Source organism: Engraulis encrasicolus, chromosome 2 (assembly GCF_034702125.1).
Source record: "Engraulis encrasicolus isolate BLACKSEA-1 chromosome 2, IST_EnEncr_1.0, whole genome shotgun sequence".
Lineage (NCBI taxonomy): Eukaryota > Metazoa > Chordata > Actinopteri > Clupeiformes > Engraulidae > Engraulis > Engraulis encrasicolus.
The window spans coordinates 14,301,851-14,362,798 of record NC_085858.1 but is presented as its reverse complement, the minus strand read 5'-3'; the positions used below and the strand labels follow the sequence as shown (position 1 = coordinate 14,362,798).

At 42.3% G+C, this 60,948-nt stretch overlaps 2 pseudogenes and 11 gene segments (V, D, J or C); all 13 read left to right on the top strand.

Annotated features, from left to right (window-relative positions):
* Positions 1–6,277: 6,277 nt before the first annotated feature.
* On the top strand, positions 6,278–6,942 carry LOC134459588 (Ig heavy chain V region 914-like). The segment is given in 2 exon segments: positions 6,278–6,320; positions 6,614–6,942. Coding segments are annotated over 2 exon segments (372 nt in total).
* A 981-nt stretch (positions 6,943–7,923) lies between these two features.
* Positions 7,924–11,190, top strand: LOC134459576 (immunoglobulin heavy variable 3-53-like). The segment is given in 3 exon segments: positions 7,924–7,966; positions 8,074–8,396; positions 11,179–11,190. Coding segments are annotated over 3 exon segments (378 nt in total).
* Positions 11,191–19,963: 8,773 nt separating this feature from the next.
* LOC134459565 (Ig heavy chain V region PJ14-like) lies at positions 19,964–20,490 on the top strand (annotated as a pseudogene).
* A 1,031-nt stretch (positions 20,491–21,521) lies between these two features.
* LOC134459558 (Ig heavy chain V region 5A-like) lies at positions 21,522–22,041 on the top strand. The segment is given in 2 exon segments: positions 21,522–21,589; positions 21,722–22,041. Coding segments are annotated over 2 exon segments (366 nt in total).
* A 3,599-nt stretch (positions 22,042–25,640) lies between these two features.
* Positions 25,641–25,997, top strand: LOC134459547 (Ig heavy chain V region 5A-like). The segment is given in 1 exon segment: positions 25,641–25,997. A coding segment is annotated over 1 exon segment (357 nt).
* A 1,349-nt stretch (positions 25,998–27,346) lies between these two features.
* LOC134459537 (immunoglobulin heavy variable 3-21-like) lies at positions 27,347–27,818 on the top strand. The segment is given in 2 exon segments: positions 27,347–27,401; positions 27,502–27,818. Coding segments are annotated over 2 exon segments (372 nt in total).
* Positions 27,819–29,578: 1,760 nt separating this feature from the next.
* On the top strand, positions 29,579–30,069 carry LOC134468863 (Ig heavy chain V region 5A-like). The segment is given in 2 exon segments: positions 29,579–29,654; positions 29,762–30,069. Coding segments are annotated over 2 exon segments (351 nt in total).
* Positions 30,070–45,298: 15,229 nt separating this feature from the next.
* On the top strand, positions 45,299–45,818 carry LOC134459528 (immunoglobulin heavy variable 4-30-4-like). The segment is given in 2 exon segments: positions 45,299–45,355; positions 45,460–45,818. Coding segments are annotated over 2 exon segments (384 nt in total).
* Positions 45,819–46,757: 939 nt separating this feature from the next.
* Positions 46,758–47,398, top strand: LOC134459520 (Ig heavy chain V region 914-like). The segment is given in 2 exon segments: positions 46,758–46,790; positions 46,900–47,398. Coding segments are annotated over 2 exon segments (423 nt in total).
* Positions 47,399–48,218: 820 nt separating this feature from the next.
* LOC134468822 (Ig heavy chain V region 5A-like) lies at positions 48,219–48,721 on the top strand. The segment is given in 2 exon segments: positions 48,219–48,306; positions 48,414–48,721. Coding segments are annotated over 2 exon segments (351 nt in total).
* Positions 48,722–54,215: 5,494 nt separating this feature from the next.
* Positions 54,216–54,746, top strand: LOC134468815 (Ig heavy chain V region MOPC 141-like; annotated as a pseudogene).
* Positions 54,747–56,644: 1,898 nt separating this feature from the next.
* On the top strand, positions 56,645–57,136 carry LOC134459510 (immunoglobulin heavy variable 2-26-like). The segment is given in 2 exon segments: positions 56,645–56,712; positions 56,817–57,136. Coding segments are annotated over 2 exon segments (366 nt in total).
* Positions 57,137–58,428: 1,292 nt separating this feature from the next.
* LOC134459499 (Ig heavy chain V region 5A-like) lies at positions 58,429–58,955 on the top strand. The segment is given in 2 exon segments: positions 58,429–58,477; positions 58,645–58,955. Coding segments are annotated over 2 exon segments (360 nt in total).
* Positions 58,956–60,948: the final 1,993 nt, after the last annotated feature.

Sequence of the window (60,948 nt, the reverse complement as noted above, 5' to 3'; positions counted from 1 at the left end):
CAGGGTAGTGTGAGCATTACATGCATGTTGAAATTGGCTGGCGTTATCCTTTAAACCAGTAATTTCTCACAAATTCCACCTCAACTGTATGATTTATGTTGTCCCTATACCATGGGAAAACATAAGGGTCACAAAACAGAATGAGTTTAAAAATCTAGGCATGCTGTTGATTCAGAAAATGTATAATGTACCCATACAATATTTGCAGGAGCCTTTAAAAGGCTGTAATGATCCTCAAGGCCCTAATGACCTATTTTCTGACCAATTCTGTACTATCTCCTTACAGACATGCATACAAATGTTGGATAAAAAGAAAAATGAATGAGTATGTATAGTGTATATACATACAGTATGAATGTATGTGCATAAGAATGTATAAATCCGCTTTGAAATGGTACTGTTGTCAGTAAATGATCAAATTGCACATACAGCACTGCTTAATAATAGACCTATTGTCCTGCCAGACATTTCACAGATTTCTGACCAAAAGCTTATTGAAAGAAATTGAAAAATATTGCCCAAAATTCAATATGGTAGCCCTTCCCCAAATGATAATTTCAAAGGCTACATTTTTGCCATACAGAAAAGGTGTGTGTGTGTGTGTGTGTGTGTGTGTGTGTGTGTGTGTGTGTGTGTGTGTGTGTGTGTGTGTGTGTGTGTGTGTGTGTGTGTGTGTGTGTGTGTGCGTGCGTGTGTGCGTGCGTGCGTGTGTGTGTGTGCGTGCGTGTGTGCGTGCGCGCGCACAGAAGAAATTCAAACTTGATGCCATCTGAAATTTGTGTCAAAATTCAATATGGCTGCTATTTCCCAAAATGGATGACTTTCATGCATTTTTCTCAATACTGTGGGGCCATAATATAGGCCTACTACATAGTAGATTACTTTTTTCAGCACTTTTCTGTTATATTCTCTAACAGATATTTTACCAAAGGTTGACTAAACAAACAAAAAATAAGTTTTGCTTTAAAATTTTGCTTCCTTGAAGCAGAGAATGGTCCTCAGAGAATGGTCAAATGGCACATAGACAGTCAACTGCTGAAATAACTAGGCCTATGGTCCTTGCAATGACGTAAGCCTATAATATTCATTGATGAGTACGGTTCCTTTTTTTTAGCACAATTATTTCCTATTGCCTAATGGACAAATGTATTCATTCATTCATTCATTCTTTCTTTCTTTCATTTGATTAGGACAATACACACTAATCAATACATCAGTTAAAAAAAACATCAATATAAATATGTTGGTATTTGCATAGTTGCCAAATGTCATCCGTAGTCCTAAGGCAGGTACCCATAATAAAAAAAACAATACTGCATTACAGAAGACATGACATTTTACCACAAACACCAAATATATACAGAGTAAAACAATGTTCATACTATTAATTAATAGGAGCAGGTCTGGTTTGTTTTCAGCCACTGTTTACGGGTCATTTTGAAGATGCTGATGTTGTCACATAGCCTGGCCGCGCCAAACCCCTAGGGGCGTCTAGATTTCTAGGCTAGTTGTCACACAGTCCGATATGAGCATGGCTGAACAATAGAAGGTGAATTTCGATTTTGCCACCTTGACATATCCTAAAGAAAGTGGTCAAAAATTGCTCAATTAAACATATACACAACACTGCTGAAACTAGGGCATCTCAAATTCCCTCCAACATTCAATATGGTAGACGTTTCTGAAACTATTCCAAATATTTTCAAACATTTATCCACCCTTACCCCCACCTGCTCTACAGTATCTCACCCCCACTCCCCTCCCCACACTACAGTGTCTTATCTCCCCAACCCCCCTCACTTTCCTTTAAGCCCCCCCGCACTCATCTACCCCCACTAGCCCCTTGCCCTCCCCCACTCCGCAGTGCCCCCCCCTCACCTACCCCCACTACCCCCTTCCCTCCCCCACTCCACAGTGCCCCCCCAATCACCTCCCTCCACTCAACAGTGCCCTCCACTCACCTCCACTACCCTGGCCTTGCCCCCCAACCAACAGTGACCCCCCTCAAGTGCCCCCACTCACCTCACCCCTACTTCTCCCCCTTGCCCCCCCCCCCCAACTCTACATCTACATACAGTCCCTCCCCATGCTCCGCTCATCTCTTTTATCTCCTTACGTCTTATGTCTCCTTACATTTCCTTACGTCTATAAAGAGATAGGACAGAATTGGACTTAAAATATGTCATATTAATGATCATTATGGCCTTTTTTAAGGCTCTCACAATACATTGTATGGGCATATCATACATTGTCTGAATTAGCAGAGTGCCTTGAGTATTGAAATGGTTGGGGTTTGTGTCCTTGATGTTTTCCCATGGTTTACAGTACGTAGGGACTAAAGAAAGCCTACAGTTTAGGCGACATTTGTTATTATTATTTCTGGTTTAATGAAGTGCTGTGACCTCTGAGTATGTCAGACAGATTTAGTAATGATCTTAAATGAAGGCCTAATGCCAAGCAGTGATGCCAAGCAGAAACTTTGGAAGGAAAAAGGCCCAATATTTCCAACAGATGACCTGCATGTATTGGCTATTATTTTGAAGACTTTTGCTGGTTGCACAAGTCAAATTTAACGCTCTCACAAGCGCATACAAAATAATTGTACTGTATGTATGGGCATATTATACATTTTCTGAATCAGCAGACTCCAAAGAGTATTGAGGTTGTCCAATTTTGTGTCCTTGGTGTTCTTTCAGGCCACATAAATAATGCTGAAATGACAGCAGACAGTTTAGCCAAGAGTTGTTAGAAAATATGAGCTGTCTGGTTTAAGGAAGTGCTGTGACCTCTGTGTGTGTCAGAAAGATTCACCAATGAAATGAAAGACTGAAAGGCCCCCTTTCCAGTAATACCAGGCACCATGGTATAGAATATTGGCAATACCCCACAAAATGAGCCTGAACTAGACATGCATCCGAATTCAAAAATGGAATTTAATAGAGGGGGGTAGTCACTTCAAGAGCCGAAAAAAGGGGTTTCGCTACCACCCTGTGACTGCTATCAGGCTTTTTCTAGTAGTGGGGGGATATACCTTACAAAAAAAATGTTAGCATTCCTCCCCCCAGATGGCACCGATTGCCTAAATTTTGGGCCGTGGCTCAAGGCCTATTACATGTTATTGTAAATAAAGCCTGGGATATCCTTCAACTTGATTTGTTCAGAATATCCCTGAAGCACAAAGATACCTAGGATACCTATACGCAAATATGGCTGCATAAAGCCTGTGATATTTAGGACCCAACTTGCAACTTTGAGTTTATGAATTTAGGATCAAGCGTAACTTTTTTCAATCAAGCCATATTCTATTCTCACATAAAAAAAAAAAAAAAATTAAAACCCTGTTATATCTGGAAGAAAATAAATCAATAATAATAATAATAATAATAAGAAGAAGAAGAAGAAGAAGAAGAAGAAGAAGAAGAAGAAGAAGAAGAAGAAGAAGAAGAAGAAGAAGAAGAAGAAGAAGACTGCATTTCTGGAGAGACAATGCTATTAGTATGCTTGCGGCTTATGCACACGCGCACACACACAGAGCTGTTGTATACAGTACACACAGAGAAACACGAGGGAAAGAGATAGAGGTCTGAGTGTGTGTGTGTGTGTGTGTGTCTGTGTGTGTGTCTGTCTGAGAGAGAGAGAGAGGTGTGTGTGTGTGTGTGCGTGTGCGTGTGTGTGCACGTGTGTGTGTGTGTGCGTGTGCATGTATGGAGATGCTTCAGGTGCCTTTCAGCAATGGGTGGGTAGGGAGAGGTAAGGGTGGGATTCAAACCTGCAACCCTCTGACAGACCAACACCCTACCCAGTAGGCCACTGCCACTTACTGTATAGAGTGGCCACAGCAGCATATTAGGCCACGGTTGCCCAGGTGACAGCAGAGGTCTAAAGTTCTACAAGGCTGCATGTGTGTGTGTGTATGAGTGAAGATTCTAAAGGTGACAGTTTGGCAGTCAATAGCTGAGTAATATGTGCAGCCTTATTTTTACGCTGTCATATCTCCAAAAGTTTTGCAAGTTGTCAGATGATATTGACACACAAATGGCACAACCCTGCTCTTCATGTCAAAGCTGACATCACTTTTCTGGGCCAAATGGTTCAGTCAAAAAAATGGACATATTCAGGCCTATGCGTTGAGCTGTTCAAACATTTTTTTCCCAAGTGAATGGGGTCACATCATAGGGATTTTGAAACTGCTCTCTCTGAAAAACTGAGTTGGCTTATGATCTTCACACAGTTTGTATTCAGAGCCAAGACCTCTCTGACAATGCCTTTACCTAGTTGATACCTAGTTAAAAACCCCAGGACAGGTCACCTCTCACTCTAACTGCCACAGTTTGTGACATCATCATCTTGACCATTCTACCATTCATTTCAATGAGGGGGAACACAGAGAGTAAAATTGGGGAAAACATGTCTGGTGAACGAATGAAAGGGGGTAGGCCAGCGAAAAATACACCACCCTGAGCCCTTTTCGAGCCGTTCGTTTTGGCACTCGAACCGTGTCTCTATCTCGAACGCTGCAACGATTCAAAGCCGCCATACTAATGAATGGCGATTCCCATAGGCCGAGGTGAATGGAAAAATGTAGAATAATAATAAACTGTTGATGAACAATTAGTATGCTTTCCCGCAAGCATACTAAATAAACTGTTGGAGAACAATTAGTATGCTTGCTGGGGGCAAGCAGAGGCCTTTGGCAAGCATACTAAATAATACTATAGGACTATTTCATACATGGTAGACACAATCATCTGCTGTTATGAAGACATCTCTGTCATCTGGGAACTGTCCATTTGTTACCAGCGCAGTTGACAGGAATGAAAACCGTTCTTATTATCTGCATTTGCCAGAAATGCCTGCCATGGTAACAAATGAACAGTTCCCATATTTGGACTACACAACCAAAGATGCAGTTGCCAAAGATGTATTTCAACTAGAGGTGAAGTGCAGCTGTACTAGTAGGCCTACTTGTACAAATAGACCTGCCAGATCTCGGTGCAGGCAGAGTTAAAGTGCACACCTCTGTGCAAGTGCACATGCAATTTCTAAGACCACTGACTGTTTTTGTATCTGTTCTCTGTCATAGTTATTGTAGAGTGGAGTATTGGAATAAATGTTAGCCCTATGGTCTTCTGTTTGTTTTTTGAATGCAGGAAAAAATGATGTTCCCCATAGTATTTATCATTATTATTATTATTATTATTATTATTATTATTATTATTATTATTATTATTATTATTATTGATTTACTTTCTTCCAGATATAAAGTTTTTAAGTTGTGAATAAAATGATGGCTTGATTGAAAAAAAGCTGGTACTCATGATCCTAAATTCATAAACTCAAAGTTGCAAGTTGGGTGCTAAATATCACATAGGCTTTATGCAGCCATATTTGTGTATAGGTATCAAGTCAAGTTAAGTGATAACCCAGACTTTATTTACAATAACTTGTAACAATAAATTATGTTTCATTGCAACGTTGAGGGCATTTCCACCCTTTATCTTAAAACCTTGATTTAGCTGTCCATTGGCTAAAAGTGTGTTTATTACATAGTGTGTCTTTAATCTGGCAACCAAATACTTAGCTCACCGGTTTCTCCTCTTCATGCTGAATCCATACATACCTCATATGTTAAATTTGGTTTAACTAATCAAAAGTTATAGCAGTTTATATATTTTAGAGCGCCCCCCGCAGGCCATTTTGTCATCTGTGTGTTTGACACTCGAACTCAAATTGTTCTATAGACCCTAAACTTCAACTTGGAAGTGAAAACCAAACTTTAACATCAATTTGAAATGACTGAGCCTAATACGACCCCACTACTAGAAATGTTGATTCAAAATTTATCAATGGTGAATATGATCAATATTATTTTCTTCTAGTTTTAAAAATGTTAATATTTTTTATACCTACTACAAGTCATGGTCATTGTAAAAAACAAACCAGAAAATGAATAAATAAATTAAGATCTTGGATTACACACTTGGCCTGATAAAATAAAGTTCCATCCATGCATTCTAATCTTTCAAACATGTTTACACATTTGTGGTGCCGTCCTAATGCATTGTTTTTATTTTAAAATAAATGTATCTATCTATCATTGCTCATTGTGTAGTCCCCACTCCCAGAAGGACTGTTAATACGTCCGCATGCAAATTAAATGCCCTGGTATGTCCTCCTGTAGCATAAATGTTGAACAATCCCACCCAGAGACAGACAGGAGTCAGACTGCAGCTGTGTGTGTATCTCTGAGAGGACACTAGACCTACAGTATACGACCATGAGCTCCCCTCTGACCATCCTGCTTCTGCTCTGTGTGCCTTGTAAGTGTGGCCATGCCACTGGAGCCCTGCAGCAGCACTGCACCAGCATCTCATCCTGTGTACTGATCCTGCCTTGACACTGTGTGCTTTACATGTTAGCAATTGGTTTGTTCTTGTAAATCACATTAAACTGCATCTTGCACATTGAACTATCTGTCTGAATACAAATTTTGCCTTAAGCCACATCTTGCATATCTGTGCTTGTATTTGAATGCCTCTGCCTTGCCAGTGCTTTAGTCTTGGCTGAGGTCCATTGTAGTCCCAGTGATACTGATGTGTCATCTCTTCCCCAGGTGTCCATGGCATCAGTCTGGCCTCGTCTCCAGACCAGCTCAGGTCTCCTGGTGCCTCGGTGAAGATCTCCTGCCAGGTGTCTGGTTATGCCCTCACTGACTACGGCACGGGCTGGATCCAACAGCCTCCAGGCAAAGCCATGCAGTGGATTGGGATCATGTGGGGTGGAGGCTCCTTTGACTACGCCGACTCCTTCAAGAGGCGCTTTAGCATCAGCAGAGACAGCAGCAATGTGCTCTACTTGGACATCAGCAGCCTGCAGCCTGAGGACTCAGCAGTGTACTATTGTGCCAAGACACACAGTGCAGCAGCTCAGTGGAGGAGCTGAAAAAAATCCCCAGAAGGAGACACTCACACTCACACTGCACCCGAGACCACAGTCATGGACACAGTTGACCACATGGGGGCAGTGCAGGTACATGATTTAACTGACCCTAATGTATTAATACACCAAATACAATACAATCCAGTGCGTTATCAAAGCGTTAAATTTACTTTTACATCAGTTTTTATTTGTAAACTTCTTCAGAAACGACATTTCACTCACATACTGCATCACATTCACTAAAAATCATTCTCTAAAACATCACTGTGTGTGTCTGGCTGTGAAGGTACGCTGCATGATATGAAAATACCCTGTAAGCAAATCGTTTTAATCAACTGCTGTATTGGAAATAAGTCAAGGAATTCAGAAGCAAGGAATATATGCACTAAAGGACATATTCATTTGTGTTCATACAATTCCCAACACATTTTTGCCTAACAGAGAGAATGCAGTGGCTGGAGTCATCAAAGTAAAGGGCCCGGGGTCCTTGCTGTCAGCCTATACACAGCAACTTTTGTGGGACTTTAATCTAGTCAGTATCCTGATTGAAAATGAGGAAATGACCTTGGAATTACGCTTTTGTAAGATATTGAATTAAACCTCTCGTCATCATCAACGACATCATCACAAGGCCACAAGCACAAGGGAGGACAGGAGTTCGGAGAATGGAAAGACCCCGTTGTTTTTGTTCTATTGCCATGCTATTGAAATAATAACATGCAGTTAGTGGGTTGGGGCCATGGTTGGGGGAGGGGCGTTGGCCAGAACAGCAGTCATTGTAGGATCGCCACTCTAAAGGGCCGTTGGGATTGTATTGACAGGAAGGTCCACTTCTAATTCTAACCACAATCCCATGTACATGTAAATTCAGCCAGTTTCACTTCCTGTTTGAAGAATGTTGTGGAGAGTATAACTTCTGTGTGTAGAGATTGAGAGATAGAGCAGTTGATGCCAGATCCTCATCTTCCACACTAACTAACCATCATGTCCCTGTCAGCTCTGCTGCTGTTGCTGGCTGCTACTTCCAGTAAGTGTCTCTGTTGGAGTGGATTTGCACTCAATACTCCAGACTGTGTGTCTGCACTGGCTCATGTGTTAGAGCTGCCATGACGGTAACACGTGTGTTTCCCACAGGTGTCCATTCAGAGACGCTCACTCAGCCAGCTTCAGTGACTCTCCTGCCAGGACAAACACTGATCATCAACTGTAAAGTCTCCTATTCAGTTACTAGCTGGTACACAGCATGGATTCGACAGGCATCAGGGAAAGGTCTGGAGTGGATCAATTTTTTTGGGTATGATGGTAACACAGCACACAAAGAGTCACTGAAGAGCAAGTTCAGTGTCTCCAGAGACACCTCCAGTAACACCATCACCCTGCAAGGACAAAACATGCAGCCTGAAGACACAGCTGTCTATTACTGTGCTCGCTACTCACAGCAGAGACGTGCGGTCAGGGTAGGCAGGGTAGGCAGTGCCTACCCTGGGATAAATGTCTTAAAAATAAAAACTAACACGTGTTTAAAAAAATATTCTTCAGAGTTCACATAGGCCTACACAACAATAACATTGATTCAGCATAAATTATGAGCTGTTTAAAGTACAGTATACACAGGACAACGATCAAAAACCTAAGTAATCGCACGAAGCAAAGCACTCAGGCTTGGGCAGGTTGCCGTGGCAACGCGCAGTCCCGGCTGGTAGCAGAGACAGGCTGAAAGCAGAGCTTTCGAATGCCAGCCAGGCAGCCCGGTAAGGCTCGCTTTTCCTCTGCCTACCCTGCCTTCAATGCTGTCAATGTAAAAGTTTGCGCATGCGTATTAAGTTGTCACATAGCTTGTCAATGGGACTAAAAGCAGAGCCTTTACTCTGTGGCGGGAGTATGTGAGCCAATCACAGCGCCCAAAATGAAAAATTGTTACAATTCAGGTAGTAGCCAATTTCTGCCCTACAGGCAGCTATGATAGCAACAACTAGCAAGGCAAGGCTTGTTCAAATCTCTAGCCGTATCGGAAAGAAAACATGGCAGTCTTTGGCTTTTTGTCTTTATTATTTTAAAAAATGCCGAGAAGTAGCAAGAAAGACGGTTCAAGTGACAGACAGCTGAGCCGTTTGCAATCGCTGCATTGTGGAAATATTCAACATCAGATGGGTAGCAGCTTCAAGTAGTTTGCACTGGGACAAAATGTCTTCATCATGTCAACCACCCCGGGCTTTTAATGGAACTAGCTTGCATGGAAAACACAGCCTAGGCCTACTTGTGATTCTGCTTTAAGGTAAGATTCATCTAATTATTATGCTGCGGGTAGCCTTTTAACATGAACATGCTCAAGTTTTTTCGTGGTGCCTTTTGTTGTCACCGTTTGTCAGGGTGTTGACATTGAAGATTGGTTGTGCGGTGGTGGACATGAATAGACCGTGTGTGTGTTATTATGGACGCGAGATTGTTTTTTGAGCGTACGACATGACTCCATTTCCCTAATTTATTATGATGATGACTACGCAATGCGTGAGTTGTGTGGAGCCTGTTAGCAAGTGCAGCTGCGTTCTTTTGAAGTGCGCGGTGTGCGAGTCGAGATCAACGTGGAACAGGACGATTGACTGGGGATGGTTTCTCGGAGTGCTTCCGCACTCACAAATTGACTTTATTTGAAACACCTTGCACAACCGTAGCTGAAGTGTTTGATAATACTATCACGCACAAGAATGAGTCTCAGAAGTGGTTTCGTTGGTTTACTCGATACTGTCTGAATGCACGGGTCATGTTTGCAAGCAACCCGCCCCCTTGCCTACTTTCCTTCTTGTCTGTGAGTGTTTGATTATCAGCACAAAACGCGGCAGTGAGGCAGGAGCTGTTACCTAGGTTGGTTTATTGCTAAATGTAAATCGTTTCCCCCTCACATGCTATGGTGTGATTCACAGTTGGTGAACTAGACATTTTATCTTCAAAAGTAGGCTACACTGTGCCACCCTCCATCCATGTGAAACGCCCTGGCATTTGCAACAGAATAAACAGAAGAGCAACAAAATCAACTGCTAAAGCCAAAACTTAAAGCTTTCCCCCCAAAATGTTGTAGCTTTCTAAATTATTATTGTAAAATGTAGGCCTACAGGTCCTTAAAGGTGTACAAAGTATGGGTCCTGGAGCTAATTTGGCAATTTGGCAAAACAAATAAGTGTAGCTGGCCTTTTCAAGAAATTGAAATTATGTTTTCACTTATTGTTTCAGATTTAGGTCTACTGACAATGTCCAAATGTCTAAATAGTGTAGCCTATTTACTTATTTAGTTATTAGAGCTGTGGTGGTTAAGCACTGATGGCATCTTATAGCCTACTTTATATTTACAGTATTTAGAGAAACATAGGCCTACTAATTTGTTGCACATTAAAGACCATATCAGCATGTTTATGTGAATAGGCCTATTTGCCTATTCAAACCATACCTTGTGGCATAAGGCCCCCCTCTCTCTCTCACACACACACACACACACACACACACACACACACACACACACACACACACACACACACACACACACACACACACACACACACCACACACACACACACACACACACCACACACACACACACACACACACACACACACACGTTACATTTCAGATCTGCATGAAAGGGGACTATTTGTTCAAAGTTTTTAGTCTTTTGTAAAAGTTTTTAGCTGATAGTTACTCTCCAGATTTGGTTAAAATGCAGGAAATTGCATCTAAGAAATACATTTTTTTCTGGGGGAGGACCGAACCCACCGTTAATATATATATATATATAAATAGATATATATTCTATATTTACTGCCTACCCTACCATACCCTTCACTGCACGTCACTGACGCACAGTGATACAAAACAGCTTCAGACCAGTACAAAAACATACCACACACATTATGTACTGTACAATAACAGACAATATAGCCTACATCTTTAATGATGCAAAATTATATTTTCCACATGTTTTTTTTTACTAAACCATTTACTACACTATGTTTTAAATGCAACAGAAATTCAAAAATGAGTTGTATTGCATTATGTGAATATATGCATATGTAACAGTGGCACGTTTACAGTTAATTAAATTCAACTCAGCTCTTGCACGACTACGCCACCTAGGGTGGGGGAAGACAACCTAGGAGTGAAATTACCCCCCAAATTAGTAAACCAGGACACAGGTTCGGAGCACTCTTAGGCAAGGGTCAAGTTCGTGTTTTATTTCTCTTTTCACAGATAGAATGGTAATACAAATCAATAAAATATACATGTAGGTCATTGCAGTCAGGTAGTTCAAGTGTACAACGTATAGTGGTGATGCATAGGGGACAACTGGTAATACATTACGGAAGACCACCTGGATGAATGGTATAACACAATATTGCACAAATTCCCTATTATCTCACTGGCGAGCAGTAATGTGGAACAAAACCGCCAGTGGCCACATACACACACTACACATACACACGCACGGCACCTGTGCGAGAGAGGAGGGAGGCTACACTCAATCATACGAAACGCCCCAGTATGGGGGGAGACGGGGCAATGGTGTCACTCTTAAAGGGGGGCTAGGCTTAGGCTAACCACTAGCAGCACGGTTGAAAAGGGATAGTTAAAGACTAGGGAAAAGGCCACACAAAATAAACACACACACAATAAAGTACTCACACAAAATAAAAAGAAAACACACATCTACTACTGCTACTAGGCACAGCAAAATAGTAATAGTCACCCAAGTGCACACAGCAATGGAAAAGTGAGGGAATCCACCACCCGAAGACCGGTGCGCTATGGCAACTCCATACCTATCCAGGGAGGAGAGAAGAGAGAGACACTTAATGGCGAGAATGACACGTGCTAATGTATTACACAATCTGCATACACAGTGATGACTAGATGCAACTTAACTTTCGTGTAGCAAGAGAGAGGGGAGAACTACACCGCCGTAGGTTGACGGGAGGGGGGTGTACACTTGTCTCCGGTGCCGTGCCTAGATGACAATCACACACGCACACAGACACACCGAACACACACACGCACACTCAACACACACAGGTAGTAACCAGCCCTGCGCAATGCGCCGCGAGGAGGCTGATGTCCCAAGAAATGGGCCAGAAAACAACAAACCAACACAAATGAAAATAATTAAACCAAACGAAAGTGAGGTCACAGGAAAACTAAACAAATAAACCGTGGGCCCAAAACAGGACGAGCAGGTGGAGCCAGTTCGGAACTGGCGCAGAGTGTGACGGCAACAAAACAGCAACCTCCGAGGAGTGTAGCTAGCAATCCCCAGCGTCAGAGAGGCACCGCTAACCCGATCATAAATCCGTGGTTCGGAACAATCGCAATTTGGACCACACACATCCACTGACTGCAGTCAGATACACAGGGGCCAACCCCTTTGGCTACTCCAAGGCCGGCGTAAGCACCACAAATCAGGCCTGCCACAGGGCACAGATGATGGGGCGACACACCAACCAAAGAGAGGCAACACCGGTGCAGTATAGGCAGCGCGAAGTGAAAGCCAGTTCACAGCAGAGTGCAGTTCCACGCCAAAAGTGGCTGAAGGTACAGAATCTACCGGATAATGATCACGGCTAGCAGCAGCTCACACGCCGGCTGGCACTCCCAAAACAACAGCTGAGAGGAAAGAGGCCCACGTCACGTCCCAGAGCTAAATTTATCAACATAAGAGTCCCTACACTCACAGTTCAGCCAACCGCGGAAAGGGGCCAGGAACCAATTGGAATCAGTCAGGTAGGGGGGGCACAACCCAATCTGTCACATTCCACCCCCCCCATCTTGTGTCGACGCCCCGACGACAGCCGGCATGCGTAAAGAACAGTCAGTCGCCGAAGTGGTTGAACCAGCTTCGGCCCTCGAGGGTGAAGACAGTACTTCAATGGACTGGATGACAGACCTCGGGAGGTGGTGCACATTGGGGTGCTGTCCCGCTGTAGGGCGGGACGTACGCCGCTGAACTGCTGAAGCTATCCCCGAATCAGCATTGCGGTCTACTGCACCGGAAGACGACGTCAAAACTGGGGGGGAAGACCCATGCGCTGGGTGAGCGACAGCGGTTGATGGGTCCTGTTCCACAATATGTGGCGGAGACCCAGATGGTGGAAGGGTACCCATAATCGGTGGAGGGTCCCGAAGCACCAGTACGAGTTGCTCCTCCTCCTGTGGCTGCTCGTCCAGAGGAGCAGCAGAATGCAAAGCCGTGGCCTCCGGCAACGGTGCGCCATAAGCCAAGGGGAACTGTGGCTTCAACTGATCACGATGGACATTACGGGTTTTCTGCAGATTGTGTACCGGTGCGATGGTGTAAACCGCCCCGTTTTCCGTGGGTGCTCGGAGTACCTGGTACGAATCCGAGCTCCAGTGATCTTGGATCTTATGTCGGCCCCTCACACTATGGTCCCTCATGTAGACCAGCTGGCCTTCCCGTAGGGGAACCTCCTGAACCCGACAGTCATGACGGTCCTTCCGTCGATCCGCTGCCGCCACTAGCCGGTCCCGAACCCCTTGAAAGGCCAATCTCAGTCTGGTTTGATGTTCGAGAATCCAGTTCTGAACTGTCCCTGGCACCGGATCGGGGACCCTACCCAAGAGGAAGTCGATAGGGAGGGTGGGTTCTCTTCCAAACATAAGAAAGTACGGAGACTCTCCTGTGGTGGGATGAGGAGTGGTGTTGTAGCAGTACACCACCTGCAGGAGACATGATGCCCAGTCATGTTTCCGAGTGGTGGGTATGGTCCGGAGCAGGTTGTGGAGGGTCCTATTGAACCGCTCACATTGTCCGTTGCCCGCAGGGTGATACGGGGTGGTTCTGGATTTCGCAACACCGTACAGCTAGCAAAGCTGCCGAATAAGACCATTCTCAAAAGACCTCCCTTGGTCAGAATGGATGCGACTTGGCACACCGAACCGATAAAACCACTCATGCAGTAGCACCTGCGCCACGGTTTGTGCACGTTGGTCACGGGTGGGCACAGCTTGGGTGTACTTGCTGAATACGTCGGTGATGACCCGTACGTTTTCCACCCCATTCGATGTTAGCTCCAGCTGGGTGAAATCAATTGCCACAACTTCGTTGGGCCGGGAAGCAAGGAGGTGACCCATGAAGCTGTGAGAAGCCGGACCGGAATCTTTAGCCACCTGGCATCGTTCACATTTCCGACACCATTCCTGGATGTCGGCCAGCAGACCGGGCCAGAAGCAGCGCAGCCGCACCAACTCGAAGGTGCGCTCCACTCCTTGGTGTCCGTGATCTTGATGAAGCTGCTGTAGGGTCTCTGTTTGGAGGGCAGAGGGCAAAAGAACCTGGAGGAATTCTTCTTTTCCATCTGGCCTGAAAACACGACGATATAGGACACCCTCCCGTTCTACCAGGCGAGACCAGTGCTGCACAAAGCCCATCACTCGTTTCGAAGCCACAAGTCTCTCCTTTGGCGTGGGCCGGGTACCCCGCCGCCAAAACACCAGCAAAGACCCCAACGCTGGGTCAGCTTCTTGAAGGGTCCGAATCTCCTGGGCGGACCGTTGTGGGAACACCGACATGGAGCACTGAGTCGCCGGCTCCGATGACAACGCCTGGGCCAGCTGCAAGTCAGTGGGTACGACGGAGCCCGGCAACACATATTCCCCCAAACTGGCTCCAGACATATACTGTCTGGATAGGGCGTCAGCGTTCTTATTGCTGCGGCCCGACCGGTACTTGATCTCAAAGTCGAAGGCGGCCAACTGGGCCGCCCACCAGTGCTCGGTGGCCCCCAACTTGGCGGAATGCAAGTAGCTCAAGGGGTTGTTGTCAGTAAAGACCACGCATCGCTGGCCAAGGAGGTATTCTCTGAACTTCTCAGTCATGGCCCACTTGAGCGCGAGAAATTCTAACTTCATAGAGCTATAATTACTCATGTTGCGCTCAGTGGGCCTCAGACCTCGGCTAGCATAGGCCACCGGACGTACCGCCCCATCCTGTTCTTGGGAGAGAACGGCTCCCAGGCCACAGTGGCTGGCATCGACCTCTAAAATGAAAGGCCTGGAGAAGTCGGCATAAGCCAGGACGGGTGCGGAGACCAGCCTCGCCTTCAGTGCCTCAAAGCTATCTTCGCACTGCCCTGTCCAGGCGGCCCCCAAATCCTGGCCAGCCCTCCGTTTTCCTTTCCCATTAGAGAGGTCGGCGACCAACTTGTGCAGCGGGCCGGCTAGTTTGGAGAAACCCTCCACGAACCTGCGGTAATAACCCGCGAAACCCAAGAAGGACCTCAGCTCCGATACATGACTGGGACGCTTCCGAGGCCATGGCGTCAATCTTTGCTGGATCAGTCGCAACACCTTCGTGGGAGATCACATGCCCAAGATAGTTCACCCGTCTTCGGAAGAGAGCACATTTTTCAAGTTTGGCCTTCAACCCCTCTGTATGAAGACGGGTCAATACTGCCTCCAAACGTTGCAGGTGCTGTTGGATGGAAGACGAGAAGACGATAATGTCGTCCAAATATAGCAGGAGGGACTCGCACTGTCGATCCTCGAACATCCTCTGCATAAGGCGTTGAAAGGTACTCGGAGCATTACAGAGCCCAAAAGGCATCCTGTTCCACTCGAATAACCCGAATGGGGTACAGAATGCCGTTTTGGGCCTGTCCCGCTCCGAGACCGGGACCTGGTTATAGCCGCTAGCCAGGTCCAGGGTGGAGAACCACTGGGCCCCAGCCAGGGCATCCAGGCTCTCCTCAATCCGAGGCAATGGGAAGGAATCCTTGCGTGTCTTGCTATTAAGGAGGCGGTAGTCTACACACATGCGTAGACTCCCGTCTTTCTTCCTAGCCAAGGTTGGTAGGATTACTAACTTTTAAGCAATTAGGTTTTAAAAGGTGACTACGCCAGTCTCGTTAAGGGTGAGACAACCCAGATGTTAAAAATACAATTTTCCCCGACAGGTTCTAGATGACAAGGATGACACAGCTGTTGCACATACAATAGTTTTTATTTTCTTCTGCTTTCAGTCTTATTCGTTTTCAAAATGAGCAGGCAGTTCACTTGAGTCCATATACACAAACAGAGTCTTAACTCTACTGAAGTCAATACAGGTACATATCGTGAAACGGTGACGGCTTAAGTGCGAGAGCACTGAGTAGGCCTAGTACAGGTAATTTACTGAGTGTGTTAACTACACACTGCACTGCGAATGCAAAATAACACTGCAATCAATCAAAACTGTACACACAAAACATAATCAAAATAAACAAAATAAGTCACAGCACACTGAAATGATTCACAGTGAAGAGGTAGCCTATGTTTATCAAATCAGGCCTCTTGGCAGAGAGTTTACTATACCACTCAGGGGATCTACACCTCACCAATAAGTTTACACGATACTGCTACAAATCTCAACCGGCCAGTCCCCAATCACTCATCCCTTGTCTAAGGGGTGGGTGACTGGAGCTGACCGTGTCAGACCGTATGGCTGAAAGACGAAAGCGTCGCGCACCTGCGCAAAGGAACAACAACCTGCCACTACTAAAAGAGCTCGTGGTGGTAAAAGTCAAAATAACAAACACAAACACCGGGAAAAGACGGCGGCGTCCCCCCACCCCAGCCAATTGACAATAATGTGCTCAACCTAGAAAGCACAAGACAGACTGGGTTAATGCCAGGGAAATGCCATTATCAATGAGCAAGGTGTGGCATGAAAGCCACAGGCACAGAGTGACGGTTAATTAGAAATTACCTTCAGTTGCAATTGGGAAGCACTGGACCGAGCTTGGAAGTCTACGGTTGACCCTTGCTTCACCATGCAATGCTGCAGTGAAACAACATCTCGTTAGCCACAGTACAAACATAATTGGCTATCGCCAGGTGCACACAGAAGGGCTTACCTTCGAGCCGGTTAGGCTACATGCGGTAACCTGGCGTCCGCATTTCAGCTGCGCTCTACGCGCTCCAGTGTGGGTCCAACACCCAACACGCCAACATCACCTACTTCACCCAGCGTACAGGGCTTCCCCAAGCGCCAACCGGTACTGAGGTTAGCCACACCTGGCTAACAGACAACATAGTAGGCAATTTATACTAACCGGAAGGGCTCCACCCTCGCCCACACGGGCAGCTGTTTTCAATTACAACATGCACACTAACAGGGGACCTAGTCCAACCTGTTACATTCGCCCCAGCTTTGAATCGGTACCGTCCCGGTGCCGCACTGTAGCTCACCCTATGATGGGGATAGACACACACACGCGCGCGCACACACACACGCACACACACACACATATGCACACACACATATGCACACACACGCACACACCTGCGCGCACACCTAACACATACCCAACACATTTATCAACAACAACATAACCACCACGGCACATATACACACACAAAACAATAAAACGCCGGATGGCGATGGAGTGGCCATGGTCGAGTCCCCAGAGAGCGGCCGGCCTCCGCCCGAGGTGTGGCTATCCAGCCCAGTCCTGGCTGGTCCTCTGGTCGGCTGCTGGGGGGTGCCCCGGCGCTGCTCACTCTCCGATTGGACTGTCGGCGGGGTTCGCACACGACGAGAGACCCGTGGCCCATCACACTCCCGTGCCAGGTGCCCTGGCTGGTGGCACCTCCAGCACTTGATTGGTGACCGTGGAGACCGGGGCCGCGCAACAACCCGTGGCCAGTCGCACTCTCGCTCCAGGTGCCCTGGCTGATGGCACCTCCAGCACGTGAGCGGCGACCGTGGAGACTCTGGCTGCGCGTCGACCCATTGGCTCAGCAGGTCCAGCTGCCGCTGGTTCCGCGCTGCCATCTCCTGTAGCTCCGCCAGTTCAATCATTTTGGGCCCTGGGTGCCCGCCGCGGTGTCGCCCGCCGAGGGGGCAGCCGCCGTCTTTCCCCAGTAAAACAACAAGAAGAAAAAAAAGAAAACCACGAGCTCTAACCAACAGCTGTGCCTCACAGGTCATCCTGCCGACTACGCCAAAATGTAGCAGAGTGGAGGTTGGTAGGATTACTAACTTTTAAGCAATTAGGTTTTAAAAGGTGACTACGCCAGTCTCGTTAAGGGTGAGACAACCCAGATGTTAAAAATACAATTTTCCCCGACAGGTTCTAGATGACAAGGATGACACAGCTGTTGCACATACAATAGTTTTTATTTTCTTCTGCTTTCAGTCTTATTCGTTTTCAAAATGAGCAGGCAGTTCACTTGAGTCCATATACACAAACAGAGTCTTAACTCTACTGAAGTCAATACAGGTACATATCGTGAAACGGTGACGGCTTAAGTGCGAGAGCACTGAGTAGGCCTAGTACAGGTAATTTACTGAGTGTGTTAACTACACACTGCACTGCGAATGCAAAATAACACTGCAATCAATCAAAACTGTACACACAAAACATAATCAAAATAAACAAAATAAGTCACAGCACACTGAAATGATTCACAGTGAAGAGGTAGCCTATGTTTATCAAAACAGGCCTCTTGGCAGAAAGTTTACTATACCACTCAGGGGATCTACACCTCACCAATAAGTTTACACGATACTGCTACAAATCTCAACCGGCCAGTCCCCAATCACTCATCCCTTGTCTAAGGGGTGGGTGACTGGAGCTGACCGTGTCAGACCGTATGGCTGAAAGACGAAAGCGTCGCGCACCTGCGCAAAGGAACAACAACCTGCCACTACTAAAAGAGCTCGTGGTGGTAAAAGTCAAAATAACAAACACAAACACCGGGAAAAGACGGCGGCGTCCCCCCACCCCAGCCAATTGACAATAATGTGCTCAACCTAGAAAGCACAAGACAGACTGGGTTAATGCCAGGGAAATGCCATTATCAATGAGCAAGGTGTGGCATGAAAGCCACAGGCACAGAGTGACGGTTAATTAGAAATTACCTTCAGTTGCAATTGGGAAGCACTGGACCGAGCTTGGAAGTCTACGGTTGACCCTTGCTTCACCATGCAATGCTGCAGTGAAACAACATCTCGTTAGCCACAGTACAAACATAATTGGCTATCGCCAGGTGCACACAGAAGGGCTTACCTTCGAGCCGGTTAGGCTACATGCGGTAACCTGGCGTCCGCATTTCAGCTGCGCTCTACGCGCTCCAGTGTGGGTCCAACACCCAACACGCCAACATCACCTACTTCACCCAGCGTACAGGGCTTCCCCAAGCGCCAACCGGTACTGAGGTTAGCCACACCTGGCTAACAGACAACATAGTAGGCAATTTATACTAACCGGAAGGGCTCCACCCTCGCCCACACGGGCAGCTGTTTTCAATTACAACATGCACACTAACAGGGGACCTAGTCCAACCTGTTACACATATACTGTATGTTGACTTTTGCGCACACCAAAACAAATCAGTGGTAGTCTATGTAGAATGCGGGTATACAGAATATACCCACTTCAAAATTTCAGGGATTTCAGTATACCCACTTAAAATTGATTGATCCATTATTTAGAATAGCACACATATATACAGTATACCCACTTCAAAAAATGCTCAAATATACAGTATACCCACCATAAAAAAGTAGACTACAACAAATAGCCTACATTTAATATATTTGACACCTGACAGCTATCCAAACAGTTCTTTTGATGGTGTTGTATATTTTGATGATTAATAATCATTTTACTTCATCATAATATATAATCAAATAAGAAATTCACAAAAACAACCGCTAATTTAATTGTTGTACTATCCTTCACTCATATCCTGCCCTGTACTCAATGCCACTATTCCCTTTCTCATATTAAGCTGCCTCCTGGAGCTTTTCATTATATATTTCTATCAGTTTGATAGTAATTTTTTTGAAAGCGTTGGTATTTTTTTTAGTCAATGGACAAACCTCTCTTACACTTGATTCTCACATCCGTCTCCTTGTCTCCCCCTCCCCCACGTCCCTCCCCCTGATGTGAAGATATTAATCTGCTTGTGGACCTTCAGCTCCTCAGAAGCTCCTGGACTTCTGCAGATCTCAGAAGAGCAGCTCAGCCTCCACCAAGTCACCATGACCACCACCTCTCTACTGATGCTGCTGCTGCTGGCAGCTACTTGCTGTAAGTAGGCCTAAATAAGATTCTTAAATGGAGTGTATGCACAATAATGTTAGTGTGTTTCAATATTTTCTCCCCTTCTTCTAACCATCTCTGTTTCACAGGTGCACAGGACATTGAGCTCACCCAGCCAAGTAACCTGGTGGTGACTCCTGGCCAGTCTGTCTCCATCTCCTGTAAGGTCTCAGGGTTCTCCATTAGCAGCTATTGTCCTCGCTGGATACGCCATCCAGCAGGGAAACCCATGGAGTATATTGGTTACGTTTGTTCTTCAAGCAGCCATGTCATAGACTCATTAAAGAGCAAGATCAGCTTCACTGCAGACAGCAGCAGCAACACTGTGTTTCTGAAAGGCCAGAATATGCAGCCTGAGGACACAGCTGTGTATTACTGCGCTCGACAGCCACAGTGATACAAACATGTTGCTTCCCCATACAAAAACCTCCCTTGTCGCAACCTAAATGCCCTGCACAGGCCGTGACAATTTCCTACAACATATTACAAAGAAGAAATTGTAAAAGAAGTTCAATGTTGAAGTGAGAAATTAAAGCTGTATGCACATATACTGTTGGGTTTAAATATGTATCATACAACAATACAATACGATTCATATCAAATAATCTGATGTGTTTAGAAAAGCAAATGAAACAGGTAAAAAATTAGTAGAGGGAAACATATGGACAGGGACTATACATATATTAATTATGACAAGTTGTTGATTCAGAGTCACACAAATAAACATCTAATGTACAGTAAGTACAGTGTTGATCTGCTGGTCTTTAGAACATGAAGTTCTAAACATACACTAGTGTGAATGGCCTGCTTGAGATTCATCATAAAAACCAGCAGGGGGCAGTGTTTACCATCAAATCAGATACTGGATCACTCTGGTACTTTCAGTATGGAAAATAGCAGTATGGAACCGTGTATTTGTAGAAGCTTTTTATTCCATTTGTGAAAATAAATGAGAAAGTGCACATTTGACATCTTTGTGTCACCGCTGTATGACTGTTTGAACTGAACCAAGACTGGTTATGTCAAGTCTGACACTGTTACTGAGCCACTCCAAACATTGGACGCCACGGTACTGGGACAATTAACTGAATCTCTCTAAGATGACATACGATCATTGCTACCTCACATGTCATTGCTATTTTACATGATAAGCCTTGCCTCTTTGACTCATATCAAATCATGTGTTCAGCTTTGGCTGTGAGTTTTTGGCCTTTACTTCGCTTTGTTGTTACTCTAGGCACCATGAATTCACTTTGCAACACCCAGTCACATCATCAAATTATGTACAAAAAGCGAGGTAGTGGGGAATTACTAGGCCACACTTTCAATTTTCAACTTTAAAGACAGCCCTTGAATGCCTTCTGACCTGTCCATCCAGGGTGCTTGCTGTAGGCAAATGAACATCCCTCCTCCTCTTTCTCTTGCTCCTCCTCCCCTTTGTCTTCCTGTATATACACCATGTCTCTGTTCTGAATGACAATATCAGGAGCAGTGCAGCGATTCAGGACCAGATCACACCATGATGCTGACACATCTGCTAGGCCTACTGCTAATAGCAGCACACAGTGAGTCCTCCAATGCATAAGATGTGACAAGATATGGATGGAGTCCACCTTTCAAACATTGTCTGACTGTCACAAACCAATTTGGTTTGAAATGTTTCTCATTTTTTTCCATTCTTAATTCTCCTTTTCCAGGTGTGAGGAGTGATGTTGTTCTTACTCAGCCGAGCTCAATGGTGACTCAGCCTGGGCAGACTCTACGCCTCTCCTGTAATGTGGCTGGATATGAACTGACTAGTGGTTGCTGTTGTACGAGTTGGATAAGGCAGCCTGCAGGGAAAGCACTGGAGTGGATTGGCTATATCTGCAATAGTGGGAACACGTATTACAGTGATAAACTGAAAAACAAGTTCAGCATCTCCAGAGACACCTCCAGCAGCACAGTGACTCTACAGGGCCAGAATATGCAGCCTGAGGACACAGCTGTGTATTACTGCACTCGGTATCCACAATGATATAAACATGCTGCCTCCCCATACAAAAACCTCCCTGTGATCAACTCGACTGCTTTGCCAGTCAAAAAATACTTTAGCCTCTTACTGCAGATGGGGACACCGGCAGGCCTATTCACTATTTGCTGAAAATACCCAACTACATCATATAACATTGTACTGCTGGACTGTACCGAGAGCCCGTAACAGATTAAGAAATAGCCATTGCCGTTTTGGTGACAGTAAGGTTCTGTGCTAAGGGGTTAAGATGGAATATAGGCCACATTCAAATGTTATTTTGGATGAGGTGTATTGTTACAAAACAAATACACCTTAAACATTTCTTTTTTTTAAGTAAAGCAGTAAGAGGACTTAGCCTATATCTCTACAGTGTTAGGTTGGCACAAATAAGATCATTAATTAGGTGTCATGCCTCAGTGTGTCAATACTGTGAAATTCAATATTTGTCCTTCTGTCCTTTCCTGCGTCCTCCAGCCTCTTAATCAGAGAGAGTAGAGAGAGATATACTTAAATAATCTCTGTCTTAATGCAAGGCTCACGGTTATGGATGAGGGAAAAAAAATCAATATGTCCTTCAATAGGTTTCATTCAATGTAATGTTCTCATTTGCAATTAGAATTTGCAATTTGAATGGGAGATGACAGCCCCCGAAATGTCCCTCTGTAACTGTGACAGCGGGAAACTTCATTGGTTTCTCAATGGAGGTGGGGCGACAGGCCACAGGAGAGGACGGCAGGACAAAGACTGGCTTTCATTTATACTGACATCATAACATCATCCGAATGCCCTGCTATTTTACAAGTGTGCAGATGATTGGTCATGAAACTATTGGTCCGTTCAAGGCCAATGTCAGTGTGACTCCTGATTGGAGAACAAACACAAGGGTTCAGATGACACCACTGCGCAGCCCCTTCTACTCATTTAACCCTCCTGTTATCCTTGGGGTCTATTTGACCCCTTTCAATGTTTAACACCTGAAAAAGACATGAAGTACATATTTCTTCCTCCTCATCTTTGATGACTTTTCCTAAATAGATGGGATAAATGTGAAAAAAGTGAAATTTCAACAAAAATGTTTTTCCTAAGTGCTGTACACATTTTGGTTACATCCGTGTTCCTTGGGGTCAATTTGACCCCAATTGTTTCAAGTGTATAAAACATAAATGGAACATCCATATTTTGCAAATAAATGTTAAAATATGTTTAGATAACGTGAAATACATGAAAAGAAGCTATTTGGCCATGTTTCTTCTGAACATTTTGCTTTTGTTTGGCCCCTGATAACTAAATAATACTAATGACATGGGGGAGGCCTAAAACTAATTCACGATAACATTTTGGGCAGTGGTGGCTACTACACCATTGACATTTTGACAAAATCCACCAACTGAACCTTGTTGCACCTCTAGTACCATCATGACACACACCACAACAACCCCCCTACCCCCCCCCCCCCCCCCCCCCCCCCCCCCCCCCCCCCCCCCCCCCCCCCCCCCCCCCCCCCCCCCCCCCCCCCNCCCCAGCCCTGTACCCTTTTGCACCCTCCCACTACACACACTAGCATAAGATGGATCACATATAGTCAGCATTGCTGTGCATGTTGTTCTGAGCCCAGCATACATAATTATAAGTGATGGTATATTTGAAGAGAAGCTTTATGATTGTGATCCAAATATTGAAATGGACTGTTCTGATGGTGACAAGCCGTTGTACTTCTTTAGATGGATGCGATCTCAAGGTTGGTTGCTATGTTGAGAGATATAATGGTGCTATTCTTCTCCTCTATTCAGTATGGTGTTCCAAATTGACATAGTTGTCTGCAGCATTGGTTATAAACTGCTGCTACCTGACATAGAGAAGGCAGGAACAGCAACAGCTGTAACGTTTGTAAAGGACATACACATTGACGTCCATACCACAAGTTCTCCAGTGGGCATACATAGTGAATAGAAGTAAACATACAAGTTGCTAGCCCTGTTCCTTCAAACATTACCCCACTACCATGAACATGTAATATGTCTACAAGGAGCACATGCTCATTTTTGCTTATGCCTTTTTTATGTTCCTCATGCTTTTTTCCTTATGTGCACACTAATTCAAGTGTAGAAATAATGTAGAAAATAATGCTTTTCTATGATGTTCCTGAAACTCTTGGTTGGCAATGTATCCATGTTCTTACCTAACTATTATACTTCAAACATTCAAGGAAAATGAATGTTGGACTTAAAAACCTTCTGAATGTTTGGGAAAACGTCTATTTCTTTCCGGCCTCAAATTGACAGATACGGTAATAGATAGATAATATCCTTGATAATCAAATTTGTTTTTTCCTTTTTAATGTTATAAGTAATAGAAATTCATATTTAGGGAGTATATGGAGCCACTAAAATTTCAATGATATGTGCCCATGTGTTTTTAGACCAATTAATGTCATTTTATTGCTATTTTGTCTAATTTTCGCCTAGTCATGGATTAAGTTTTTTTGGTGTGTGGGCTATGTGTGGGGGTGCTAGGATATATTTAAAGGACTTTTCATGTCACCAACAGATCAATAATACATATCTGACACATAAACATCTGCCAAAGTGTTGTTTTCTACTGATTTTGTAGACATTTAAGTGGTTGGGGTCAAATTGACCCCAAGGATCACGGATGTTCCAAAATTTGAGGGTAACAGGAGGGTTAACTGTTCAAATCAGTTTACATTTATAACCTTCATAATCCTGTGTTTAACCGGATCACACCGCACTCTCGATGAAAAGGTGCCAAACATAGACAAAAACTGTGTAAAATTGAAAGAAAAATGTCTACAGACTGAAATTCCCTGAGCCCTGAGGAAGGTCAGTAGACCGAAAGCTTGGCCTCTTATTAAAAAGAACACAAAGGGGATTTAAGTGTGCAGACATTCTTCTTTCAATAACCTTCATAATCCTAAATCGAAGTAGGCCTACTAGTTTGCTGTCGAATCTAGTTTCAACAAAAATACTAATCTATCTTCAGCAAAGACGTGACAGCACACTTCTGCCACCCACCCTTAGTAGACAATGATAAAAGTGCTCATCTTTACTGATCAAATATTTCTACATCTGTTTTAATAAATATTATAACATTTTCATCCAGGGTCTGTTTGGTAAATCACTTCCTGTACCATAAAAAGCTCCAACAATATCAATTATTTATTTAAAATATTGAGATTCACATTTTCACCAATACAAAGAACACACACTGTTAATATGCTGGCAGTCACCCCGATAAAAAGTGCACACCTTTACAGATTAAATATTTCTGCACATCTGATTTGAATAAATATGACAGCACTTGCCTATGACAAACATCTGGGCTTTTTTTTGCATTATTCTCTGTATCATAACATGTTCCAGTAATAATCAGTAATTAACTTCAAACATCTCCATGACCTCCTCCTGACTACTTACATAGGGGATGTAAAAGCAGCAGGAGCTGTGAATGCAAAGGTGTCAACCTGCAGCTATAAATGCTGAGAGTCTTCAGCTTCCCCATCAGATCATGGAGCACACTGGAGCCATGTCACCCACATCATCCTCAACACAAACCTGTCTGCTCCTGATCCTGTTCATCAACACATGTGGGACTTTCTGATCTTTATTTTGTCAGGGGTAGACTGTGTTGAGTACAGCCAGCCCAGCTCTGTAACCATCAGGCCAGGAGAGTCTTTGAGTGTCACCTGCAAAGTAACTGGAGGCTCCATTACTGACAGTAGCAAAAACTGGTGCATCTCCTGGATACGACAGCCATCAGCAGGGAAAGGCCTGGAGTGGATCAATCGCATCTGTTTTAATGCAGATATGTACTATAAAGATTCACTGAAGAGCAAGTTCAGTGTCTCCAGAGACACCTCCAGTAACACCATCATCCTGCAAGGACAAAACATGCAGCCTGAAGACACAGCTGTCTATTACTGCGCTTGCTACTCACAGTGATACAAAACAGCTTCAGACTAGTACAAAAACTTAAGGAGCACAGTTATCAGCATATATGGGATACCCCCAAATGAAATGCGGTCACTCTGCAGAGATTGACAAGTGAGCAGAAGCGTTTTCGAGGCAACTCATCCCTTCAAAGTAGTCTAGTCAAGATACTCTAAACTTGATATCACAAAATCCTTGTCATACAAATGAAAAACGTGTTATTTCAGTTATAAAGTAGTCATCAATTAGTCACATTAATATTCTACAATTAAGAGCATGTGCATATGTGTAAATACTATTCTAAAAACTTTGTATAGGAGCTGGAGCGTATTGATGATGTAATTGACTTTGCAGTGTATTTTTAACAGCAAGAAGACCACTATAGTTCCCTCCTTGGCCAGCAGGGAGCAATGTGGCACCACAATATTCAGCATCTCTGGATAAGACAGTGGTTCTCAAACTTTTTCCATCATTCCCCCCTTCAGAGGGTCTGAATGCTTTCGAGCCCCCCCAGTAACAGCAGTACTCGTGCAGACTGATTTTGCGATCGCTGCGCAAAATCAAAGGAAAGGTGACTGGTGAGATTAAGCAAAGAGGGACTGCAGTCGAATGCAGATGTGTGTTCATCAATAATATAATGTTGGTGAGGGCTTTAAAATTATTGACTTATTGGCGAGACAAGAAATAATTTCCTTGGGGCAAAAAAGCCCAAATCAGATGTCACACGCCCCCCCTGAGATACCTCTGCGCCCCCCAGGGGGTCTTACGCCCCACTTTGAGAAACACTGGGATGAGAGGTTAGATAATGAGTTGCACCCCTTATCTCTCTTATCTGAAGGTTTTTGCTCTCATCCACAACACATCTACGCATGTTAACCTGTTAGATCATGGATCTTTGTGTTTAGGCATCAATCACACAACCCCAATTATAAGCTCTGACAAATGACACCTTTTGTTATTACTCAAGTATTCTTTTAGATTTTTTATTTTGTAATATCAAGGCCCTATCTAAGTAGGCCTCTATGTACTTAGTTTTAATTGTGGTGTACGCATATTTCCCCATATCAGCATTTTGCACAGTTCTTTCAATCATTAGTTCATTATTTGTTAAAGGTATTTTAAGAACATGAATAAACACAAACACTGAATGAATTTAATTTAATTTAATTTAATTTAATTTAATTTAATTTAATTTAATTTAATTTAATTTAATTTAATTTAATTTAATTTAAAATGCCGTTTATAACACCAGTGATCCCTTTGACCAAATGGGAGTGGCCTATGCAAAATGCAACAGGTCTTTAGTTATATTTGTGTGTGTGTATGACTGAGAAAGCTGATTGTAGTGATATCCTGATAGCATGAACCAACCAGCTATGGGTCTGAGACTACTATTAGTGGTTTTATGTCTAACAGGTAAACTCACCCTCCATCCCAGCTTCTCTCTGCTTGTTGGGAGTGGACGACTGATTTAACCAACTGATGAAATAATGTGTCTCTGTCTATTTTGTTGTAGGTGTGGAGTGTCAGACATTGACTGAGTCTGAGCCAGTGGTCATCAGTCCTGGAGGATCTCACAAACTGACCTGCACAGCATCTGGGTTCACATTTAGCGGTTATCCCATGAACTGGATCAGACAGGCTCCTGGGAAAGGACTGGAGTGGATTGCCTACATTGGCACTAGCAGCTACCCGATCTACTACTCCCAGTCAGTCCAGGGCAGGTTCACCATCTCCAGAGATGATTCCAGCAGCAAGCTGTATCTGCAGATGAACAGTCTGAGGACTGAGGACACGGCTGTCTATTACTGTGCTCGCCGGGACTCACAGTGAGTGAGGGCAGTTAGCAGGCTGTACAAAAACACTTCCCCATTCAAAACGTTTGTCATTCTCAACTAGCAGAAACAACTCTTGACTTGTCTGTTTGAATAAATAGCAAATGGAAAATATCATTGATCAGTGCAACAGAGTAACTATACTTCAGAAAAATATTATTACAACATTACAAATATTACAATATTACAAAATATTTCAGAATTTTTATTACGACATAGTACACATTAAAGAGATCTAATGAGTAATGGGATAGGCTCATCTCAGTTTAACTATATCCCAAGAAATGTTAATTCAAAATGTATCTATGGTGAATATGATCAATATTATTTTCTTCTAGTTTTAAAAATGTTAATATTTTTTGTACCTACTCCAAGTCATGTTCATTGTAAAAAACAAAATAAAAAAAAAACTTGGTGATGATTACACATTTGGCCTGATAAAATAAAGTTCCATCCATGCATTTTAATCTTTCAAACATGTTTACACATTTCTGGTGCCGTCCTAATGCATTGTTTTTATTTTAAAATAAATGTATCTATCATTGCTCATTTCGTAGTCCCCACTCCAAAAAGGATTGCTAATACGACCGTATGCAAATGAAATGTCCTGATATGTCCTCCTGTAGCATACATGTTGAACACTCCCACCCAAAGAGGTCAGTCTACAGCTGTGTGTGTATGTCTGAGAAGACACTAGACTTACAGTATACGACCATGAGCTCCCCTCTGACCATCCTGCTTCTGCTCTGTGTGTAAGTGTGGCCAGTCCCCTGGAGCCCTGCAGCAGCACTCCACTAGCATCTCATACTCCTGTGAACTGATACTGCCTTTATACTGTGTGCTTTACATGTTAGCAATTGGTTTGTTTTTGTGAAAAACATTAATATGCGTATTGCACATTGAACGGCATCTGTCTGAATGAATAGAAAGTTTGCCTTGAGCCTCATCTTGCACACGGAACATATATCTGTGCTTACATTTGAATGTCTTTGTCTTTGTCAGTGCTGCAGTCTTCAATGAGTTCCATTGTAGCCACAGTGATGCTGCAGTGCCATCTGTCTTCCACATGAGGGCAGTGCAATTATAGGATTTAACGGACCTCAATGTAATACACCAAATAATTCAGTACGATTCATTGGAATATCATAGCATTAACTTTACTATTACATTGTGTTTTTACTTGTAAACTTCATCAAAAACTATGTGATCATATAATGCCAAAAAATTCAGTTCAAATTCATACACACACTGTAACACTTTCACTAGACTCTCTAAAACACATCTGTGTGTGTCTGGCTGTAAAGGTAGGCCTACACATCATAATATAAAAATAGTATAATACCCTATGAAAATCCTGTAATCAGATGCTATCTTGACAACACTTTTGCAAGATATTGAATTAAACCTCTGTTGTCAATGACATCATCATGAGGCCACAAGCACAAGGGAGGACAGGAGTTCGGAGAATGGAAAGACCCCGTTGTTTTTGTTCTATTGCCATGCTATTGAAATAATAACATGCAGTTAGTGGGTTGGGGGCGGGGCGTCGGAGGGGGCGCTGCCCAGGGTGCCAATCATTGTAGGGTCGCCACTCTAAAGGGCCGTTGGAGTTGTATTGACAGGAAGCCCCACTTCTCATAACCACAATCCCATGTAAATATCTGCATGTAAATTCAGCTAGTTTCACTTCCTGTTTGAAGAGAGCTGTGGAGTGTATAACTTGTGTGTCCAGAGTGAAGAGCAGAGCAGCAGTTGATGCCAGATCCTCATCTTCCACACTAACTAACCATCATGTCCCTGTCAGCTCTGCTGCTGTTGCTGGCTGCTACTTCCAGTAAGTGTCTCTGTTGGAGTGGATTTGCACTCAACACTCCAGACTGTGTGTCTGCACTGGCTCATGTGTTAGAGCTGCCATGACAGTAACAGGTGTGTTTTCCACAGGTGTCCATTCAGAGACGCTCACTCAGCCAGCTTCAGTGACTCTCCAGCCAGGACAAACACTGACCATCAGCTGTAAAGTCTCCTACTCAGTTACTAGCTATGGCACAGCTTGGAACCGACAGCCATCAGAGAAAGGCCTGGAGTGGATCAATCTTATCTGGGATGGTGGTAGCATATACCACAAAGATTCACTGAAGAGCAAGTTCAGTATCTCCAGAGACACCTCCAGTAACACCATCACCCTGCAAGGACAAAACATGCAGCCTGAAGACACAGCTGTCTATTACTGTGCTCGACTGCCACAGTGATACAAAACAGCTTCAGACCAGTACAAAAACATACCACACACATTATGTAGAGCAGGGGTGCTCAACTAGAAACTGAAAAGGTCCACTCGCCAAATTTTGTATGTTTCCAGGGTCCAAAAAAGTCGCTACGGACCCGATGCAGAAAATAGCCTCACTCGCTGGCCGCACTGGCCTCTTGCTCACTGAGTTGTCATAGTGATGATACTTTTATTTATCAGAAGACTGGCTTCGCAGAAATACACCTATAGATCGCATGGCAGCGAAATCTCATGTATAATTTATATATATATATATATATACAGATGGATTTTGTCTTGGTCCGGATGACATTGCGTTTGGGTCCGCATCCGGACCTGGGTCCACCAGTTGAGCACCCCTGATGTACAGTAACAGACAATGTTACATCTTGAAGTAGAAGCACTCAGAGAGCGCAGACCTCCGCCAAGGAAGCTGCTTGATAGAATATTTGACAGTGTTACACCCTAAGTCTTTCTGCCTTCTTTTTGTGGATTCCCCGCAATTCAAATTCTAGTCACTAGGGCGTCTACATAGGCCAGCAATGGTGAAGAATCTTTTAAAAAATCCTGGTTCCGGTTCGTGATCCAGATCACCACCAGAATTGAATCACTTGTTCCTTGGGCCATTACTAACAACTCCTCAAAGTTTCGTCCAAATCAGTTGGTTAGTTTTTGAGTTATCCTGCTGACAGAATCTTTTAAAAAGTCCTGGTTCCGGTTCGTGATCCGGATCACCACCAGAATATAATCACTTCTTCCTTGGGCCATTATGAACAATTCCACAAAGTTTCGTCCAAATCCGTTGATTAGAAAACATTACCTCCTTGGCGGAGGTAATGATGCAAACTTATATTTTTCCCAGATATTTTAATGTTCTTTTTCCTAACTATTGACTATATTATGTTTTAAATACAACAGAAAGTCAAAAATAAGTTGTATTTCGTCGTGTGAATTTAACATGCATACACTGTATGTTGACTTTTGCACACACCAAAACAAATAGCCTACATTTAAAATATCATTGACAGCTATCCAAACAGTTCTTTTGATGATATTGTGAATTTTGATTATTAATAATAATCATTTACTTCATAATCAGAAATAATCAAATAGAAACTATAGATATCCACAAAAAGAACAGTTAAATTAACTGCTATACTGCCCTTAACTCATATCCTGCCCTGTACTCAATGCCACTATTCCCTTTCTCCTATTAAGCTGCCTCCTGGAGCTTTTTATGATATATCAGTTTGATAGTAATTTTTCGAAAGCATTGTAAGAATACGTTGGTGGTTTTATTAGTCAATGGACAAACCTCTCTTGCACTTGATTCTCACATCCGTCTCCTTGTCTCCCCCTCCCCGACCATGTCCCTCCCCCTGATGTGAAGATATTAAGCTGCTTGTGGACCTTCAGCTCCTCAGAAGCTCCTGGACTTCTGCAGATCTCAGAAGAGCAGCTCAGCCTCCACCAAGTCACCATGACCACCACCTCTCTACTGACGATGATGCTGGCAGCTACTTGCTGTAAGTCAAAGAGATTCTTACATGGAGTGTAAGCACAACAGTGTTACCGTGTTTCAATAATTTCTCACCTACTTCTGTAACCATCTCTGTTTCACAGGTGCTCAGGCCATTGAGCTCATCCAGCCAAGTCACCTGGTGGTGTCTCCAGGACAGTCTGTCTCCATCTCCTGTAAGGTCTCAGGATTCTCCATTAGCAGCTATGGCCCTAATTGGATACGCCATCCAGCAGGGAAACCCATGGAGTATATTGGGTGGGTTCATAGTGGAGACAGCTATGTCATAGACTCATTAAAGAGCAAGATCAGCTTCACAGCAGACAGCAGCAGCAACACTGTGTTTCTGAGAGGCCAGAATATGCAGCCTGAAGACACAGCTGTCTATTACTGCGCCCGAGAGACACAGTGATACAAATATGCTGCTTCCCCATACAAAAACCTCCCTGGTCTAAAATTTAATTCTCTGCCACAGGGAAATGTCAATTTCTTACACCATGGAACAAAGCAAAAATGGTACAAGACATTTTCTGTGCAGCTGTAGATGTTTAACATGAAAAAGTACAGTTCATATAGAATGTGTGTTTACAAAAAAGTAGAATGAAACAAATAGACTGAGACTATATTTAAAATGATGAGTTGTTTATATAATTAAACCAGTATAATTAGACCAAATCAAAAGCAAATTATCATATTTTTGTCCCCATGTAAAGAAATTAGGGTATTGATTAATGTCTCGAACAAGAGTCATTGTAATTAATCACTTAGGCTACACAATATTTAGTGTGTATATACGTGTAGAAGTTTGGGTTGTGGGGCTTGTCTCAAAAGGTTAAGAAAAAAAGTTAAGAACCACTGCCATTAAGTGTTGATCTACTGCAGTGGTGTAGTCTACTTTTTTATGGTGGGTATACTGTGTATTTGAGCATTTTTTGAAGTGGGTATACTGTATATATTTTTGCTCTTCAAAACAATGGATCAATCAATTTTAAGTGGGNATACTGAAATCCCTGAAATTTAGAAGTGGGTATACTCCGACCGTATCTACTGGTCAGCAGAACATGAAGTTCTACAGTGGTTCTCATGTAGCTGTTCAGATGTACCTGTTTCAGTATGAAAAAGAACAGAACAGAGTAATTGTAGAAGAGAGATGCTTGTTTCTCCAATTGAGACAATTAATCTCATACTGTAATGTCCATTGGACATGTTTATGTCACAGTTTGTGTCATTTGATACCACAGCAAGACCTATAGGGCATTTCACTGAGTCTCTCTCTAAGATGACACACATCATTATTGCTATCACACATGTTAAACCTGACTTCTATATTGCATTTTGAACCAGTGCTCCACTTTAGCTGTGGATTTTTGGCCTGGACTATAACATGTTGGGGTCCAGTCCAGTATTTTACTGTAATGAATTCGCCTGCATTCTGTCACCCAAATATGTCATCAAATTACGTACACAAAGCAAAGTTATTAAAAATGGGGGTGGGTCGGATTCACGCTCACCCATATACTCTAATGACATCATACCTTCCTTCCTTCAATCACACAACCGCCACGATAAACGACACCACCTTTTGTCATTGCTCAACTATTCATATAGAATTCATGAACTTGTAATTATCTATCTNCAAGTACGTTTAATAGTAGTTTTAATAGCAATGCATTTCCTCATAATTACTCTCATCATTAGTTTTCTTTAGAGGTAGTTTGTGAGTATGAGTAAACGATACTATGCATAAAATGCCTCTATTTTTATTTATTTTATTTATTTTTCAACAGAACCAGTGACTTATCCAAATGGTAGGGGCTTGTGCAAAATGCAACATGTCTTAAGCTATGTGTGTGGAGTAAGAGTAAGAAAGCTGAGTGACATCCTGTTACCATGAGCCAATTACAGTCCCAGGAAAAAGTTTGTACACCCTTTGAAATTTCTTACCTTTCTGTCAAAATTGGTCATAAAACATGGTCTGATCTTCCTGGAAATCACAAGAAGGAACAACCAGAGTCTGCTTTAACTAATTCAACCCAAAAATTTACAAGTTTTCATATTTTCATTGGCCATAAGATGTAAACATTCACAGGACAGCAAGGCATAAGTAAGTACACCCTTGCATTCAATAGGTTTTAAGCCTAAGTTAGTCGCAATAACCTCAACCAGATGTTTCCTGTAGTTGCAGATCAGATTAACAAAACAATCTGGATGTATCTGGTCTCCCTTTTCTTTAGAAAAATGCCTCTCGTCAGCCAGGTTTGTGGGATGTCTGGAGTGTATAGCTTTCTTGACTTCATGCCATATAATCTCAATTGTTTTTTGTCAGGGCTTTGACTGGGCTATTCCAGAATGTGTATTTCATTATTATGAAGCCATTCTAAAGTCGATTTGCTTCTAAAGTATGGGTTGTTGTCACATTTCAGCACCCATCCTCTTGTGTGCTTCAACTGTGTGACAGACTACCTCACTTTTTTCTGTTCATTGTTCATTGTTCATTGTTCCACTGATAATAGCAAACTGAAAGGGGCTTGAGGCAGCAAGGTAGCCGCATATAATGATGCTCCCGCCACCATACTCAAAGGTGGAGATGATGTTTTGGTGAAGGTGTGGTTCTCCAGTTCTCCTCCAAACATGACATTGTGTGTTCCCCTGAAGAATTCAACTTTGGTTTCAACGTTGGTCTACAGAATATTTTGCAGTAATTCTATGAAGCATATAAATGCTTTTTCGCAAACCTCAAAGGTCCAGCAATATTTTTTTTGGACAGAAACCCCATTAGTTTTAGATTGGCAGAATGAATCCCATTTTTAGCTATTCTTGGTTACATCTCCTCTTCTGAGTATGGTGGCAGGAGCATCATTATATGCGGCTACCTTGCTGCATTAGGCCCTTGACAGTTTGCTATTATCAGTGGAAAAATGAACTCAAGTTTATTGTGATATTTTACAGAAAAAACGGGAGGAAGTCTGTCACACAGTTGAAGCACACAAGAGTATGGGTCCTGAAATGTGACAACAGCCCATACTTTAGAAGCAAATCGACTTTAGAATGGCTTCATAATAATGAAATACACATTCTGGAATAGCCCAGTCAAAGCCCTGACAAAAAACAATTGAGATTATTTGGCATGAAGTCACGAAAGCTATGCACTCCAGACATCCCACAAACCTTGCTGACGAGAGGCATTTTTCTAAAGAAGAGGGAGACCGGATACATCCAGATTGTTTTGTTAATCTGATCTGCAACTACAGGACAAGTCTGGTTGATGATATTGCAACTATCTGAGGGTCAAAACCTACTTAATGCAAGGGTGTACTTACTTATGCCCTGCTCTCCTGTGAATGTTATGGCCTTATGACCAATAAAAATATGATAACATGTAAATGTTTGGGTGGAATTAATTAAAGCAGACTCTGACTGTTCCTTCTTGAGATTTCCGGGATGATCAGACCATGTTTTATGATCAATTTTGACAGAAATGTAAGAAATTTCAAAGGGTGTACAAACTTTTTCCTGGGACTGTAGCTATGGGTCTGAGACTACTATTAGTGGTTTTGAGTGTACGAGGCAAACTCGTCCTCCCAAAACACCTCTCTCAATGCTGGATTTAGCCAAGCTCAATAAGCTAGATCACTATTATCAGGCTATATGAAATAATGTGTCTTTTGTTGTAGGTGCGGAGTGTCAGACACTGTCTTAGTCGGATCCAGTGTCTGAGCCATAATATATTGCCGCGAAAATCAATTCAGATCAAGTCCACACACACTGCCTATACTGTAACACCTTCACTATGTAAAGACTGTGATTCTCTAAAACACATCTGTGTGTGTCGCTCTGAAGGTACACATCATGACATAAATATCCTGTAAGCAAATGGTCAATGGTAACTATCAGGACCAATAAATATATGCTCAGTGCACCTTCAAGTGTGTTCATACAATTCCCAACACATTTTTCCCTCATGAGAGAATGCAGTGACTGGTGTAGGCCTAATCAAAACAAAGGGCCGTTAGAGTTGTGACAGAGAGTCCCACTTCTAACTCTCCTAACCACATTCCTGTGTAAATGTTCATGCAAAGTCAGCCAGTTTCACTTCCTGTTTGAAGAGAGCTGTGGAGTGTATAACTTGTGTGTGTACAAACTGAGAAATAGAGCAGCAGTTGATGCCAGATCATCATTTTCCACACTAACCATCATGTCCCTGTCAGCTCTGCTGCTGTTGCTGGCTGCTACTTTCAGTAAGTGTCTCTTTTGGAGTGGATTTGTACTCAACACTCCAGACTGTGTGTCTGCACTGGCTCATGTGTTAGAGTTGCCATGACAGTAACAGGTGTGTTTTCCACAGGTGTCCATTCAGAGACGCTCACTCAGCCAGCTTCAGTGACTCTCCAGCCAGGACAAACACTGACCATCAACTGTCAAGTCTCCTATTCAGTGACTAGCTATGGCACAGGTTGGATTCGACAGCCATCAGGGAAAGGCCTGGAGTGGGTTGGCTATGCCAGCACTGGTGGAAGCTTCTATTACAAAGAGTCCCTAAAGAGCAAGCTCAGCATTACTAGAGACACTTCGAGTAGAACTGTGACTCTCACTGGGCAGAGGGTGCAGTCTGAGGACACCGCAGTCTATTATTGTGCTCGTAATACACAACCAGGCCGTACAAAAACACTTCCCCATTCAACACAGTGGCGGACAAAAACACAACACAGAATTTATTTCCGAAATGTTTTCCAAGCACATTAAAGTCATACGTTTAAGATTAAATATAATGTAATGTGTTCTAGCAAAATACAACATATTGTATACTGTAATGTTTTTTTTAAAGGACTACTGTTCCAAAATAATAATACATTTTATAATAATAAATTTTATTTTTGAGCGCCTTTCAAGATACCCAAGGACACTTTACAATCAAAACAAATACATAACAGTAGGGAAAGTAAAACAAAGCTTCAGTGAATTAACAATAGGAGAGTAATTAAAATGCAAAAATAAAATAGAAATAAAAGTACAATAAAGATAAATGTTTTCAAGTAAGAAAAAGAAGTAGAATGCATTTGAAAATAAAATAAAATGAGGGGAAAAAAAAAAATAGTATGTAAAATTAAAATTAAATTAAAAATAAACTGATGATTAAAATAAAGTGGAAGTGCCTGTCACTGAAGTGGAAAAGCAGAAATGAAAAGGTGTGTCTTCAGCTTAGATTTAAAAGTAGATAGTGTGGAACACTGACGAAGAGACAGTGGGAGTGAATTCCAAAGTTTGGGGCCAACAACACTAAATGCCCTGTCGCCCATGGTGCGCAGTCGTGTGGAGGGAACTGTAAGGAGGAGTGAGTCAGTGGAGCGTAGTGTGCGGGTGGGATTGTATGGGGTGAGGAGACTTGTGATGTAGGAGGGTGCAAGGTTGTGCTGGGCCTTGTATACAAGGAGGAGAATTTTGAAATGGATACGTGAATGGATAGGAAGCCAGTGTAATTGATAGAGGATAGGGGTAATGTGATGCCAGGGTCTGGTGTGTGTGAGTAATCTAGCTGCTGAGTTCTGAATGTATTGTAGACGGTTAATCAATTTAGTAGGGAGACCAGTGAGTAGGGCATTGCAATAATCTAATCTGGAGGTTACGAAAGCGTGGATGAGGGTCTCAGCAGAGGGAGGGGTAAGAGAAGGGCGGAGTCTGGAGATGGTTTTAAGGTGGAAAAATGCAGTTTTGGTGAGGTGTTTGATATGGGATTCAAAGGAGAGCGAAGAGTAGATGATGACGCCCAGATTTCTTACTTCAGAGGAAGTGGAGGTAAAATAGTCAGGGATAGAGAACTGAGAAAGGTTTATCTTTTTAAGTAATGATGGAGTGGCGATGATGATGGCTTCGGTTTTGTTTTGATTAAGTTTAAGAAAATTTTGGGTCATCCAATTACTAATTTCATTGAGGCAGGTTGTTAAGTTAGCGAGGGGGAGTGGATGGGAGGGTTTGGTGTGAATGTAAATTTGGGTGTCATCTGCATAACAATGAAAATTTAGACCATGTTTTCGGAGTATGTTACCAAGGGGAAGAATATAAATGATGAAGAGTAGGGGGCCTAGAACTGAGCCTTGAGGAACACCATGTGTGAGGACTGAATTTGGAGACCGGAAATCACCAATAGAGACCTTGTTTGAATTCTACTCTGATGTAACTTTCATATTTAAATTGATTCTGTGTCTTTCATCATTTATGGTCCCATTTTATCAGCATTTAATTTGTTCATTTCTGTATGCTGCGGAAAAGTTTGTCACAACAATAAAATACACAATACTGTAAAATCTGATGATTACAAAAGATTAGGCCTACATAACCAAAAGCATTGAGTGTGGTAATGACTACCTAACAGTAACATTCAGAAAAAAAAGAGAAATAAATAAATTATGGCATGGGATTGCAGAATATAAAACACAGGAATAGATGAAGTAACATTTACAGAAGTAGCCTAATGCAGATGACCACGTGCAGAAAAAAATCCAACAACAAAGTTGAAAATTGATCCTATATTTTAAATTCATCAGAAATTCCGAAATAAATTGTAGTGTTATATGGTTTAACATGATGTGCAGTATGTTGGTGCAACCAAAGTCATCCTGCACTGGTTCGCCACTTGGGGCTTTAACACATGACCTGCCAGTTTACACTCCGTTTCAGCATGGACAATACCAATATGCTACAGGAGCGGACTGATAGCTCTGTGCTTTCAATACGAGTCTTTGTGATGCATTTGCATCAGTGTGTAGATAGTAATGCAGACAATACAGCCAGTAGTGGGCATGTCCTACTGAGTTTCATTCTAAAAACCAGCAGGGGGCAGTGTCCGCATTCAAATCAGATGCCCTCTGGTACTGAAAAAGGAAGATGTGCGGACCGGCCGCTTTGATAAAGAACAGCGTGAAAAAGTGTAATTGTAGAATCGAGAGAGAATTGAATTTCCATATATCTTTTCAACGGAGTTGTGCTTAATGTGTGAGTTTAAAGTTTCAGTTGCCTATTAAGGATGTGTCGTGTAATATCAAACAGATTTAAATATGACAAAATTAGGTTTTGACAGTGAGGTATTCAGTAAATCATGTCAATGGTTTTTGAAAATTAAATTGTCAATAACAGGGGATCATCTTCTAAATTTTTAACCTCGCTATGTGACGGTAGAAATGATAAATCCCGCCGAATGATCAACCTGTTAATGTTGTGAGGAGAAATAGACTGTGTGAATACATTATTAAACAGGATAGGATAGGACCAGGAGCTTCAATTCTACTTCTGGTCTTTGTGGGAATAGCTATCTGATACTAACACATTTAAAATATATAAGCCTGTATAATCAAATAAATAAAATTAGTATGGGGTAGCGGAATGTAAAATGGTGGTTTTGGTGGTTTTACTAGCCTATGCACAAACATCTCATACTCTCTATTCTCACATCCGTCTCCTTGTCTTCTTCCCTTCCCCCACCATGTCCCTCCCCCTGATGTGAAGATATTAATCCGCTTATGGACCTTCAGCTCCTCAGAAGCTCCTGGACTTCTGCAGATCTCAGAAGAGCAGCTCAGCCTCCACCAAGTCACCATGACCACCACCTCTCTACTGATGATGATGATGATGCTGGCAGCTACTTGCTGTACGTCAAAGATATTCCTAAAAGGGGTGTGGGCACAACACTTTTATATTTTATTTCACCTACTTCTAACCATCTCTGTTTCACAGATGCTCAGGGCATTGAGCTCATCCAGCCAAGTCACCTGGTGGTGTCTCCAGGACAGTCTGTCTCCATCTCCTGTAGGTTCTCAGGATTCTCCATTAGAAGCTTATTGGATACGCCATCGAGCAGGGAAATCCATGGAGTATATTGGGGTCATTTGTTCTTCAAGCAGCTCTGTCATAGACTCATTAAAGAGCAAGATCAGCTTCACTGCAGACAGCAGCAGTAGCACCGTGTTGCTGAAAGGCCAGAATATGCAGCCTGAGGACACAGCTGTGTATTACTGCGCCCGAGAGACACAGTGATACAAACAGGCTGTTTCCCCATACAAAAACCTCCCTGGTCTCAAACATAATGCCCTGCACAGGGAAATATCAATTTCCTACAACATATTACAAAGTGGAGATTGTAAAAGAAGTTCAATGTTGAAGTGAGAAATTGAAGCTGTATGCACATATACTGTAGGGGTTCAACATGCATCATACAACAATACAATACGATTCATATCAAATAGTCTGATGTGTTTAGAAAAGCAAGTAAAACAGGTAAAAAAAATAGTAGAAGGAAACATATGGACCAGGACTACATATATTAATTATGACAATTGTTGATTCAGAGTCACACAAATAAACATCTAATGTACATGTACAGCAGTGGCGGCTGGTAGTCTGTCAAACAGGGGAGGCTGTTCAAGTACAATATGTCCAGAACGCAAAAAAAAAAAAAAGGGGGGGGGGGTCAATTTTGACACACATCTTACATTGGTCCTGAGCCACATATGGCCTCACACACTAAGGGACTCTTGTTGAAACACATTTGTTAATCATGAATCATTATCCCCCTTGTAGCCTATTAATAGGGAATTTTATTATTATTATTATTATTATTATTATTATTATTATTATTATTATTATTATTATCATTAGGCCTACCTCCGCCACATAATGATGTGATTGAGTTTGCCTTCGTTGTCTTTGTTCATTACTGGGTGCACGGCTTAACTTACCACTAGAGGTCGCAAAATCTTTAATTATTTACCAGACATTGCCAACACAGTAGGAAACAAGGACTCGCCACTCACGGGACTTGGCAGTTAACCAGTTGATCAGACACCACGAAAGCTCAAAAGAAACGGTTGTTCTTCCCTACCTTTTTCACCAAGTCAATATTAGGCAGTGCTCTGCTCTGCTCCTTGATATTCATTTTCTCCTCATAAGGACGACTGGAATTCGCCAGAATTTAATCCACAATGCTTGGCATTTTGCATAGCTCTCTAGCTTTCTTGCAAGCTAGCCCTAACGAAAAGTAGGCAAGTTAACCTCAACTTTTGAATTGGGAGATTAAAAAGGATAAGGACTAATAATGCCACTATTAAGACTTTATTCGCAACACTAAGTTTACAAAAATATGTACACACAACTGGAGTACACCAATGAATAGCTTCCCCACTGGTTACCACGACGAAACTTCTCAGTCAAATTAATAACATACCGTATCCGCATTTCGAAATGAAATCAACTACTGTAGCCTACTGACACGGGGTTCACCCAATCACAAGTCGGAGTTTCAGTCTCCGGTCCCTCCCCCCTCCTCTCTCTTCTCCCAGTGAGGCTCAGTCTCAAAATAAAAAAAATTTCACGGCAATAGCCAATGACCGTTTAGCATTTTGCCATTGAAAAAGCGTACAATCCCACATGCCATTGAAGTCCATTGAGACTCGACTCGCTTGAGTTGTTATGAGCGAAAAAAAAACTTGTGCGAGCCTCTGATCTAATCTTATTACAGATTGGTTTCATCTCTAAGTTGAGCACATGCATTTTCTATGGAGCTGGGTCTGAAATAACAATGTTATTAAGGCATGTAAAGCATTAGTTTACATTCTGCTCGTGATTTTGGACAGGAGGCTGCGCCTCCCTTGTACTCAAAGAGGAATCGCCTCTGATGTACAGTGTTGATCTACAGGTCTTTAGAACATGAAGTTCACAGCAGACAGTAATGTGCTAGCCTGGGAACTGACATACTGCCTTTAGTTCTACACAATCGTTTCGATCTGAAAGAATCACTTGTGATTAGGTCTGGTGGTAACCAGGCAAGTAATGTGCATGGCCTGCTTGAGATTCATCATAAAAACCACTAGGGGGCAGTGTTTACCATCAAATCAGATACCGAAATACTCTGGTACTTTCAGGATGGAAAATAGCAGCATGGAAGTGTGTTATTTCATTTGTGAAAATAAATGAGATAGTGCACATTGGACATCTTTGTGTCACTGTTTCTGCACTGTATGACTCTTTGAACTGAACCAAGACCGGGTATGTCAAGTCTGACTCTGTTACTGAGCCACTTCAGGCATTGGACGCCACGGTACTGGGACAATTAACTGAATCTCTCTAAGATGACATACAATCATTGCTACCTCACATGTCATTGCTATTTTACATGATATGCCTGGCCTCTTTATCTCATATCAAATCATGTGTTCAGCTTTGGCTGTGAGTTTTTGGCCTTTACTTCACTTTGTTGTTACTCTAGGCACCATGAATTCACCTACACTCTGCAACACCCAGTCACATCATCAAATTATGTACAAAAACTGAGGTTGTGAGGAATTACTAGACTCTAAGAAGGAATGTGTCATTTTTGACACATGTTTTGTGTTAAGGTGATTTTAACACATAGTGTGTGGAATATGACACAACATGTGTATTATTTGGTTAAAATGCTGTGTTTGACACATTTTGTGTAAAAAATACATATTAATAATTCTTTTCCTAAATGTATTTTAAATTTACAATGCAGCCAAATACTCATCACAAACTAGGACTGTGGTTTGAATATTACACAAAAATAGTTTTATTTATTTAATTCCTTGTTCTTACACTTTTACTACCCCTTTCTTACACACATCTACAAATTACACAAAATGGGTTGTCCCTAAGCACACACATTCAAATGTGTTTTCCCTGAGCACACACATTTTGTGTCATTTCTGACACAGTACTTTTTTAGAGTGTAGGCCACACTTTAAATTTTCAACTTTAAAGACGGCTCTTGAAGACCTTCTGACCTGTGCATCCAGGGTGCTTGCTGTAGGCAAATGAACATCCCTCCTCCTCTTCCTCTTCCTCTTGCTCCTCCTCCCCTTTGTCTTCCTGTATATACACCATGTCTCTGTTCTGAATGACAATATCAGGAGCAGTGCAGCGATTCAGGACCAGATCACACCATGATGCTGACACATCTGCTAGGCCTACTGCTAATAGCAGCACACAGTGAGTCCTCAAAGACAAAAGACAGCAAGATACGGGGTTCACATAACAAACATTATCTGTCACAAAGTAATGTGGTTTCAAATGTTAATTATTCTATTCCAGGTGTGAGGAGTGATATTATTCTTACTCAGCCGAGCTCCATGGTGACCCAGCCTGGGCAGACTCTACGCCTCTCCTGTAATGTGGCTGGATATTCACTGACTACTAGTCGTTGCTGTTGTACTGATTGGATAAGGCAGCCTGCAGGGAAAGCACTAGAGTGGATTGGACGCGTCTGCAATGCTGGGAACACAGCTTACAGTGATAAACTGAAAAACAAGTTCAGCATCTCCCATGGTGGCTCCAGCAGCACACTGACGCTACAGGGTCAGAATATGCAGCCTGAGGACACAGCTGTGTATTACTGCGCTCGATATCCACAGTGATACAAACATGCAGCTTCCCCATACAAAAACCTCTCTTTGATCAACTCAACCTGTTTGACATTCAAAAATACTTTAGGATGCAATATAGGCCAGAGGCGATTCCTTTATGAGTACAAGGGAGGCGGAGCCTCCTGTACGAAATCACGGTGAACAGTGTTATTTTTGAGTAGGCCTAATGCTTTATCCCACTTTATAACATTGCTATTTCATATCCGGCTCCATAGATGCATGTGCTCAACTTGATAAAATCAAGCAGTAATACGATTCTGCGGTTCGTCTGCCTGCTGGAAGTTTTTTCCCCCTCATGACAACGACAATGAGTGGAGTCTCACTGGTCTTCAATGGCATGTGTGAATATGTGCGTAGTCAATGGTAAACGCTTATTGGTTATTGCCCAGATTTTTTTTTTATTTGGAAGACCGAGCCTCAGTGGGAGTGAAGGGAGATGGGCGTGAGAGCGATCGGTACAGGAGACTGAAGCTCAGACTTGTGATTGGGTGAACCCCATGTCAGTAGTACTATAGTTTAAATGCGGATATGTTATTAATTTGACTGAGAAGTTTCGTCGTGGTAACCAGTGAGGAAGCTATTCATTGCGGTGTATATTCCAGTTTTGTGTGCATATTCTTGTAAACATAGTGTTGCGAATAAAGTCTTGATAGTGGCACGTCCTTATCCTTTTTAATCTCCCAATTTCAAAATTCAAGGTAGCCTACTTTTCGAGGGGTCTAGCTTGCAAGAAGGCTAGAGCTATGCAAAATGCCAAGCATTGTGGATTAAATTCTGGCAAATTCCAGTCATCCTTATGAGGAGAAAATGAATATCAAGGAGCAGAGCAGAGCACTGCCTAATATTGACTTGGTGAAAAAGGTAGGGAAGAACAACCGTTTCTTTTGAGCTTTCGTGGTGTCTGATCAACTGGTTAACTGCAAAGTCCCGTGAGTGGCGAGTCCTTGTTTCTTGCTGTGTTGGCAATGTCTAGTAGGCTAAATAATTTAAGATTTGGCGCCCTCTAGTGGTAAGCCCAGCCGTGCACCCAGTAATGAACAAAGACAACGAAGGCAAACTCACATCATTATGTGGCGGAGGTAGGCCTAATGATAATAATAATAATAATTATAAAAACATTTCCCTATGAATAGAAGGGGGATAATGATTAATTGAATTAGATAATGTGATAGTAGCACCAGCTCTCTCTGTTAGAATCCCCACCACAGGTCAGTTCCTGTGTTTATTCCAGAACAGACTGCTGCACGATTTCTCATAAAGAGCTGCACTCAAATAATTAAGAACAATGTGTAGTAAAAAACACCAGCTTTCCAACAAATTTGTTTCAACAAGAGTCCTTTAGTGTGTGAGGCCATTTGTTGCTCAGGACCAATGTAAGATGTGTGACTATTATTATTTTTTTTAGCGTTCTGGACATAGCCTATTGTAATTGAACAGCCTCCCCTGTTTGACAGACTGCCAGCCGCCACTGATATAGGCCTAATTCAAACATTATTTTGGATGAGGTGCATTGTTTAAAAATATCTTAAAAAGAGATGAAGATTCAGGTTTACCCATATTAAACATCATAACTTCCTAATGCACTGCCAGAGGCAAGATGTCCTAAACTCACTAACCTCATTGTTCCATTTTTTTTAATTCGACGTGAACCATATCACCAACTGACTTCCTGCACTTGTCTCAACTCTGAATTCCATGGCTCTGTGCACTACTTTACATAGTGTGCAGGTCATTGACCAGAAGGCAATACTGTTGGTCTGTTCGGGCCAATGTCAGTGTGACTCCTGATTGGAGAACAAACAAGTGTACAGATGACACCACTCTGCTGCACCTTAAACTCCTTTAAATGTTAAAATAAGTTTCTATTTGTTGCAACCTTCATGATCACAAATCAAAGTACTTCCAATTTTTAAAGAAGTACTAATTTCAACAGCAATACTCTAACTTCACCAAGGAAATGGCAGCACACTGATGCACTGCTGGCAGTCACCCTTATAATTGAATAATTTCATAAATATGTTTTCCAATAGGCCTAAAATATTTTCTCTGTTTTTTATATCATTCACGGCATCATTAAGTCCTCTAGTCATAATCAGTCATTTATTTCAAATGTAGATTTCCGTGATCTCCTCCTGATTGTTCTCACAGGTGATGTAAAAGCAGCAGGATCTGTGAATGCAAATGGTGTCAACCTGCAGCTATAAATGCTGAGAGTCTTCAGCTTCCCCATCAGATCATGGAGCACACTGGAGCCATGTCACCCACATCATCCTCAACACAAACCTGTCTGCTCCTGATGCTCCTTCTACTCAGCACCACATGTGGGTCTTTCTGATTTTCAGTTCAACTTTTCATAATGTCAAGTTGATTTTGTTATTGTTATGCAGTATGTGTTACTAACATTCCTCTGTCTTTACTTTTTCAGGGGTAGACTGTGTTGAATACAGCCAGCCCAGCTCTGTAACCATCAGGCCAGGAGAGTCTTTGAGTGTCACCTGCAAAGTAACTGGAGGCTCCATTACAGACAGCAGCAAAAACTTTTGCATATCCTGGATACGACAGCCATCAGGGAAAGGTCTGGAGTGGGTCAATCGCCTCTGTTATAATGCAGACTTGTACTACAAAGAGTCACTGAAGAGCAAGTTCAGTGTCTCCAGAGACACCTCCAGTAACACCATCACCCTGCAAGGACAAAACATGCAGCCTGAAGACACAGCTGTCTATTACTGCGCTCGAGATCCCCACAGTGATACAAAACAGCTTCAGACCCGTACAAAAACTTAAGGAGCACAGTTATCAGCATATATGGGATACCCCCAAATGAAATGAGGTCACTCTGCAGAGATTGACAAGTGAGCAGAAGCGTTTTCGAGGCAACCCATGCCTTCAAAGTAGTCTAGTCAAGATACTCTAAACTTGATATCACAGAATTCTTGTCATACAAGTGAAAAACAACGTTATTTCAGTTATAAACTAGTCATCAATTAGTCACATTAATATTCTACAATTAAGAGCATGTGCATATGTGTAAATACTATTCTAAAAACTGTACAACAGATGAAGAGTATTGATGATTTTTATGATGAGTGTATTTCTAACAGCTAGAAGGCCACTATAGTTCCCCCCTCAGCCAGTAGGCAGCAGTGTGGCACCACAATACTCAGCATCTCTGGATGAGAGGTTAGATAATGAGCTGCACCCCTTATCTCTCTTATCTGAAGGTTTTTGCTCTCATCCACAACACATCTACACATGTTAACCTGTTAGATCATGGATCTTTGTGTTTAGGCATCAGTCACACAACCCCAATTATAAGCTCTGACAAACGACACCCCTTTTGTTATTGCTCAAGTATTCCTTTAGATTTTTTATTTTGTAATTCTAGGCCCTATCTAAGTAGGCCTCCTTGTACTTTGTTTTAATTGCGGTGTACGCATATTTCCCCATATCAGCATTTTGCACAGTTCTTTCAATCATTAGTTCATTATTTGTTAAAGGTATTTTAAGAACATGAATAAACACAAACACTGAATTAATTTAATTTAATTTAATTTAATTTAATTTAATTTAATTTAATTTAATTTAATTTAAAATGCCGTTTATAACACCAGTGATCCCTTTGACCAAATGGGAGTGGCCTATGCAAAATGCAACAGGTCTTTACTTATATCTGTGCGTGTGGAGTATGACTGAGAAAGCTGATTGTAGTGATATCCTGATACCATGAACCACATGAGTCTGAGACTACTATTAGTGGTTTGATGTCTAACAGGTAAACTCACCCTCCATCCCAGCTTCTCTCTGCTTTGCCTTGAGCCACATCTTGCATATCTGTGCTTGTATTTGAAAGCCTTTGCCTTGCCAGTGCTGCAGTCTGAGGTCCATTGCAGCCACAGTGATGCTGATGTGTTATCTGTGTTCCCCAGGTGTCCATGGCATCAGTCTGGCCTCGTCTCCAGACCAGCTCAGGTCTCCTGGTGCCTCGGTGAAGATCTCCTGCCAGGTGTCTGGTTATGCCCTCACTGACTACGGCACGGGCTGGATCCAACAGCCTCCAGGCAAAGCCATGCAGTGGATTGGGATCATGTGGGGTGGAGGCTCCTTTGACTACGCCGACTCCTTCAAGAGGCGCTTTAGCATCAGCAGAGACAGCAGCAATGTGCTCTACTTGGACATCAGCAGCCTGCAGCCTGAGGACTCAGCAGTGTACTATTGTGCCAAGACACACAGTGCAGCAGCTCAGTGGAGGAGCTGAACAAAATCCCCAGACGGAGACACTCACACTCACACTCTGCACCCGAGACCACAGCCATGGACACAGTTGACCACATGGGGGCAGCGCAGGCACAGGATTTAACAGACCCTACTGTAATAACACACCAAATACAGTACAATCCAGTGGGTTATCAAAGCGTTAAATTTACTATTACATCAGTTTTTATTTGTAAACTTCTTCAGAAACGACATTTCACTCACACACTGCATCACATTCACTAAAAATCATTCTCTAAAACATCACTGTGTGTGTCTGGCTGTGAAGGTACGCTGCATGATATGAAAATACCCTGTAAGCAAATCGTTTTAATCAACTGCTGTATTGGCAATAAGTCAAGGGATATCAGAAGCAATAAAAATTTGCACTCAATCACACATTCATGTGTGTTCATACAATTCCCAACACATTTTTTTGCAGAACCAAGAAAATGTAGTGCCTGGAGTCATCAAAGTAAAGGGCCCGGGGTCCTTGCTGTCAGCCTAAATAGCAACTTTTGTGGGACTTTACTCCAGTCAGTATCCTGATTGAAAATGAGGAAATGACCTTGGAATTACGCTTTTGTAAGATATTGAATTAAACCTCTGTTGTTAATGACATCATTACAAGGCCACAAGCACAAGGGAGGACAGGAGTTCGGAGAATGGAAAGACCCCGTTGTTTTTGTTCTATTGCCATGCTATTAAAATAATAAGATGCAGTTAGTGGGCCATGGTTGGGGGCTGGGAATTGAAGGGGGTGTTGCTCAGGGCGCTAGTCATTATAGGACTACCACTCTATTGGGCTGTTGGGATTGTATTGACAGGAAGGCCCACTTCTAATTCTAACCACAATCCCATGTACATGTAAATTTAGCCAGTTTGAAGAATTGTGTGCAAAATATAACCTCTGTGTGTACAGATTGAGAGATAGAGCAGTTGATGCCAGATCATCATCTTCCACACTAACTAACCATCATGTCCCTGTCAGCTCTGCTGCTGTTGCTGGCTGCTACTTCCAGTAAGTGTCTCTGTTGGAGTGGATTTGCACTCAACACTCCAGACTGTGTGTCTGCACTGGCTCATGTGTTAGAGCTGCCATGACAGTAACAGGTGTGTTTTCCACAGGTGTCCATTCAGAGACGCTCACTCAGCCAGCTTCAGTGACTCTCCAGCCAGGACAAACACTGACCATCAGCTGTCAAGTCTCCTATTCAGTTACTAGCTATCACACAGCTTGGGTTCGACAGCCATCAGAGAAAGGCCTGGAGTGGATCAATGTTATCTGGGGTGGTGGTAGCACAGCACACAAAGACTCACTGAAGAGCAAGTTCAGTGTCTCCAGAGACACCTCCAGTAACACCATCACCCTGCAAGGACAAAACATGCAGCCTGAAGACACAGCTGTCTATTACTGCGCTCGCTACTCACAGTGATACAAAACAGCTTCAGACCAGTACAAAAACATACCACACACATTATGTACTGTACAATAACAGACAATATTACATCTTGAATGATGCAAAATTATATTTTCCACATGTTTTTTTTTACTAAACCATTTACTACACTATGTTTTAAATGCAACAGAAATTCAAAAATAAATTGTATTGCATCGTGTGAATATATGCATATACTGTATGTTGACTTTTGCGCACACCAAAACAAATCAGTGGTAGTCTATGTAGAATGCGGGTATACAGAATATACCCAGGGTAGAATGCCCTAAAGTGGGACGATGCCTAATGTGGGACACCTTAAGGTTTAAGGGGTGTAGCTTTGAACCAAGTTGGTAAATGTTTACAAAACTACAACCAAATAAAAACCCTTTCATCCTTTTATCATAATATCATGATTTAGTAAATGTTTTGTAATAATCCAGGGAGGGGTTACAATCAAGAAGAAGGACCCTGGGTGAAGTCCATCAAATGGCAAATTACATAGCATTTGAGCAAATTTGTCTTTAGGGTATAAATCAACTCCAATCAAAGCAACATTGTCAATTTTTTGATAAATATGTTTGGTAGGTATATGTTCATCAGAAAATAATGTGTGATATATATAAAATAATGTAATCTTTTATTTTTAAACCATATTATTAGTGTCCCACTTTAGGATAGGTGTGTCCTAAAGTAGGACACAAGATTTTCCTAATGTGGGACAGTTGTAAAAGTAGTAATTTAATAAGTCAAACAATTATTATGAAGTCAAACACCATGTCCACATAAGAAAATGGATATTTAAATCTATATCAAAGGTGTATTTCAGTCTTTCTGGCCTAATCTATTGGAGCACAGCTATCAACACAACATTTGGGTCCAAAAAATGGAAGTTCTTTCCTCAAATAGAGCTGTCATGTTGAAGTGAACAATTGTGTGCAATGGATTCAAACCGTCTCAGTCATATTTACCAATAAAAGAAAGTATAAATAATTCATAAAACATGCTCTAAATGTGTAGCCTATATGTCTTAAACAGATAACATTTTGAATTAATATTTTACACCAACATTTTTAGAGACCTTTTAATATACACTTAATATACACATTAGGAAACTGATTGTCCCACTTTAGGGATAACCATGGTTTTTGACCAACTTACATTAATATCTAAATGATTCGAATTAGAAACATCCCATTCCTTGGGATGCTTTGCAGGTAAAGGAAATTTTCACTGCAAAGATTAATGACTATTCGTACTGTGTAAATACCACCATTTGCATGCTTGATTGTCTCTTTCTTTTACAAGGCTGTACCTGGCAGCCTTCCACTACAACGAGAACGCTGAACGAGACCAGGCCACCGCATCCTCTGGGGAGCCCCTCTACAGGATGCATTACCCCAAGGCCTTGAAGGGAGAGGCCAGAGTGAAGCCCATAAAAACTGACCCAACATTTGGTAAGTTGTACAACTTTATTTACAATATATAACAGATGTAATCTGAATTGCATATTTACATACAATAATGTACACTTAGCATGGTGTGGCACAATAATCATGAAAATAAAATAGAAATAGGACATGGAACGCCTGACATGACACAATTTGCATAATCTCAGAACTGTTTAAATTGACATTTGTTGTAGGATATGTTGAAGACTTGATCAGCCTCATCATGGGTCCTGTCTTCGATAACTCGGAACCATACAGGGAGGCAATCACGAAAATAAACATTCCCCCAGACCTGTCTGCAGACTATGATCACCCTGAGAAGGAGGCGGTGATCGCCAACTACGTCTCCCGCTTCAACCCAGGGCAAGCGCAGGCGGAGGCACAGGTGCAGGCAGAGGAGGCGCAGTTGCAGGCGGAGGAGGAGGTGCAGGCGGAGGAGGAGGTGCAGGCGGAGGAGGAGGTGCAGGCGGAGGAGGAGGCGCAGGTGGCGGAGGAGGAGGTGCAGGCCGAGGAGGAGGCGCAGGTGGAGGAGGAGGAGGTGCAGGCCGTGGAGGAGGCGGAGGTGCAGGCCGAGGAGGAGGCGCAGGTGGAGGAGGCGGAGGAGGTGCAGGTGCCGGTAGAGGCAGAGGGTGCAGGCGGAGGGCGCAGGCGGATGCGCAGGTGCAGGCGGAGGCGCAGGCGGAGGGTGCAGGTGGAGGCGGAGGCAGAAACTCCAGAAGGACACACAGGACCACACACGACAGGATAACCCTTAATCATCCATCCCAGGAATCCCTTACAGATATCTGTAACGGATGATAAATGCATAACTCATTTGTGCACTCTGTTAAACAACACACAGAATAACACTAAAAGGACATCATCATAGGGGACTGGACTGCCCAAGGCACTGTGTCCTCCAGTCCACTCTGCTTATCACAAAAAGACTGAGATGCCTGAGCTGGCCCTGTACATGGAAGTGTGTGTGTGTGTGTGTGTGTGTGTGTGTGTGTGTGTGTGTGTGTGTGTGTGTGAACTGTGCATTACACTTATACTTTTAACTGGACTGTGACACAGAGATGCCTGAGATGTCCCAGTACAGGGAATCTACTGTGTGTGTGTGTGTGTGTGTGTGTGTGTGTGTGTGTGTGTGTGTGTGTGTGTGTGTGTGTGTGTGTGTGTGTGTGTGTGTGTGTGTGTTTACTGCACTGCTTTATGATCACTTTACTTTTTGCAGAATGTCTTCATGCACCTTACCAGGATTTATGTTCTTTATTGAAAACTAATGTCACAATTCTCCAACCCACATAAAAATACTGTATCATAAACAACATCATAATGTCAACAGTCATTCTTGGTTATGCTAATTCCTTGTCTACCTCACAGAATAAGTTTTTGCACAATTGCCTTTTTTATTTTTCTTCATTTCCCTCCCCCACCTATTACCTGTGTCACATGTGTCTTGACATCGCATGTTTTTATTTATGTAACCTACTTGACACCTTGATTCACTAAAGTCACTCTACTCTACAATACATGTGTTGGGTCAGTTTGTATTTGTAGATAGTAGCCATGCATAACAAGATGCCAATCATGAGGCATTCTTCCACATTGGTGTACGGTCTTTGCTGATGTATGTAGTTACCATACATTTGCCAGAGTAAATACAAAAACGGAAGCAAGAAGTGAACATACTGTACCTCTGCAGCTGTAGCAGTGCATGATCAGCTCTGTGATTACTGGGCTGGCACACTGGATAATACCCTGGATGCGCGCGTTCCAACTGCTCCAGCTCCATTCTCTTTGACCTGTAAGTAGGTATGATAATGTACACCTTGAGTGTTCTAGGCAAAGCATGCTGTGCACCAAAGGCCACAGTAGCCAAGTACATTAGCAAAATACAAGTACATTGCATGGAGCAGTTATTCCATTGTACCTCTGGGGAATGGGTAGGTCGTAGACCTAACTGCGAAAAAAAATGAACAACCCTAATGTGATCCAGCCAGTGCAGATTTAGGCACACCACTCTGTAGATGACTGTAGACCAGAGTGAAGGCACTAGCAGTTGTTTACCTCTACTTTTACTTTGAACACCTCTGCCAACGTGTAATAAAGAGACATAGCCTGTGGTAGCCCTAAATGTAGAGAAATAAACAGCACTATACCATGGGACTTCCAAGCAGTTAGCTGTCATCTGCAGCTGGCATAGCTCCGTAGTGTCCGCCTATGCAAGGGAGAAATAAAAACAAATGAACTTGTTTCCTCTAGCGTTTTATATTTTTTATCTCCTTAACGATGTTCTGCAGAAAGCTAAAAGCTTCTGTATTGTCAGAGTAGCATGATTTCTAAAATTGCTTTACCAACATGCTTTCTATTTTTCTTTCGGGGGTTCCATCACAATGACATTATGACAACGCAAAACGCCTCGCCCCAGCCACGAAAGTCACTGTGTACACTTCAAAAACAAAGGGATGTAATCATCATATTAGATAGTGTTTCATAATCACCGTAATGGTCAATGACAATTAAATACAGGACCATAGTTCTACACGGTGATTTTACTTTGCTAAAGACTGTAGGCTAACTGGCTAGCCTGCCTTGTGAAGACAGTGCGGTAACAAAGTATTTTCTTCAGTTGTAATATTTAGTCTAGATTACAAGGTTAACCAACCATTCAGAAACTGCGTTTGTACTCTTGGTGGTCGAGGCCGTTCCTCTTCTTGTTCGGCATCTGGGTCGATATGGGCCGGCCGGGTCAGATAAACAAGGTCCGTTGACAGCCATGGCGATTTGAGTTGGTCGTAGCAGGTAGATGTCCGTCCTGCTGCAGCCACGGACGGGGCGTGGCTAGACCAGTTTACTTAGGGCCCGAGCAGAATGGCGCAATGTAGAAGTGACTGGCACTGACACGAAAGGGAGTGGGTTAAACTTCTATGTTTGGATGATTTGGTGCAAATAACTTCATGAACATGTTCTGTGTAACCCATAGACCAATTCTAACTGATATATGAAGGGGTTTAATATGTCACCTTTAATATGTGTTTAAAGGTTTTATTTGATTAGAGCATAACTTGAGGATGACAAGGGTGTAATTTGTTTGTATTGAAATGTTGTCATTAAATTTTAATAAACCACCAAAGTCGATGTGACAAAAAAATGTCCCACATTAGGGCATTCTACCCCACTTCAAAGTTTCAGGGATTTCAGTATACCCACTTAAAATTGATTGATCCATTATTTAGAATAGCACACATATATACAGTATACCCACTTCAAAAAATGCTCAAATATACAGTATACCCACCATAAAAAAGTAGACTACAACAAATAGCCTACATTTAAAATATCTTGGACACCTGACAGCTATCCAAATGCAACAGTTATTTTGATGGTGTCGTGAATTTTGATGATTTATAATACTTTACATCATAATAAAATATAATCAAATAAAAAACTATATTCACAAAAACAACAGCTTAATTAATTGTTGGGGCAGCCGTGGCATAGTGGTTAGAGAGATGGTCTTTCAATCTAGGGGTTGCCGGTTCAAATCCCCCCTGACCTCTCTACACCTCCATCCATGGCTGAAGTGCCCTTGAGCAAGGCGCCGAACCCCACATTGCTCCAGGGACTGTAACCAATACCCTGAAAAATAATAGTTGTAAGTCGCTTTGATTAAATGAAAGCGTGAGCTAAGTGAAATGTAATAATAATGTAATAATTGTTGTACTATCCTTAACTCATATCCTGCCCTGTTCTCAATGCCACTATTCCCTTTCTCCTATTAAGCTGCCTCCTGGAGCTTTCTATAATATATTTCTATCAGTTTGATAGTATTTTTTTCAAAAGCATTGTAAGAATACGTTGGTGTTTTTTTTAGTCATTGCACAAACCTCTCTTACACTTGATTCTCACATCCGTCTCCTTGTCTCCCCCTCCCCCACCATGTCCCTCCCCCTGATGTGAAGATATTAAGCTGCTTGTGGACCTTCAGCTCCTCAGAAGCTCCTGCACTTCTGCAGATCTCAGAAGAGCAGCTCAGCCTCCACCAAGTCACCATGATGACCACCACCTCTCTACTGACGATGATGCTGGCAGCTACTTGCTGTAAGTCAAAGATATTCCTAAAAAGAGTGTAAGCACAACCGTGTTACTGTGTTCCTATCATTTCTCACCTACTTCTAACCATCTCTGTTTCACAGGTGCTCAGGACATTGAGCTCATCCAGCCAAGTAACCTGGTGGTGTCTCCAGGACAGTCTGTCTCCATCTCCTGTAGGTTCTCAGGATTCTCTATTAGCAGCTATTGCCCTTATACGCCATCCAGCAGGGAAACCCATGGAGTTTATTGGGACCATTTGTTCTTCAAGCAGCTCTGTCATAGACTCATTAAAGAGCAAGATCAGCTTCACTGAAGACAGCAGCAGCAACACCGTGTTTCTGAAAGGCCAGAATATGCAGCCTGAGGACACAGCTGTCTATTACTGTGCTCGACAGCCACAGTGATACAAACATGCTGCTTCCCCTGGCAAAAACCTCCCTGAATGCCCTTCACAGGGAAATGACAATTTCCTACAACATACGGTATTACAAAGCAGAGATTGTAAAAGAAGTTGAATGTTGAAGTGAGAAATTTAAGTTCTATGCAGATATACTGTAGGGCGCAAACAACAAAATAATAAAATAATTTGATGTGTTTAGAAAAGCAAATAAAGTATGTAAAAAATAAGTAGAAGGAATCAAATGGACTGGGACTATACATATATTAAATATGACAAGCTGTTGATTCAGAGTCACACAAATAAACACCTTATGTACAGTATGCTGCAGAGATGTGGACTTGTGACTTGTGACTTGGACTGACTTGTGACTTGAATCACAAATGACTCGACTTGAGACTTGACTTGCCAATATTAGGAATGACTTGTGACTTGACTCGACTTGTATGCTATTGACTTGAGACTTGACTCGACTTGACAGTTTTAGCTTGCAATGACTTGCAATAGTCCTCCAAGTCAATGAATATATATTTCTTTTGCATTTGAGTGTGAAAAAATGCATGAAAGAAAGAAAAATAAAACGATTTACCTTTAACCATAGTCACAAGCCATGCTAAAAAAAATATGATCATTTGTGGGTTGCATGGTCACCCAAAAAAACATGAAAGCTTATCTGCAGCTGTGGTGTAATGGTTAAGGAGTTGGGCTGAAGATCACAGAGTTGCAGGTTTGAATCCCACCCTTAGACCCACCTCTCCCTACACCTCCATCCATGACTGAAGTGACCTTGAGCAAGGCACCTAACCCCACATTGCTCCAAGGACTGTCACCAATATGTGTGTTGGATAAAATATAAAAGTAATTTAATGAATCATTATAAACCGTGGTAAAACCATGGTTAGTTTTCAGTGTAAAACCATTGTTCAACTTATAGTTAAACCTAGTAAAACCAAAAACCAATGCCGAACCATGCTCAAAAAACTGAAATCATGGTATACCATGGTCGTTTTTCGTAAAGGACATGACTGGCGAAGGGGGACATGCAAAGCAGTGTGGACAGGTAATGAATTCATGACCAAAGGTAATTGTCAATATTGCACATAGAATACAAGGTGACTTGCTAAGGACTTGGAAAAAATAAGACTTGGACTTGGACTTGACTTGGCTTTGGCATGACTTGGACTTGGACTCGACTTGGTCAAATGTGTCGTAACTTGTGACTTGACTCGGACTTGATTGGAAGGACTTGAGACTTACTTGCGACTTGCAAATTAGTGACTTGGTCCCATCTCTGGTATGCTGCCATATTACATTAAGAGTTGATCTACTGGTCGGCAGAGGTATATGGCCTGCTGAGATTCATCATAAAAACCAGCAGGGGGCAGTGTTTACCATCAAATCAGATATTGAATTACTCTAGTACCTTCAGCATGGAAAATAGCAGCTTGGAATAGTGTAATTGTAGATGATAGATCTTTCTACTCCGTTTGTGAAAATAAATGTGATAATGCACAATGGATATCTTTGTGTCACTGTTTGTGCACTGTATGTCTAGTCTGACTCTATTATGGAGTCACTCCAGCCATTGGAAGCCACGTAGGACAATTAACTCAATTTCTCTATGGCATACAATCATTGCTACCTCATATGTCATTGCAGTTTCACATGATAAACCTCGCCTCTTTATCTCATATCAAATCATGTATTCAGCTTTGGCTGTGAGTTTTTAGGCTATAGGCCTACTTTACTTTGTTGTTTCTCTAGGCACCATGTATTCTGCTATACTCTGCACCACCCAGTCACATCATCGAATTATGTACAAAAAGCGAGGTTATGAGGAATCACTAGGCCACACTTTCAATTTTCAACTGTCAAGACGGCCCTTGAAGGCCTTCTGACCTGTGCCTCCAGGGTGCTTCCTGTAGGCAAATGAACATCACTCCTCCTCTTGCTCCTCCTCTGTCCTGAATGACAATATCAGGAGCAGTGCAGCGATTCAGGACCAGATCACACCATGATGCTGACACATCTGCTAGGCCTACTGCTAATAGCAGCACACAGTGAGTCCTCAAAGACACAAGATATAACAAGATATGGGGTTCACATTACAAACATTATCTGTCACAAAGTAATTTGGTTTCAAATGTTAATTCTCCTTTTCCAGGTGTGAGGAGTGATGTTGTTCTTACTCAGCCGAGCTCCATGGTGACCCAGCCTGGGCAGACTCTACGCCTCTCCTGTAATGTGGCTGGATATTCACTGACTAGTACCGATTACCGCACTAGTTGGATAAGGCAGCCTGCAGGGAAAGCACTGGAGTGGATAGGGCACATTTGCTATGTTGGGAACACAGCTTACAGTGATAAACTGAAAAACAAGTTCAGCATCTCCAGAGACACCTCCAGCAGCACAGTGACTCTACAGGGCCAGAATATGCAGCCTGAGGACACAGCTGTGTATTACTGTGCCCGAGAGTCACACTGATACAAACATGCTGCCTCCCCATACAAAAACCTCCCATCACCCAATGATTGCAATCAGAGTTATATAAGCTGACTTTAAGTAAAGTTTGTTGACAAACAAACACAAATAGCCCTACAGTGTACAAAACCTGATAAAGTCTAACTCATGCACAAGGGGCAAATGCAAAAAGAAAGCCGGACACATTTTTGTAATAACAAAAGAATGGTTTAAAAAATAATGATTTGAGCCTATACAATATATAATACATTATATATAATACATTAATGTAACATTAAACACAGCTGCATGAACATAAACAGGAGAATAGACTATTCTTTAGGTATGAAAGTATTTTGTAGTGCTTTAGGATTGCTTTAGTGTACATTATTATTCCCATTATGCTCAGAGAGTAAATAATGAAAGTGTATTGCAGACATACAAGTGTGAATAATGCTTCTCATACACCTTTTTAAAATTGGCCTACACACTGCCAAATAAGCTGCCAATCAAGTCAAATGCAATGTTGTTCAAATGTAAAGTAGGCCTAATTCAAAGACTCAACCAATACATCATGGACAGTTCATGTAAAACAGTAGGCCTATTTCCAGACTGTAAGTGCTCTTGTTGTTGTCATTGTCTGAATATTAGTGATTGTGTCTTTGGGATCCTACGGTATGCACTATAGGCCTACACTAAGTACAACAACAGCTGCATGATAACTTAAAAGTTTGATAAAGGAAGGATGTTCTGATATGCTGTGATACGTTTCTATTAGGGTTTTCACACCTGGTGCCTTTTAAGTGAACCAAACTCGGTCCTCTTTAAATGGACCAAAAAGCGAAACGACAGTTCATATTGTGAGTGTATTACAAAAAGAACTGGCTGATCTTTCTGGTCCTGGTAGGGTAGGCTTTTATGGTGTGTCACTCTTCTTTTTTATCACACTCTGTCCTCATTAAGTTATTACACCTAGTCACAAGTGTAACTTTCCAGAACTCATATGCGAACCGAACTGAGACTAGATCTACCAAGGTCTCAGTACGGTTCGCTTCCGAGGGGTCTGGGTACGCTTTGGAGCCTTCACATATGCGGCAAAAACGCTGAGTCACTACTCTTAGTTCGCTTAAGCGACTGAAAGGGACCAGATGTGAAAATGCTGTATGATGTAATAAGATCCTGGATTGTCTGCCTTGAAACCCTTCAACTTCCTCATATAAGCAGCCTGGAAGTAACTACAGATCTTTAGCAGTTCCTGAGTGGTGAAGAAGACAGTAGAGCAGCTCAACTCTCTTCACTTCATCTCCTGCTGCATCATGATTCCCACACCTCTTCTGTTGTTACTGCTGCTGCCAGCTACCACCTGTGAGTGAAATAAACTTTTATTTTTTTGGTCATCATCATAATATTTCATGTTTTTCTAATTTGACTGAATATTGGTTTTGATTATGTGCCTCACAATTAAATTCTTCATAGTCTAAACATCTATACTTTTCAAAACGATGGCTGACTAATTTGAGTGCTTTTCACAGGTGTTAATGGCATTGAGCTCATCCAGCCCAGTGCAGTTGTTGTGAAACCAGGGGAGTCCTTCTCCATCTCCTGTAAGATATCTGGGTTCTCAACAAGTCACTGTTACAACTGGATACGGCAGCCTGTGGGGAAGGTTCTGGAGTGGGTTGGCTATGTGTGTGGCAGTGGAAGTAGTGGAACCAAGGACTCCCTAAAAGGCAAGATCAGCTTCAGAGCAGAGGCATCCTCTACTACAGTGTTTTTGCAAGGCCAACACTTCCAGGCGGAGGACACAGCTGTGTATTATTGCACTCGAAAGCCCACAGCATGACAAACACGCTGCTTCCCCATACAAAAACCTCCTGTCAGCCGTCAGCTATCAGAAAATACATATTCCATATATAATCCTGTTCATTCAACGATTCATATATGCTTTACACCCCCAACTAAGTTGCTTATATTCCTTGTGGTTATACCCTGCTGTGATATCATATATTTAAAACAAAACTGGCAAGAAGAATTTAAAAATCAGTTCAGTATTTTTCTACAAAGCCAAATACAACAGTGTTGTACAAAATCATTACTTGTAGTTGTGTTCCTTCAGAAACAGTTTATTCAATGAACTCCAATCACACAACAACAATGCCAAACACTTCAATAATTTATTTGAGGTGGAAATGCAAATACGTGGCCAACAACAAAAAAAGCGATACGAATTTGAGCTTATAATATCAAGTGGCTCTGCGGTGCAGAATGCAGAATGTTCTGATAAACCTAATCAATATGAGGTGAATATGTCAAGCACCTTTCTTCATCAGACTAGAAGTGACATGTGATATGTCTTTAGGATCAGCCAATTTGATTTAAAAATGCACGCACACACAAACACAAACAAACAAACAAACACACACACACACACACACACACACAAACAGACACACACACACACACACACTGCATTGATCAGCAGGCAAATCCTGCAGCTGTGAATAGAATAGAATAGAATAGAATAGAATAGAATAGAATAGAATAAAATTAGTGGTGGGCCGTTATCGGCGTTAACGTGCTGCGATAATGTGAGACTCTTGTCGCGCGATAAAGAAAATATTGCACGTTAATCTATTCTCAAAATATAGCTTTGGAGTTTGGGTATGCACGTCACCATAGCGTTTAATTGACAGACGCTTTTAGACTGCAGTCCAGTCGCTTCTCCTCTCTCCACCCGTTGTTTCAGCAGACCTACTAAATATGAAGTGTTTGCATGCTGAAAACATTCATCCCTCTGCCGTGGTAGTTGTTGTTTGAGTGTTTTTTCATAAGTGGTAGACTAAAGAGACGTTATTGTTTGAGGTGAATCATAGGGAGACATTATTGTGTGTGAGTAGCTACCAGCCCGACATAGCCTACATTTCCTCACGCATTGCATGGAATACATAAACAACTTCCAGAAATCTTGCCTGTGCTATAATTGCAAAACATTCCGTGTGCTAGTCCTATGCATTTTGAAGATTGTCAAACTGAAACTGTCAATATCTACTCTCGCTGAATGTTTGTGTTGCAATCGCGCACATTTGCGATTCAGTGAGATATTCTCATGTCCGACGGTAATAAACATCGCGGTTGTCGCGCTGGACTTTTTTTTTTTTGCAAACTGAATCCATGTCGAGTTGTAACTCATCTGGCATTCTAACTCTGAGAACAACTGTCAAATCGCCGTGTGCCAGTGCTGTAGGTTCTAGATAGGCATATCCAGTAGCCTGGCTCCGTTGAGGGCTGTTGTGCCTACTACGCGCAGAGCTCCTCCCTCTCTTTAAGGAGCCGCTGCTCCTTTTAACAGTCAGTGGCAGATTCTCTCCCTCTCTCTCTCTGCCCATTAGAAATGCTGAATTGTTGAGGTAATATTGTTTAAATAGCCTAAATGTTTGATAGATTTATCTGTATTTGCCTCTACAGCTTATAGTGCTGTTCATTTTGAAATTTCAGTAGCCTATCTTAAACTGTAAATGCTTCCTAACATATCGGACACACTTTACACATATTGCTGTGATTTTTCCATCTCCAAGTATCAACATGACCATTTTTTGAAGATGAGATGCATTTTGGAAAAAAAGATGAGCTCTGGTCTAATGCGCCATCTGTCTTAAGAAACCCCAAGATTTTTTTCGGCATTATTTTGCTAGCGTGCCTATTCTGAATGAGCCATTTTGATTTAGATTAATCTAGATTAATCTAGATTAATTTCATAATTACAGTGAGATTAATCTAGATTAAAAAAATTAATCTATGCCCACCCCTAAATAAAATATTAATGAATAGAATATAAA